At 35.2% G+C, this 72,089-nt stretch overlaps 3 protein-coding genes and 1 long non-coding RNA gene across 4 annotated transcripts; all 4 read right to left on the bottom strand.

The window, feature by feature from the left end:
• Nucleotides 1–14,320: 14,320 nt before the first annotated feature.
• LOC145632719 (uncharacterized) lies at nt 14,321–15,105 on the bottom strand. Its single transcript, XM_081685062.1, has 4 exons — nt 15,054–15,105; nt 14,820–14,908; nt 14,521–14,765; nt 14,321–14,408 (listed from the first exon to the last, which is right to left on the bottom strand). Exons 1-4 carry the CDS (start codon nt 15,103–15,105, stop codon nt 14,321–14,323), a joined length of 474 nt encoding a protein of 157 aa, XP_081541188.1.
• Nucleotides 15,106–39,474: 24,369 nt separating this feature from the next.
• On the bottom strand, nt 39,475–39,852 carry LOC145632718 (uncharacterized). Its single transcript, XM_081685061.1, has one exon. The coding sequence runs from the start codon at nt 39,850–39,852 to the stop codon at nt 39,475–39,477; it is 378 nt and encodes a 125-aa protein (XP_081541187.1).
• A 2,880-nt stretch (nt 39,853–42,732) lies between these two features.
• Nucleotides 42,733–43,080, bottom strand: LOC145632717 (uncharacterized). Its single transcript, XM_081685060.1, has one exon. The coding sequence runs from the start codon at nt 43,078–43,080 to the stop codon at nt 42,733–42,735; it is 348 nt and encodes a 115-aa protein (XP_081541186.1).
• Nucleotides 43,081–47,414: 4,334 nt separating this feature from the next.
• Nucleotides 47,415–53,166, bottom strand: LOC145630570 (uncharacterized). Its single transcript, XR_014112097.1, has 8 exons — nt 52,387–53,166; nt 52,218–52,300; nt 52,067–52,134; nt 51,926–51,977; nt 50,240–50,363; nt 49,851–50,148; nt 49,630–49,746; nt 47,415–48,009 (listed from the first exon to the last, which is right to left on the bottom strand). It is a non-coding gene; the product is annotated as an uncharacterized LOC145630570 (long non-coding RNA).
• Nucleotides 53,167–72,089: the final 18,923 nt, after the last annotated feature.

The raw sequence follows: 72,089 nt of genomic DNA, 5'->3' as shown, positions 1-72,089 counted from the left end.
TAAATCCGAAAGAGCGATCGACCCTCATATCGATGCTCAAAGAATTCGAAGACGTGTTTGCTTGGTCATACAAGGACATGCCTAGAATAGATAGGAAAATTGCGGAACATACCATTCCTTTGAACCCTACTTCTAACCAATAAAACAAAAGCTTCGACGAATGAAACCGGATGTTGCATTAAAAATAAAAGAAGAAGTACAAAAGCAGTTGGACGCCGGTTTTATTCGCGTATGTAATTACCCTGAATGGGTAGCGAACATCGTTCCAGTCCCTAAAAAGGATGGACGAGTTCACATGTGTGTCGACTTTAGGGATCTTAATAAAGCTAGCCCTAAAGAGGATTTTCCTCTACCACATATTGATATATTGGTAGATAACACGGCTGAACATGCGATGTTATCCTTTATGGATGGATACACAGGTTACAACCAAATTTTAATGGCAAAAGAAGACGAAGAAAAGACATGCTTTATTACCCCTTGGGGTACGTATTGCTACACAATCATGCCATTTGGTTTAAAAAATGCAGGAGCTACGTACCAAAGAACGACTACGACTCTCTTACATGATATGATGCATAAAGAAATAGAAGTTTATGTGGATGATATGATCGTAAAGTCCAAAGATAGAATGGGACATATAAAAGCTTTGCGCAAATTTTTCACTCGCATAAAAGAATATAAAATGCGATTGAATCCACAAAAATGCGCCTTCGGAGTAATTTCTGGTAAGTTACTTGGATACGTAGTAAGCACACGTGGCATCGAGATCAATCCCTCTAAAATAAAGGCAATTTTTGACATGCCTCCCCCTCAAACAGAAAAAGAATCTAGGGGATTCCTTGGCAAACTACAATACATTAGTCGATTTATCAACAAATTGACTATGACTTGTGACCCAATATTTAAAAAGTTGAAAAAAGAGGAGAAACATGAATGGGATTATCAATGCCAAAAGGCCTTTAAGAAAATCAAAGATTATCTCAAAAGTCCACCAATTTTAGTACCACTAGTACCCAAACTACCTCTTAGGCTATATATTACAGTTACAGACACTGCCACAGACGCCATGTTAGCACAAGAGGTAGAAAAAGTCGAACGTGCAATGTATTACATAAGTAAAAAATTCATCCAATATGAAACAAAATATAGCACCTTGGAAAATACAAGCCTAGCATTAGTGTGGGCAACCAAAAAGTTACGACATTATATGTTACCACACACTACTCATGTGATTTCTCAATAAAATCCGATAAAGTATTTGTTTGAACAACCACCCATACAAGGAAGGATATCTAAGTGGTTGGTGATGTTGGCCGAATTTGAGCTAAAATATATTCCTGAAAAATCAATGAAAGGAAAAGTAATTTCCGACTTTCTGGCACAACATCCAATTAAAACAAGTCGTGCAGAAACTACTCATCTTCCGGATGAAGAGATTCTCATGACACAAGATGACAAATGGGTAATATACTTCGACGGTGCATCCAATAAAAAAGGATGTGGCGTAGGAGTTTTACTCATAAGTCCAGAGGGAGCACATACTCCAATCTCTGTTAAATTAGACATTGAGGTTACTAATAATGCCGCAGAATATGAAGCGTGTATTATTGGATTAGAAGGAGCGGCTAGCATAGGTGTGCAAAAATTAGAGGTATATGGAGACTCCGGTTTGATTATAAATCATATACTAAAAAAATGGGAAATAAAGAACTTCTCAATGATATTACACCATTATGCGTTGATAGAAGAGAACAACCAGCGTATTGCAACGTAATAGAGGAAATAAATGACATTGAAGGAGACAATCCTTGGTATGATCATATCCTCCAATATATTACTCATGGCACATATCCCGAAAATACTTCATCGAAAGACATTACGAACACTTGCGGCCCAATATGGTCTAATTAATGGTCAATTATGCAAAAAAGGACCTAATGGTCAAAGCTTATTATGTATAGGCCAACCGGAAGCCACACGCCTTATGGAAAATACTCACAAAGGTGTTTGTGGACCTCACATGAATGGTAAAATGCATTCAAAAATAATTTCACGACAAGGGTACTATTAGTCCACTATGGAACATGATTGCATACAATATGTCCACAGTGCCAAATGTTCGCTAATTTACAACACTTTCCACCATCCGAACTATAAAATTTCACTTCCCCTTGGCCTTTTTCCACTTGGGGAATTAACATAATTGGGAAAGTCTCTCCAACAGGAGTAGGAGGGCACGAGTACGTATTAGTTGCCATTGATTACTTTACCAAGTGGATTGAGGCTGCTTCTTACGTGAATATCACTTCTAAACATGTCGCAAAGTTTCTCGAACAAAACATATTTTGTAGATATGGAGTTCCACATGAACTAATTAGTGATCAAGGATCTCAATTCAAAGCTGAAGTCGAGACCCTCTTAACTCGTTATAAAGTAAAACATCATCACTCATCTCCATACAGACCCCAAATGAATGGAGCTGTAGAGTCGGCAAATAAAAATATAACAGTCATCAATAAGAAAATGGAAGAAAATTATAAAGACTGGCCGAACAAACTACACTTCGCATTATGGGGTTATAGAACGTCTATACGAACATCAATAGGAGTAACTCCATACTCATTAGTTTTCGAAATGGACGCAGTTCAACCAGTCGAACTGGAAATACCATCCCTACGCATCGCACTATAAAGTAAGTTACCGAAAGCTGAATGGGTAAGAGCAAGGTATGAAGAGCTTTTATTCCTCGATGAACGATGATTAAGAAATTTGCATCATGTACAAGTCTACCAAAGGCGCATTGCGCGTCATTTCAATAAAAGAGTCAAACCTAGAAATATAAAAGAAGGTGACTTTGTACTAAAGGAGGTTAGAGGTCCACCAACCGATCTAAGAGGGAAATTCAAACCTAATTGGATAGGTCCCTACCGCGTAATTGAAATCTTATCAGGAGGAGCCGTAAGATTAATGGATATTGGAGGAGATGAAATTCGCAAATTAATATACATTGATCGCCTTAAGAAATATTACATATGAAATCCAGATAAAACTCGTTCACTCATACAACCAATTTTAATTAGCATTCAATTGAAAGATTCTGAGTGTTATGCATTTTACCGAATAACACGATAAAATACATAACACTTGGGGGGTAATTTAGAAATAATAAACCGTTCTAAGTGTTCAAATTTTTTCGAACATCACGAAAAAATCTTCACACTTGGGGGGGTAATAATACAGAATTTTAAAAATAATTTTTTCAAGACATTCGTAGCACAGGTGTCGCGCGCAACTGGAAGAGTTGGGCGCGGATGTCACGCGCAACTGATTTCGTTGCGCGCGACAGGCTCGCGCAACTACAGACGTTGTGCGCGCCACCTGATGACAAACTACGAACCCGAATTGTTGCGTTTGAATGAAGTTGCGATTTCTACTTGCAGCAAAAAGAGGGTGTTTCTTAAATATAACATATACTTGGAAAATAAAATTAAACTTTGATTTAATTCTTTTAAACAAGGTTTGATTAATTTTTTCATTTAATTTGTATCTAAGAGATTAAAGAAAAATTAAAAAAATACATAATAATAAAAAAAACAACATTAGAACTACTCAAAGACCTAATTTTGTTATGCGAATACGTAGGCAATCTTTATGATTCGGTCATATCAAAATATAAAAATATAAAGCTCATTTTATTTCATTCAAAATTCAAAAGAGAGACTTTGTCGAATTAGATTGTAAACGGAGAAAAAAAAAACATAGTAGTGATTACACTTTATTCGAAAAAATAAACTAATGATAAAATTGTGTAACACTCTAAGGTTTTACTATGTCCTTGAATGTCACAGATGATGGAGGAGTAGTTTCCATCGCAACATTTTCAGAAACCTTTGAGCTTTCCCCTACACTCTTCTTCTTCACCCAAACATTGTTTTCAATTAAGGGATTAGGGCCTTTGCAACCCGTTTTCCTTTCCCTTTGACTATTGGAGCTTTCTTGCGAGTATTTGGTGAAGGTTCTTTGATTTTCACACCTTGTTGTGCGGGTTTGGAGGGAAATTTCCTTTTTGTTTTCTTCGAACGAGCCTTAGGGGATGGGAAGTCTAATTTTCTTATCACTCCTTTGTTTTGATAACTAGGAGGACTAGTAGTGGTTGAATGCATCGAAGGCTTAGGTGGATTGCAAGCGGTGGCGGCTTGAAGTTGAGATCGATCCTTGTTTAATTCACCCTTATCCTCCACATTCATCCAAGCCTTGTAAAAGGAAGATAATGTAATACTCGCGGTAGGATTTTGTATCACCCACCTAGGAAGACTTGACCAATATTCCATCCAACGAGCAATTCTTTCGGGTTTAATGATCACATCTTTAGGGGCATCACAATCTCGCGGGGGAATAAATTTTCTCATCCCGTATTGTCTCATTACCCGACAAGGAAAAATATAAGTAGTACTAGATAGGCCTAAAAGCCTAATGTAAGGGCAATTGAGCCTATTCCCAATCATACTATTTATGTTCCACCAAGGAATCACAAAACGTATGTTAGGAACCCTACGACAGAAAAACGACGTCCATTCCTCTTCATTCTTATGCTTATAAAGGATTCGACGTCCAAGGGATGTCTTTAATCCATTAGCCTCAAGGTTTTGTGGCTGATCAACAATTCACAAGCGCTCCATGAGCCAAATATAAAAAAAAAATTAGTTTGCGATTTTTTACACAAGCAGGTGGCGCACGCAACCAAATCAGTTGCGCGCACCCTCTGCGCATAGAAGAAGATTGCGCTAGTCATGCCAGCGCAACTTCGTGATTTGCGCTGATAAATGCCAAACAAAAAAAAACAAAACAAAAAACGTACGTGTAATAGGAGTGGACTTCCTGTGAAACCGTTTTCGTTAGGATCTCCTCTAAGGTGATTCAAGCACAGAATGGTTTCCGCCTAAACCAAAGGAGCGGGTGGATGACACTCCTCTATTTTTTCTACTATGGACACCATGGAATAATCTCCGTATTCTTTGCCTGTCCTAAGTAAACAATTAACAACAAGACAATAACATAAAGCACGAATTTTAAAGCGTTGTTTAGTCATGTTGTCACGAGGGGCAACAAAATGTTCAATAAATTGAATTAAGTTCACGCCTTCTTCAGTTCCTATATTGGTCATATCATTGTTGGACAAGCCAAAAAAACTTTGGAATATAGGTTTGGGATCCGACAAGGTAGGCGAACAAGTCGCAGGGAGTGTATTTGTAGGGAAACCTAGCAAGGCCTTGAACTCACCGGGAAGGGGGACAATTTCGTCCCCTCTAAACAAGAAAAGATGGTGGTTAGAGTCACAATGGTTGACTGCGGCATGAAGAAAATCAAAGTTAACCACTAGTTGCATATAATTCAATAAAGGGTCTAAGTGGTAAATTTTGAAAGCTAGTTTGTCCTCGGTTGAAAGGGTAGTGACCCATTGCTTCAAACGTTGTTCAAAGATCTTCACCATTGTTCAAAAAAAGAGAGAGAATAAGAATTTAGAGAGATTAATTCTTTTTAGTTTCTTACATTACTAAGCGGATGAATGCGAGATGATCAAAAGCCTACACGAAACCACGTTTAAATAGACCCAAGAGGGAAAAGTTTTCGGCAAATTTGGCTTAAAGGAAAGTTCACTAACAGGTGGAACGCGCAACTCATGAGTTGCGCGCAACATCCGCGCGCAACTGATTTACATGCACGTGACAGCCGCGCGCAACTGACGCAGTTGCGTGCGTCTCCCCTGACGCGACATGTAAGTTGGGTTTATTTCCGTATTTTGGCTCATATAATGACGGAATCTTCACGAAATCTTAAGACGAATCATACGCTTGCCTTCTAACACTTTGTGTCTCTTTTCTTGCCTACTTTGTTATTTTCTTCTTCTTTTCTGTTATTATTTTATTATTTTCTTATTTTTTTTCCTTATTATTTTCCTACTTTCTTTTTCTTTTTATTTTCTTTATTATTATTTTCCTACTTCCTTTTTTTTATTTTATTTTATTTAATTTTCTTATTTTATTATCTCTTTTTCCTTCTTTTCTCTTTCTTTTTCGAGTTTGTATATTTTTTCGAGGGGGGTAAGTCGGGAATCCTTTCCCTCCCTCGAAAATTTTTCGCATGGAAACAAAAAATAATAATGACATAATGTACACATGGAAACAAAAAATAATAATGACATATATACAAATGTGTCATATATACAAAAAATGCAAAAAAATATATATACATCGGTTTCCTAAAAAACTAATAAATGTGTACAAGAGGAATCAAGGTACTCGGCGACTACTAGACGGTTGCTGCACATCCTGCAAAATCCAAAACGAAGATCATAACATGAAATGTAATGAATTCATTGAAAAAAAGAGAGAAATAAAACTTACTGCGATCATCCGATGATCACGACATGATAAAGTCACGAGGGCTCTCCGATAAGCAGCTCGAAAAGCACGCAAATTCCTCACCATGTCGTTCATGGTTTAATACGGAACCTGTTCAAAGAATACAAGGACAGTTAGTAAACAAATGTATATGAAACAAAAATTAAATAGAAATATTTAAGTACATATACAGAAAAGACATACCGACTCAACCATCTCAGGTAAAAACGGTATCCCCTCGTCATCCTCGGCTGCTGGAAGGGTCTCACGAATTACCGATCCGACAACATCAGTATACGTGATCTTCGCTGTAGGAGGCACCCAACCACCTAGCTCCACCCGCTAAAATACATGTGACAAAAAACGATAAAAGAGTAAAAGTTCCGAAAAATAAATAGAAACACGGAAAAGAGAGAATTAGAGTACTAACCGGAACAAAAGTCGAAAAAGGAGTCAACATGGATGCTATAAAAGCCAGATAAGAAGCCTCCTGAAGCACCAGTTGCTCCGCTGGATAACCAAGGATCGCCTGAGCTCTATCCTCGATAGACAGCAAGTCTGGACGCAGCATCCAGATCAGGGGATCCGCAGGAACCAAAGGCTCCTCAGATGAAAGCTGCTAGAGAACACGCTCGCCTAAAAACCAAGCGTCTGTCCTCTGGAACACCGAGAGTCCCGTATAGAGGGCCCGAAAACGGCAACAAACCATGCCAGATCGGATAGCCTTAGGGACTTTGACGATCAAACTCCAAGGACGGAGATCGATCTATAAAACAAAACCACATGAAAAATCGTCAGAAAATGAATAAAATAAAAAAAAAGAGCACATGTAGTTGGAATACTCACCGACGCACGAGTCGCCGAAAGGATCCTTTGGCGAAAGTCGCCGGCATAAGTAGCTTGTCTCCTTTTAATAGCGACTAATCGATGGCTGATAGGATAACGAGCAGCCCCAAGCACCCTGGGGGCTAAGAAAGGCAGGTACGAGTATCTCCAAGCCTGAAATCGAAAAATAAAATAATGAGTCTAAAGGAAAAAACGAAAGTAATAATCGAAAGAAGGATACGACCATGCCACGTAAGCGAGATCTGAGGCACCTCAGTAGCTGCCGCGGAATCCATGACTTAGGTCGCCTTGCCCATTTCCGTAAGCATACAGGCATACGACACCATTGCCCAACTCAGGTCACCGACTTGCCCCAAATCACTGAGGCAAATAAGTAACCTAATGGCGAAACGCTCTCCTCGATCACTCAAAATGGTGACGAAAAGAACGTGAGCAATGTATATCCGAGCCAGCTGCTCAAGTGTACATTGCCGGTCAAGCTCATCATCCGACAACTCGTCGGCAAGAACCGAGTACGGACATAATTGCGCGTACACGTGGAGAGCTGACGCAAGACGGTCCCCCACAAGGTCGTGCAACCCCTTGTCTGACCCCTTAACGAACTCTATAACTACAGGCTCGCCTCCGAAAGGAAAACCCATAATCATAGAGAAATTGAAAGGGGTAACCGTCATCTCTCCCCATGGAAAGTGGAAAGTGTTGGTGGAATCCCACCAAAACTCCAGCAGTCCACGGAGGAAAACTAACGATGCAGGCTAACTCGATAAATCCCGAAGAGCCGCCAGTTGGGAGTCAATCCTAGAAAGTGCTACGATCTCTTTTGCCACCTCGGGCAAACTCTCAAAACGGGCTCGCAGGTCACCAGAGCCGCACAAACGCAAGCTAGGCTCACTCTAAATAAAAGAATAAAAAAACGATTATGGTTTAAAAAGGAGAAACAAAGAGAAAGAAGCAAAAGCACGAAAAACTCATAATGCCGCGCCACCCTCTAACCGAAACGTGGTGGTCTAGGTCCCACTTAAGGACCCTAGGGTTCCAGTTGGGAAGAGCCTCCCAAACCACCTCCTCTTGGCAACGTCGATCAGCCGCGACGCGTTGCTCTCGAACCTCCTCTCGAAGACGGGTCACCCATTTTCGAGGGCGAACCGCCTCGTCCAGACCAACGAGAAACTCCTCAGCATCGACAATTGGAGGCGAGTCCATGCTATGACGGATAAAGTATCTATAATTAGTTTACTTTATTTCCTAAACTAAACTAATATATGTATTTTAGACCCCTTTCGGCAGCATAACGACTGCCAATAGGGAAAAACACGAAAATAGAATGCCACCCATACTTGGGGGCTACGATACCTGCAGTTAAACTCAGTAAATGGGGGCTTCTAACACCCACAAAAGCCATTCTATACCAGTTTCAACTAAGTATTCAAGGGATTGTATTCTAAAATCTCAAAGAATCAACTAATTCTAGACGAATAACAGTAATATAAACATAATTATCGTCTTCCAAACAATTTTGAAGTTCGAATATGGCAAAAATAAGCTAAGAGTATGTTTCGCGCCATTTTTCAACAATTCAAAATTCACAAAAATAAATTATGAAAGTTATATTAATTCCATCACTATAACATACTTCATAATCAGCAATTATAACCAAAAAGAGCAAGAAAAAGCAATAAAATCAAGCAAAACTTCGAAAAAAGCAAGAACGAATTTGAACAAAGAAATTCTCATACAAGGTTCAATACTTAACCATTTTTCATGAAATTTGTTGCAAAACACTCCTTAAACATAACATAACAACATAGAGAAAACAATTTCAAGAAAAATAAGCCGAATCAAAAACCCCCAAATTCAAAATTTGGGGTTTAACGATTCGAAAATCGTTCGAATTCAGCCAAAAAAGATCAAATTTTAGGAAAAAACTTACATTAGGTTACGATAAATATGAATTGAGGACGAAATTTGCTTCCTTTAGCTTCGAAAATCACAAAAATCGAGTTTCCTATAGAGAGAAAGAGTCGTTAATGGCGAACGAAGGAGAAAAAGTGAAGTGAAAAATCGCGTTTGCGATTTTCACTTTACTGACATAAATGTCACACGCAACTGAATCTGTTGCGCGTGACATGCTAGCGCAACTTAGAAAGATGCGCGCGCCTGGCCTGCGCGACCTTTTGAGTTGCGCGCAGGTACTGGTCACCAAAAGACCAGGATTTTGATTTTGATCCGTTTGATCATTTTTTGAACGACTTTTGCTCGTTATTAGACGTAATGGCACGCAAATTATCAAAATACTTTTAAATCGCTTAGCATATTGTAGTTTGTTTTCTTTTTTTTTTTTAGTTTTTTACATCATATTGCATGCACACCGTGCTTTGTGCCTTCCCCAAGCATACGTTTTGAACTTTTTTCGTAAGAGTACCCATAGACAGGTTTGTCATTTTACTGTATTGACGTTACAAATGTCCGGGTTTTCTTCTTTTTTCACGTCCGAAGCAAAAAGGAAGGCGTTTTCATGCGGCGTAAAAATGCAAATGGCGTATCGTATGACGCAAAATTGTACGGCGTAGGTGTTGCATAAAATTTCACTTAGCCCAAGCTTTGGGAGATCTATCTCTCGGGACTAAAAGGTAAAGAATTACTGTATAGCTCAACGAGTCGATAGGCGCGCCAAACCTTTAGGAACATGCACTTCTTGAATGGGTACGGTAGTTAGTGCGCTTACTAACTTCCCGGACAATTAGGGTGTCGAATTCATCCCCTATATAAAGAAGTGACGAGACGATGTCGCGCCTATGTAGTCACGTGCCCCCAGTCCTAAGACATGTGTACTCATCATGTGGACAAAACTGATGAAAGAGTTGCTGACTTTCTTCCCTCTCACTGAATTTGGATATATGCCTCCAGTCCTGAGACATGTATTTCTATCTTGTGTACTTTCGGCTCGAATACCGGACCCGGCTCGAATACCAGACCATTTGGCTCTAATACCGAAAACCCTTTTTTCATCTTTTACTTTGTTAAAGTCAAGCTAAAGTTTCATTGACATATCGAGGGACTTTAGACCAACGATGACACGATTGAGAGGAAATCTTCCCCTTTTGTCCTTTTAAAACCGATCTATTCTCATGACTTGACATCACCCAGAACACCTTTACTTGTAAAAGCAATTTACAATTGCAAATGATCAATCTAGATTCTTTAGCGTGTTAAGACTAGGAAGGACTTTTTCTAGCCTTAATAGCTAATTGTTTCAAACACTTAGCGAACCAAGGATTGTTTCGACATCTTTAAACATTACTGAAAGATTCTCTATCCTTAGAGAACTTTGTAGTATGAGTCTCGGATTTATTTCCTTGACTACTTTGATCACTGTCTATTCTAGACTCGATCAAAGTGGGGGCTAACTGTAGACATCTACTTTTGGCCTCCTGTCCCGACAGGAAATGCATGCAATGAAGATAAATAAAACCATCTTCGTGTTGGATCGAAGTGAAGAATACTTATGGATAACTAGTTAAGCCATCAAACACAAAAAGACTATCCCAAATTAAAGAAAAAAGCCAAAACAAAGGTCCAATTAACTAAACCCGATCATAATTAGGCTTAAGCCCGTGGTTAAACCCCAATAAAGACGGATTTAGGAGCGCCTATGTTAACACTTAGTGTTGCCGCTGGAAAAGCCGCGCGCATCTCAAAGAGTCGCGCTGGGCTACCGCGCGCAACTAATTCAGTTGCGCGCGTCACCCATCGCAACCTTCAGAGTTGCGCTGCGGAAGATTCAGAATTATACGGAAAATATAAAATCAAATCTTACCATAAAGCCGGGCGCAAGACAATTAGTTGCGCTACACATAGCAGCGCAACTCAATCACTTGCGCTGGGATGCCGCACGCAACTCATTCTGTTGCGCGCGACACCTGCTACGGCAGAATGCTCGAAACCCTAAACCTAATCATTCCCTATAAATACGAGCTTAGACCTAGGCTTAAATAGACATAAATTAACCTAAAACCTGGCGAAATTACTTGTGAACTTGTGCAACCTAGCCTTCTTGTCCTAAACACTCACCCATTCTATATCTTGTTACTACGTTGGAGGTCCCCCAAACATTCAGGAATTCAAATCGTACTACACCTTAACAAGTGTAAAGTCTTAGGATTTTAAGTGGCCAAGGGCATTTAAGGAGAGTACCCCTTACGATGGGATCACCCTCCTTACAACAGCAAAACAAGAAGATTCTGGAAGAAAGAGTACAGAGAAAATAGAGGAATATTTTGGGAAAAGTTTGATTAATTGGATAGAAAATGAAAAAGAGAGTGCAGAAGAGTATTTATACATTATTAATTAGCTATTACTAGCAGAAGAAATAAAATAATAAATATAATAATAACTTAGGATGAGCTGGCACTCTTCATAACTAATTATGTTAGACTACTACTGACGTGGAGCTGGGAGTAGGAGTGGATGGCTCAACATCCCCCCCCCCCCCCCCCCCGCGCAAATTACGCATGGGATTGATCATGCCTAGTTTGTACAACAGATTGTAAAACTGAGAAGAAGGCAACACCTTAGTGAAGATGTCTGCTAATTATGAAGCAGTAGGAACATAAACCAACTCAATCAGGCCCTCAAGAACCTTATCCCAAGTAAAATGCACATCAATCTCGATGTGTTTGGTTCATTCATGTTGCATAGGATTTTTAGCTATGTGGACTGAACTATGATTATCACAATGCAATGTGACTGGCTTCAAATTAGTGGCACCAAGCTCTTCAAGCAAATGAACAGACCATGAGACCTCACCAGCAGCAAAGGACATAGCCCTGTATTTTGCTTCAACAGAACTCTTAAAAACTACAGCTTGCTTCTTAGCCTTCCAGCTATAGGAGACCTCCCAAGGAGCAGAACATAACCTGAAATGGACCTTCTGCTATATCTACAAGCTCCCCAATCTGAATCTGTAAAAGCTTGAAGGGTTATCTGACTGTAAGCATACATAATAATCCATTGGCCTTGTGTTCCAGCAAGATAATGTAACACATGATGCAAAGCTGCAAAGTGAGGTAGCCTAGGAGATTGCATAAACTAGCAGAGATGCTAGACTGTGAAAGCCAAATCTGGTCTGGTTCTAGTGAGAAAACTCAACTTGCCAAAAATACACCTATACAAGGCTGGATCATTGAAAAGATCACCCTCATCAGTAGAGAGCTTTAGATTCAGAGGCAAGGGAGTGACTGCAGACTTGAACTTAACAATCCTACAGTCTGCAAAGAGTCAATAGAACTAGGAAGAGAAGGTTGAGAAGTAGAATGTGTTTGAGAGGAATCAGAAAGTGTTTGAGAAGAAGAGATAGGAGAGGAATAAGAAGGAGAAGAAAAAGATGATGTCAAAGAAAGTAAAAGATTTATAGGTGTTAATGGATGAGAAGGAATGTCAAAGAACTCTTGTAATGGCATGTCAAAGATAGGTGAGAAATCAGTTTGTGTAGGAAGGAAAAATGGAGAGGGAGGTGAAGAATTATGAGCAGAAATATGGAAAGGAAAATGTTGCTCCTTAAAGACAACATCCCTAGTAGTATGAATAGTCCTAGTGTCTAGGTTTATAACCTTATAGCCCTTTTGACCAATAGAATACCCAATAAAAACATGAGGTTTGGCCTTAGGATCAAATTTACTCCTGCTCTGCTTAAGAGTGGATACATAACACAAGCAACCAAACACTCTCATGTACCCTAATTCTGGAGGTTTCCCAAATAACATCTCATAGGGACTCTTATTGTGTAAGACTTGTAAAGGCATTCTGTTGATTATATGAGTAGCACACATAACAAATTCATTCCAATAGGCAATAGGAAATTTAGATTGGAAATAAAGAGCCCTAGAAGTTTCTAAAAGATGTTTATGCTTCCTCTCAACAACTCCATTTTGTCGAGGAGTATCTGGACAACTTATATGATACTCTATGCCCTTTTTCAAATAAAAATACTTCATATCACCCTCACAAAGTTCTAGTGCATTATCAGTTCTCACACATTTTACAGTTGCAGCAAATTGATTTTCTATGTAAGCAACAAAACTAGTGAAAACAGAAACTTTATCTGACTTGTACTTCATGAAAAACACCCAAGTCATTCTAGTGAAATTATCCACTATAGTAAAAAAAATTCTACATCCAGTATGAGTTTGTTCCCTATATGGACCCCAGACATCCATATGCAACAACTGAAAAGGAAAACTAGACTTTATTGTGCTTTACTGAAAAGACAATCTACTTTGTTTGGCAGCAGGGCAAATTTGACAAAAAGAAGATCCTAAACATGGTTTATTACCAGCAGAAGAGAAAGAAGTAACATAACCAAGTTGAAAAACTGGCAGGTGACCCATCCTCAGGTGCCACAACTTGGTGTTATTCTCTGACTGATCTGAAGAAGTTGTTGCAGAAACAACCTTATTACCAAAAGACCAGCAAATCTGACTTGTGACCAAGGAGTCATTAAGATAGTACAACCCATTCCTGATCCTACCAAGAACATGTGTCTGCATTGAAGAGCTCTAAAGAACACATGTATGATTAGTGAATATAGTAGTGCAATTCATGTCCAAACATATCTTGGGAATATATATGAGATTGAATTTAAAGTCAGCAACATATAACACATCTTTTAGGACAATATTTGGCACTAGATTGACATTTCCTTTATGAGTAATTATCACTTTCCTCCGATCATGGATAGTGATATGAATATCAGCATTAGTAAAAGGACTCCAAGAAGTAAAGGACTCCCTATCATGGCAAATGTGATGACTAGCACCATTATCAATAATCCAAGTATTATCCTTAGAAGATAACAAACAAGTTATACCTGCAACACATGCAGACTTAACAATGCTTGTATCACCATTGATCTCTGAATCCATCTAATGTCTAGAAAGAAAACTTAAGAACTATTGTGCATGTCCTGAAGGAATAACCAGATTCCCTTGATCATAAGTGAAGAAGCCATGTTCATCAGAATGAACTGCAGCTGCAATCTTCTTTGGCTTGTCAAATTTGAAAGAAGGAGGATATTAATTCAACTTATAACACCTCTGCATACTATGACCAAGCATCTTGCAATGGTCACTGTAGTCACAGTTATCTTTATGTAAGAAGTACCTGCTCCAGTAAAAATCTACGTCTCTGATAAGAAAAACTATTATGATTCTGATAATTTCCCTGAGATTGAAAACCAGAAGACCAATTCTGAGGTTTAGAATTGTTGTTCTACCTATCTTGAAATATGCCCCTAGGCATAGCTAGAGCAACAAATTCATCAGTCACAGACACTAAAGTGTCCTTATGTCCCTTATACAATTGCCTATGCTTCTCTTCTTGCATAAGGATTCTATAAGCATGAGAAATAGGAGGTAAAGGTTGCATAATGAGGATACTACCCCTGACTACCTCAAATCCATCATTTAGCTTCATCAAGAATTGCACAAGCCTTTTGTCCTCCTGTGACTTGAGCAGTCTCTAAGCAATAGTGCAGGTACAGTTAGAATAATAACAGAAAGGCAAGGGGTCAACATCATCCAACTGATCCCACAACCTCTTGAGTTTAGTATAGAATGTGGAAATATCATCAGAACCTTGCTTGAGCTCAGTGATAGGCTGTTCTAAAGCAAATAAAATAGTGTCTGAAGAAGCATCATAGCGTTCCTCAAGATTTTGCCAAATTTATTTCCCTAGTAGAACTAAAATATAGAACAATTCTAGCCAAATTCTGATCAAGTACACCTAAAATCTAGGAGATAATCATACTGTTGCATCTCTTCCAAGCTCTCAACAGATTGGATTCAAGCAGAGGTTTCATAATTGATCCATCAACGAATGAAACCGATCTTATTCTTAGCAGATAGGCTAATCAACATTGAACGTTTCCAATCACCATAGCCATTACCATCAATTTTTTTCGGAAACTAACTTCATACCAGGATTATCAGATGGATGAAAAAAATAAGGTGAATTAGGATCCTAAGAAACATCTAAAACAGGAGTTCTATTTTCCATTATGAATCAACAAGTAAGGAAAATTCCTAAAAATAATTGTGCGAACAATCAACAAGCAAAAAAAACGAAGAATCAATCGAAGTGTAAGGAGGGTGATCCCATCGTAAGGGGTACTCTCCTTAAATGCCCTTGGCCACTTAAAAGCCTAGGACTTTACACTTGTTAAGGTGTAGTAGGATTTGAATTCCTGACTGTTTGGGAGACCTTGAATTAGAATTGATTCCATCATCACGCTTTTTTATAAGAAACAAGCAGGAGTTGCCAATGAGTTTTAGGAAAAACTCATAAACCTAGTTCATGCCTTTCTTCCATGTGGAGTTCATGGAATAATTAGCACAAGTCATAAGTTTACCCATGCCCGAATTGGTCTATAAACCAGAAATGAGTTCGAGAGCGAGGGTACTAAGATAACGTTCATTTTAGAGGGGAATCGTCATCCTAGCCCTAGTACGACCTCTACTAGCTCTTCCTTTTTCACAATTTCATCACCAAATAATATATGCAACATGATACCTAAAACTATGTTAGTGGATTTTATTTACAAGCATTAATTCACGTAGGAATTACATTGCAAAAGTCGTTATTCTTATTTAATAATATTCGTGAAAGAACAATAAATAAACAAGATTCGCCTTGTCTTAAGTGATCAACCAACAATTATTTAATTCAATTCTAGTATTTTTTTAACGCAAGATACTATGTGGAATTGATTAATTAATTATTTTAAAAGTGATCAAACAACACTAATTAATTAATTAAAGTTCTTTTAAACAAGAAAAATAAAGGTGATTTAACTAAGTCTCGGGAATTTACCACTTCTCTTTACTAGATCTCCGTTTAGAACACCTATAGACACCTTCTTGTTGGGGAACCTCCACCGTAGTAACAAAGTATCAAAAGGGTGAGTGTTTAGGACAAGAGGGCTAGATTGCACAAGTTCACAAGTTATTTCGCCAGAGTTTTTAGGTTCATTTTTGTCTCTTGAAGCCTTGGTTTAGGCTCGTATTTATAGAGAAGGATTAGGTTTAGGGTTTTGAGAAATCTACCGCAGCAGGTGTCGCGTGCAACAGATGAAGTTGCGCGCGGCAACCCAGCGCAAGTTATAGAGTTGCCCTGCTATGTGCAGTGCAATTATTGGTCTTGTGTGCGGCTTTATGATAAGATTCGATTTTATATTTTCCGTATAATTTTCGAATAATTACAAATCTTCCGCAGCGCAACTCTGAAAGTTGCGCTTGTTGCCATGAGCAACTGAAATAGTTGCGCGCGACAGCCCAGCGCGACTTTGTGAGATGCGAGCGGCTTTTTCTGCGGCAGCACTAAGTTTTAACCCAAGCGCTCCTAAATCCGTCATTATTAGGGTTTAAGCACGGGCTTAAGCCTAATTATGTTTGGGTTTAGTTAATTGGACCTTTGTTTTGGCTTTTTATTTAATTTGGGCTAGTCTTTTGTGTTTTGTGGCTTAACCAGTTATCCATAAGTATTCTTCAATTTGACCCAACACGAAGATGGCTTTATTTATCGCCATTACACTTCCTGTCGGGACAGGAGGCCAAAAGTAGATATCTACAGTGTCCCCCACTTTTATCGAGTCTAGAATAGACGATGATCAAAGTAGTCAAGGAAATCAATCCAAGACTCATTTTGCGAAGTTCTCTAAGGATAGAGAATCTTTCAGTAATGTTGAAGGATGTCAAAACAATCCTTGGTTCGCTAAGTGTTTAAAACAAGTAGCTATTAAGGCTAGAAAAAAGTCCTTCCTAGTCTTAATGCGCTAAAGAATCTAGATTGATCCTTTGCAATTGTAGAACGCTCTTACAAGTAAAAGTATTCTGGGTGATGTCAGGTCATGAGAAGAGATCGGTTTTAAAAGAATAAAAGGGGAGGATTTCCTCTCAATCGTGCCATCGTTGGTCTAAAGTCCCTCGATATGTCATAGAACTTTAGCCTGACTTTAACAAAGTAAAAGATGAAAAAGGTGTTTTCGGTATTCGATCCGGGTCCGGTATTTGAGCCGGACATCCACAAGATAGAAATACATGTCTCTACACTGGAGGCATATATCAAAATTCTGTGAAATAGAAGAAAGTTAGCAACTCTCTCATCAGTTTTGTCCACAAGATGAGTACACATGTCTCAGCACTGGGGGCACGTGACTACATAGGCGCGACATCGTCTCGTCGCTTCTTTATACAGGGGGTGGATTAGACACCCTAACTGTCCGGTAAGTTAGTAAGCGCACTAACAACCGTATTTGCTGCCGTTCAAGAAGTGCCTGTTCCTGAAGGTTCGGCGCGCCTGTCGACTCGTTGAGCTAACGCCTACAGTAATTCTCTACCTATTAGTTCCGAGAGCTAGATTTCGCAAAGCTTGGGCTGAGTGAAATTTTATGCATCACCTACGCCGTACAATTTTGCGTCGTACGATACGCCATTTGCATTTTTACACTGCATGAAAACACCTTCCTTTTTGCTTCGGACGTGAAAAAAGCTTAAAACCTAGACATTTATAACGTCAGTACAGTAAAATGACAAACCTGTACATGGTGCTTTTACGTAAAGCACCACCACGGAACGTCTTCAGGCACTCGTACGAAAAATGTTCAAAACCTATGATTGGGGAAGGCACAAAGCACGGTGTGCATGCAATATGATGCAAAAAGCTAACAAAAAAAGAAACCAAACTACAATTTGCAAAGAAATTTAAAAATATTTTGATAATTTGCGCGCCATTACATCTAAAAACGAGCAAAAACCGTTGAAAAAATGATCAAACGGATCAAAATCTGGATATCGGTCATTTTAGTGACCAGTATCCGCGCGCAACTCAGTAGGTCGCGCTGGCCAGGAGCGCGCATCGTTCTGAGTTGCGCTGGTCTATCACGCGCAACTAATTCAGTTGCACGCGACATTTAAGTCAGCAAAAAAAAGATTTGTTGAGCGCGATTTTTCATTTCGCTTTCTCTCTCCTTCCTTCACGATTTTCGCTATTTTCTCTCTCTAAAGTGCTCGGAATTTCTTGTTTTTCGAAGCTAAAGGAAGTAGATCTCGTCCCTTATTCATATTTGCCATGATTCATTCTTGGCGGAATTTGGGCGATTTTCGAACCGTTAAACCCCAAATTTTGAATTTGGGGGTTTTTTATTCAACTTGTTTTCATGAATTTGTTTGTTTGTCGTTGTGACATGTTTAAGCAATATATTGCAACAAAATTCATGTGAAGTGATAAAGTATTGATCCTGTATCAGCATGTCAAGCATATATGTATTTATATTTTTTGTTCTAATTTTGATTTTGTGCTTGAACTTTATTTCTCTTTTGTTTTGCTCACATAGACTACACTTGTTAATTTTAATGTAAATTAAAGTGTTTAGGACAACAATTATGCATTAAAATTATAAATTAAATTTTGAACTATATAATAGCATGAATTTGTTCTTACGACTCATGTTTGCGTAAGTTTCAAAATTGGTGTTATCAATGATAAAAATAACTGACGGCTATTATTATTCACTTATAAAACTGTGATCTCAAGATTTACACAAAACTAATTAGTTTAGGGAATTCTTGAAGACATCATCAAACTAGAGTAGTTTGGCTATACTTTGGGCTTTTGTGCCCCATTTTATGTTATCGAATATTGTATCCCCCAATATTGGGTGACTTCGATGACTTGTTTGTTTTTAATAATTAGACCCCATGTTGCTTGAAATGGGTCTAGAAATCCTGTGTTTCGTCTTATTATGATAACAACTAGGATCTTAGAAACGATTAAACTAATGTGTCCAAATCATTTTTTGACCATTCATAGTTTTAACAAAGAAATTTGCTAAGTCTAGCAATATTGGTCATTCATTAGAACAAGTAAGCGGAAAAATGAAATGTTGTTCAAATTTTTCGTCTATTCTTGATACATTCGAATTCTTTCTTTTAAGTTCAAATTTTGTCACTGTTTTTAATCTCGAGAAAGTAGATGTTATCCTCCTTGCGAAATTCCAATGTGTGCAACAATGGAGAATAATTTTAAATGAAGACTCCTTAATTTAAAATTTAGGAGTCTTTTGTTTACATTATAACTCATGAAATTGTTTGTCGTATGTTAATAAAGTGTCTTTATACAATTTTCATGATGAATGATTGAGTACTAAACTTTCATATGAGCAAATATGTATCATGATTTTGTTTCTTTTGCTCTGTTCTAGTCATACTCTCTAATCTCTAGAGTAAATTGAAGTATTGAAACATTAATTATGCACTAAGATAAGTTTTTGAAGTTGAACTTGAAAATGGCTAAAGTATGTAACCTATTTAATGGCCAAGTTCAGTTGTAAACTTAGTTTTCAAAGGAACAACATGATTATTATATCATTTTGATACGTTAGAAAATTGTAAGGCTCGAGATCTACGTAAACCATTTGTAGTTTAGGCGATTCTCGAAAGGAGCTCGAATGGCATGAATATCTCATTTTGTTTTTTTGTTGATATTGGAGCCCCCATGTGTCGGGTTATGCGCATTCTTGCTATTTCACAAGTCTTAGAGCCCCCATTTTGGAGTAGTTCTAATGACTTGCTATTGTTTAGGCCATCCATATAATCATGATACTGGGATGGACCTATGTATATATCCTATTTTTGTTTTTTGAGATATTTAGGATAATGACATGGCTTTTACATTTTAGTTAAAGTCATGTTCAAGAAAGCAAGTTAGTTCTTTGCTTGTTTACAGACCAAAAACAATTGTGTTCAAGGTTTAGTAATTTTACCTAATGTCTAGACGTTTGTAAAGATCATTGTGGTGATTTTATTCTCAAAGTTGATTTAGAAAATCAAATATTTTCTTTGTTGTTATCAATCTTTGATTTTGGTCTTGTAGGTGGTTCGTTTACCATCCCTTAGCCAATATTCGCGGGAGAACTAAGCGAGAACAAGTTCGAATAAAAAAAAAAGTCGAATCTTAATTCATTCCTTTTGGAAATATTTATGAATATACATGTATTATCCAAACGGTTATTGAGAATCTGAAAATTTATTTATTTGAAAAAACAAAGTTTCAGAAAGGAAATTTTGAATAACATTTTTATTAGAAACATGTTTCGAACTAGAATTCAGAATTTGAAAAGGGTCCAATGAAAGTTTGTTTTGAAAAGCAACATTTTCTAGTAGGGAAATACATAATCATATTATTTTCAAAACTGGACCCAAAATGGAAAGAAAAGTCTAGCTCGTAATTGAGTGTGACTTTTTTGTCCAAGATTGATGAAGGTAAGTTGTAATTTGCAACTTATTTCAACAAAGATATAAAAATGTGAGCAAACTTTTGTATATCCAATTTTGTCATCTCTTCCTTTTAGTGTTTGTCATCATTGTCATACTTTTCTAATTGAAAGTGAAGTTCTTTCAATTAAATAAGCACCATAGTCTGAAAATGAATGTTTATCAAACTTAGGTTTGGTGGAGTGTTAGAATAATTTATGAAATTGTTCTAATCACCTTTCAAAATATAGTCTCATTTTCTAGTAGGGAAATACATAATCAACATTTTCAAGTCAATTTTCGGAATATTGCATATGTTTATCATAAATTGTTTAATCAAGTAACATAATTAATCATCTTGGTCAAATAATAGGAAGTGATATTCTTCCTTTTGTCATTTAAAGTTAGTAAGATAGTTCGTAATAAGCTTTGCATGACTTTGATTTCCCAGCATAAATAGCGTATTCAAATCTGTAAATAGAGAGAAGTGGGGATGTCCTGGCTTTTTTAAGCCCCCAATTTGAGGCAAAGAGTGGAAAAATTATACTATTTCCGAGTATTTTAGTTTCCAAATGGGAGGGATCATCCCGACTTACCCCCTAAAAAAGAAATGAACAAAAAAAACTAATTTGTATAAAAAGGAAGAGGAATCCAACTTTCCCATAGAAGAATAAAGAAAGAAAATTAGACATGTTTTCGAAAAGCAAGGATTATTGACTTAATATTTGAATCATCATGATGACTTGGCAGTGAGATATACGTGTAATAGTGATAACGAATTTTTTTTTTTTTATGTAGCAATCATGTTCATTCAATGTTCCTCGCTTAGAGAAGATGGAGATACCCCACGCAGGCGGACATATTAGTTGCTCATGATAAGTGAGAAGACCAATGCTCAAGAGTTGTAAAATACATCTAATGTTGACGTCAAGGCTGTCGATATACCAAATCAATTTATTGTTTTAACTCTTTTTCTTTCTAGGCAATGTATATAGAACCTGAATTACCTTGGTAATAAATAGCCCTATTATTAAAAGAAAATAAGATGATTGTGTTTTTTTTTTTTTTTAAAGTGATAGTCACCTCATTTTTCTTTGGCAAAGGATATGGAAAACATCGAATTTAGTTTGATTCGATTGCTTTCCTAACATGATGTAATCAAGCCAATGGCTATCAAATCATCCAAATCATTTGAATTTTTTTTATATGATCTTGTAATCATAACTAAACACTTCATGCATTTTATATATGGGAATGACTACTTAATAGTAGGTTCATATGTGCAAAGGCCTAAGATTGGCCATATTTTCATGGAATGATGATTTTGGTATATGGTTATGGTCTACCTTAAGGAGGGTCTTTCCAAAGTCGTAACGTGGCTAGGCTTGGGGTTATGAACAATGGAAATGCTCAAGTATATTCCCAAAATCCCTTACTTTTGGTGCTTCTCAAATTTAAACCTTTCTTCTTTGTGTGGAAACTTCCTACATAAGGTGCCTTTTCCTTGTCATCTTTCCTTTTAGGTTTAGACTAACTTTGTGTCCCCCTCTTATATATGTTTCGTTCCCCCAATTTCCTATTTGTATCTTTTCACCATTCCCATCCCAAGGTATGGAATAATGTAGATTGAATAACTAAGGCTCAATTGACGAGGCTCAAAAGGGGCTGCCAAAAAGATGGATTTTTCTCTAAGGTTAAGAACATGGGATTATATTTATGGAGTTTCAAGTTGCCTCATGTGTTGGTGAAATCATCATATCCTTTCTTTGTGGGCCTAACATGGGCCTCATTTCATTTAATACATCTTGTAAGCCAAAGCTCATCAAGATTCTTAAAGTGTTGAGTATGTATGCCTTCTGATATTGCCTGTTTATATGTATACATTTTATTTAATTCAAGTCAATAAAAATAAAGAGATTGAAAAGAGAACAAGATAGACGTACTTGAAAATATATTTTTTATTCATTAATTAATGAGAGTACAAAATAAGTAGATTTGACAGCATAAATCTCTTAGTCTATCAAAGGAAAGAAACAAAATAAGACCTAGGGTGCAACATCTTGAATTGTTGACAACTTCTTGAGATCATGCCTTCGAGCTTTGTCCATTACAGACTTAGGTGAAATCCTCTCTAAAAATCAAGTCCATCTATATGATTCATGGTTTCATTTATCAAGTCCCTTTCAATTAATGTTCCCACAGTATAGAATTTTTGAAATGTGTCTAAACCAAGGTATTGTAAATGGCACTTGTATGGTGGAGACATATTGTCTATGAACTTTGGGACAAGTTCATGATCCGGAGGTCTTTGTGGAATAAGAGAAACCTTTGATCGCCACCTGCAAAAGAAGTCAATGAAGCCTTCTTCTTCCCCTTGCTTAAGCAATTCGAGATCGCGCAAGGTAGTTGTGAGCTCGATGTTATCTCCATATTGGGTTAAAAACGCTTTTACAACGTCACTCCAAGTGGAAGTTTGTTTTGCATCCAGGTTATAAAACCATGATCTAGCAGTTGGGTCCAATGAAAGAGGAAAAGTACATGCATATAGGCTTGGCTCAACCCCTTTCAATGTCATAATTCCAATTAAGCTCATTAAGGCCCTGTTCTTTAGAGCTGCTCTTCTCTGCTTTGCTCTGCCTTGCTCTGCTTTGCTGAAATCTACTCTGCTTTGCTCTACTATGCTCTGCTCTGCTGAAATCTGCTCTGCTCTGCTGAAATCTGCTCTGTTCTGCTCTGCTCTAGGTTAATATCAATTAATAATATCAATAAACCAATAATTAATAATACTTAATAATTAAAGTACATAATAATTAAAGTACATTTTTTAAAATTATAACAATTAAAAATTCACAATACAGATTTTTAATTATTTATTAATAATAATGTCTAACAATTTATAAATACATATTGATCTTTATAATAACACATAATACATGTTTTTTTTGGGAACAATAATACTACATTATTATAATAATAGTGAAAAATAATGATATAAAAAGGAAGATATTTTACTAATTTGTTACCTTTTTTTTATTTAAAGAAAATAAAAAAGTAAATTATAACAATTAAAAATTCACAGTTTGGGTGATCCAAAATTTAATTTCCCTCATCCACCTCCGGGTAAACTCTGATTCTTCAATTACGTATTAAATATATATTTTCATTTATTATGTGTAAAGTACTCTTAAATATATATATTTCAGGAAAAATATTATTTGGCGGACTCGGCATATCCAAATACTCTTGGATATATGACGCCATACTTCGGGGGAGTAAGAATACATATGCCTGATTTTAGAATACTGCCACCTAGAGGATTAAAAGAACATTTTAATAAGCTTCATTCATCGCTAAGAATGAAGGTGGAATGTTCATTTGGACAGTTAAAAAAAATGTGGAGGATACTACATAACATGCCACAAGTGTCACAAAAGAGTCAAATGTCAATCATTATAGCCACTTGCACACTACATAATTTTATTCGGATGCATAAGCTTGGCATACCAATCATTCAACATGACGCAAGTATAGGAGTAGCAGATTCAACTATGTATGCACAATGGCGCAAAGTTAGTATGGCCAAAGTGCGACATCGTATAGCACGCCGAATTTGGAGGGCTAATCGCTCGGAAAGCGACAATGAAGGTGATGACAATGAATATCAAGATGGCAGTGAAGATGATGAAAATGAAGATCAAGATGACAATGAAGATGATGAAAATGAAGATCATATGGAAGTAGATGGTTAATTCACCACAATGTTTTAATAATTTGAATATGTAATAATTTGAATATTTTAAACCATTAGCGTCTTTTATCTATTCAGTATAAACATATGTTAACGATAGTGGTAGTAGTAGTAGTAGTAATAATAGTGGTAGTAGTAGTAGTAGTAGTCGTAATAATAATAATAATAATAATAATAATAATAATAATAATAATAATAATAATAATAATAATAATAATAATAATAATAATAATAATAATAATAATAATAATAATTAAAAAATAATTCTAATACTACTAATAATAATGGTAGTACAATGCGATAATGATAGTAATAGTAGTTAAATTAAATAGTAACAACATTAATAATAATAATAATAATAATAATAATAATAATAATAATAATAATAATAATAATAATAATAATAGTAATAATAATAAAATTAAAAAATAATAATAATAAAATAAAATTAAAAAAAATTATTATTAATAATAATAATAACAATAATAATAATAATAATAAAATTAATAATAATAGTTGTATTAATATTAATAAAAATAATGCTAAAATCTGCTCTGCTTTGCTGAAATCTGCTCTGCTCTGCTGAAATCTGCTCTGCTCTGCTCTGCTTTGCTCTGCTGAAATCTGCTCTGCTCTGCTCTGCTTGCCTCTGCTCTGCCCTGCTCTGCTCTGCTCTGCTCTGCCCAGAAGCTCAAAAGAACAGGGCCTAAGTGAGTTCTAGGATTATCTGTAACCTTAAAGGTTGGCAAATCCGTAGTCAAGAACTGTTATGGGAGTGTCTTGCCACTAGGTTGTGGTGCAAGCTCATAATTGAAGTACTTATTCCCTGAGTTAGCTCGAAGGACAAGTTTCTCCAAGGCCTCTACTCTTTCGGCTCTTGCCTTTTCTTGCAGAATATTTTCTTTTTCTTTTTCTGCTTTTATTTTAGTCTTTTCTGCGTTTTTATGAGCATTCATTTGGGCTTCTTCTTCTCGTAGGGCCTTTAGGTTTTGGAGTTCCTCTCTAAGTTTCTCCAATGCTGCTTTGTCACCCATGATTGGACTAGTATGCAAATGTGGAAGATGATCTAGTAATGTGTGTCACGAGAAAATTGAGCGCGTTCACTTAAACCTTTACTACCAAACATTCAAACAATGAACCAAAGTCAAAATGATTGTTTTACTTCTCTCTCTCTCTTTTTTTTTTTTTTTTTTTTTTTTTTTTTTTTTTTTTGTAATACAAATTCACTTTAAGAAAGTTTTTTTATGAAGAATGTCAAAAAATTCACGAACAATCATTAATGGAATGTCATGATTTGTGTTGACTTCAACAAGGTAATCATCTAAGGATTTTACTTTAAATGAATTGTTTTCGAAAAAGGTAGAAGAGAAAGAGAAGAAAGTTGGATTGAAAATGCGCAGCAAATTTTTAGGAATATTAATCAACCCGAACATACTCCTTAAAATGATCAATATACTATAGTATTTGTTGATCATTTAGATTACAATAGAGATCAATATCGTTTTTTTTTTTTTTTTTAATTATGATTCTCATATTGCTTATCTTTAAAGGATAATGTATTACTATTTGTTTAAAAAGAACGATGGCCTCCGAATGTAAAATCCAAGAAATAATTAAATCATTTTCTCGGTTTTATCATTCATTATCTTTTTTTTTTTTTTATTTTTTTAGAATAATATATATGTATATATATATATTTTTTTTTTGCATCATACTCTCTTTTATTTTTATTTTTTTTAAGAACGACATTTCTTTTTTTTTTTTTTTTGTTCTATATCTCTTTTTTTTTTCTTTTTTTTTCTTTTGTGTGAGGCAATTGTCCCAAATAAAGTTCTCGGGATTTTCATTTTAAACCATAGAAGAGGTAAATAAATTATACTCTTAAATCTGCAAGGTTGACCAATTACAACTAAAAAAAATGATGAACACGAAAATAAGCACGTTTAAGAATAAACATATTGATGACGTTCTATTAAGAGATGTGAACTTCTAATGACGAGCCTCATAAGAAGTAATATCATTAGCTTGATTATAAAGTACGTAAACGAACCATCATAATCACAAATAGTATCGCGTGCAATTTTCCGTCTTGCGCTAAGGTGGAAAGTGCAACTTCAAGAGTAACATCTGCCACATGCATTTTTTTATTGTTTTTTTATTTTTTTTTGTATTTTAATTTTTTTTTGCGAAAACACAATAAGGACGATAAAAACATTTTATTTTGTGAATATGCAAAATGAACGATTAAAAAAACATTTTTTTGGATATTTCGAAAAAAACGATCACAGTAAAAGTTAGACAACATTGTTAGCCAAAGAGATATTTTTAGCACCTACTTAACGATTAACCTTGAAGCGGTAGTATCGTTTTCTCCGTATGATATTTCTCGTACGAGTCAACGTTGAACAGTGGGGGAGCGCAAGACACTGTGTTGCGCGGAGGTGCCGCGCGCAACTTCTGAACTTGCTCTAAGAGGGCGCGCGCAACTTTGACAGTTGCGTGTGCCACCTAGTATGTTCGATAAATTTTTTTTTTTTTTTTTTTTTTTTTTTTTTTTTTTTTGTGAAAACACAAAAAGAATGATAAATTATTTTTATTTATTTATGTATTTTTTTTTAACAAAAACGCAAAAAGAACGATAATTTTTTTTTTCGAACCATAATTTTTGCGAATTTTTTTTTAATATATCTCTAGGTAACAAGTTGGAATTAGTTAGATTAGACACGAAGCACATATTCATGTAGTCACATAAGCACATAAAAGGAACAGTCAAAGCATACGATGCCATTCTAAGGTGAAGGCTTGGGTGTCCAAGGGTACCATATCTTAAGAAACGATGCACAAATCAATCACTCGACGTGTTGACTCATGACATCGCCCTCTCAACATTTTGTTGAACGATATGGGTAGGATGATTGTTATTGATTTCGGGATAGAAGCCTAGTGTTGGCAACCCCAAATCAATGAGCCATTCCCCAATGGTTAAACTGTGCTATAGTTATGCATGATGCAATGTTGCTTGTTCGGTTTTTACTTTTGTGAAAAAGGAAGATATTATGCGTTCGAGTCCCGCTCTCTAACTAGAGATTATCCAAGTTAGTTCTCGTTACAATCCATAGGAAACCTAGTGTTGGAAACCTTGAACCATAACTACGAACTAATCTTGTAACCTCTAAGTCCCCAGCGGAGTCGCCACTGTAAGGAGGGTGATCTCATCGTAAGGGGTACTCTCATTAAATGCCCTTAGCCACTTAAAATCGTAGGACTTTACACTTGTTAAGGTGTAGTAGGATTTGAATTCCTGACTATTTGGGGGACCTTGAATTAGAATTGATTCCATCATCATGATTTTTTATAAGAAACAAGTAGGAGTCGCCAATGAGTTTTAGGAAAAACTCATAAACCTCGTTCATGCCTTTCTTCCATGTGGAGTTCATGGAATAATTAGCACAAATCATAAGTTTACCCATGCCCAAATTGGTCTATAAACCAGAAATGAGTTCGGGAGCGAAAGTACTAAGATAACGTTCCTTTAAGAGGGGAATCGTCATCCTAGCCCTAGTACGACCTCTACTAGCTCTTCCTTTTTCACAATTTCATCACCAAACAATACATGCAACGCGATACCTAAAACTATGTTAGTTGATTTTATTTACAAGCATTAATTCACGTAGGAATTACATTGCAAAAGTCGTTATTCTTATTTAATAATATTCGTGAAAGAACAATAAATAAACAAGATTTGCCTTGGCTTAAGTGATCAACCAACAATAATTTAATTCAATTCTAGTCTTTTTTTAACGCAAGATACTATGTGGAATTGATTAATTAATTATTTTAAAAGTGATCAAACAAAACTAATTCATTAATTAAAGTCCTTTTAAACAAGAAAAATAAAGGTGATTTAACTAAGTGCTCGGGAATTCACCACTTCTCTTTGCTAGATCTCTGTTTAGAACACTTATGGACACCTTCTTGTTGGTGAACCTCCACCGTAGTAATAAAGTATCAAAAGGGTGAGTGTTTAGGACAAGAGGGATAGATTGCACAAGTTCACAAATTATTTCGCCAGAGTTTTTAGGTTCATTTTTGTCTCTTGATGCCTCAGTTTAAGCTCGTATTTATAGAGAAGGATTAGGTTTAGGGTTTCGAGCAATCTACTGGAGCAAGTGTCGCGCGCAACAGATGAAGTTGCGCGCGGCAATCCAACACAAGTTATAGAGTTGCGCTGCTATGTGCAGCGCAACTATTGGTCTTACGCGCGACTTTATGGTAAGATTCGATTTTATATTTTCCGTATAATTTTTGAATAATTACAAATCTTCCGCAGCGCAACTCTAAAAGTTGCGCTGGTTGTCGTGCGCAACCGAAATAGTTGCGCGCGGCAGCCCAGCGCGACTTTGTGGGATGCGCGCGGCTTTTCTGCAGCAGCACTAAGTTTTAACCTAGGCGCTCCTAAATCCGAAGCACGGGATTAAGCCTAATTATGATCGGGTTTAGTTAATTGGACCTTTGTTTTGGCTTTTTCTTTAATTTGGGCTACTCTTTTGTGTTTTGTGGCTTAAGTTATCCATAAGTATTCTTCACTTTGACCCAACACGAAGATGGATTTATTTATCGTCATTGCACTTCTTGTCGGGACAGGAGGCCAAAAGTAGATGTCTACATGAAGAATCAACAGATTGTGAAGCACGACAGTCAAATGAAGAATTGAAGAACAGAAATCAATCAAAAAATGAAGAACTAACCAAAAAAAGAATCTCAGTAGAGAAATCAATTGATTGCGAAGAACGAACAACGAAAAGCAGATCAAAAGCTCAAGCAACGAACAATAATGGAGTAACAATGGAGGCAAAACAAGAAGATCCTGAAAGAAAGAGTATAGAGAAGTTAGAGGAATATTTTGGGGAAAGTTTGATTAATTGGATAGAAAATGAAAAAAGAGAGTATAGAGGAGTATTTAAACATCATTAATTAGATATTACTACCAGAAGAAATAAATTAATAAATGCAGTAACAACTTAGGCTGAGCTAGCACTCTTCATAACTAATTCTGTTAGACTGCTGCTGACGTGGGGCTGGGAGTAGGAGTGGATGGCTCTACACTTAGCAACTCCAAAAAATCCAATAAACAATAATAAAATCGACACCAAATATATCAATTTTAGCAAGTCAACACCCAATTATGAGCTCTTACAACTCCGGTGGAAGCGAGCATTTCACTCAATATTGACTAATTGACGCAAGAGCAAGAGGATCGGAGGGTTTCGTAGGTGGCTTAGATGTCGAGTTTGGAAGGTTGCTAGGATGGCTGGGTGGTCGTCTAGTCGATCAAGGGAGTTTTTGTGGGTGGATGAGTTGTTAGGTTTAGGGGGTTTCGTGAGTGGTTAGGTGGTTGGGTTTAGAGGGTTTTGTGATTAGGTGAGAGAGGTGGTGTATGAGGTTGGCAATTCAGATTGGAGGTCTGGTGGGGTTAGGTTCGGGTGGAGGTTTGGTGGTGATGATTATGGTGGAGTTACCATTGAAGGGTTGGGAGATGGAAGGTAGGAGGAGAGAATTAAGACATTAATTAAAATTAAAATAATAATAGTATTAAAACAAATACTTGTTAAACAAGTTATAAGTAAAAATGATCATTTTGAGCAAATGAGGGGTAAAAGTGGGATAAAATATTTCCATAATATTTGAAGGTTAAATTGTTTTGAGTAGATTTGGCAAAGGAGAGATTATTAATTTCAATTTTTCTTCCTTTTTTTGGCAAAAAACTACATCTATATATACTTAGTATTACACAAACCACAATCACTCATATGCCACATGTCACCACAAATCACTGACATGACACATGCCACGTCTCTTAATATTTCCTTTTTGTATTTCCTTTTTAATATATTTTTTAACAAAAAATTTATTGTTCAAGTCTTTATGCATTCCATAACTTGCAAATTTAAGTAAGAAATTGAAGTGTTTCATTTCCATCATTATAAAATAGAGTAATAGTCTTTTCATCTCCAAAACTTAATAAAGTAATAGTAAATAAAAATAAAAATAAAATAAAATAAAATAATTGAACTTAAATAGTGCACATTACATAAATATACAAAGTACAAAGTCTTTTTATCTCATAAACTTAAAATATAACTTAAAATAATACGTACATATTATGTCATTTCTTTCATCTTCTTTTTTTTCATAGTTCCATCCTCACTATTTTTTTCTTTTAAGTTTTAGCAGTGAACATAAATAATATTTCATTCGCTTTTATACTCTCTTTGTTAGGAGTGTAGCATTTAAAAAAAAAAAAAACTAAAAAATAAATTAAACATAGGGAGTACAAAACAACATTAACGTATACAACGCAAACACTACTCCGAGCAAATAGCGACAAATTTTCTATGACAGCTAGCAATCAAATTGTCTTAATTTTTAAATTCGACACCAATTCAATTTTTGTTTTTGTCGTAATATTACGACGGTTTTTTAATCTTTCGTTGATTGAAAACGGTTTTTGGCCAATAAAACTGTTGTAATAGTATTTTTAAAAATCTTCGTAATTTGCCATAGATTATGGTTGTCGTAGAATTCATTTATATTTTATTTTAATTATATTTTATTTAAATTACAAGTATTTAAAACCCCAATAAGCCCACACCAAGCCCTAATCTTACTTCCATTCGTCGTTTCATCTCCTCTCTCAGTTTCTCTCTTCTCTTTCTAGGTTCATCCTCCTTTCTCTGTTTTTTTGTTTTTATTGTTCTAGCGTATGTTTAGTTACCGATTTATTTCTATTTTTCGTTTATTTTCGTATAACTTAGTTATTTGTGTTTATTTTCAATTATTCGAAGTTTAATCTTATTTATGGGGGTGAATTTCTTATATATAAAGGTTATAATTATTTATATGTTAATTTTCATTTACTTTTGTTAGGTTTGATGAATATTTTATGGTTTTTTTAATAATTTGTTGTGGCTTTTTTACATGAATTTGCATATCACTTTTTTCCGAAAGTATATGGTTTTTAATTAATTTTTAAATATTTTAGATTTTAACACCAAACAAAAACCCGAAATTAGCCTGGATTTTAACACCCCCATAAAAAATTACTTTAACACCAAACAAATTTCCAAAAAAAAATGGATTTTACCACCAATTAATTGATTCTGTTTAGGAATTGGTTTAGTGGGGCCATAAAACCACGTGTCACTTTATTATTGGCCAAAAGAAATATTAAAAAAGAATTTTTAAAAAAAAATAAAAAAAAAACCTAAAACTACCCCAGCCCCACCACAGCGCCACCACCGCCCTCCCCCAACCCACCGCTGCCCTCCCTGGACCCACCATCGGTGACGCATCCGCACCCCCAACCAACCTGAGCCCTCCTCCTCCTTTTCTGGCAATTTTTTTGCCCCCAAAAACCACCAAACTAAAAACCCTCCTTCCCCAAAACGACCAAGAATCCGGCCATAAATGGCTGAAATCTTCCAGTAAAGGCAACTCAACCCCAAAACAAGTCGATTTCGGCCATTTGTGGTTGGATTCGTGGCCGTTTTGGGGAAGGAGTGTTTTGGGTTTAGGGGTATTTGGGGGCGAAACAGTTACGGGAAAAGGAGGGCGAGGGTTCAGGTGGGTTGGGGGAACGGATGTGTCGCTGGTAGTGGGTTCAAGGAAGGTAGTAGTGGGTTGAGGGAGGGCGGTTATTGGGCTAGGATGGCTGTGGTAGTTTTAGGTTTTTTATTTTTTAAAAAACAAATAAAATGGTGATACGTGTCACTATGGACAACACTTAACAGAATTTTTGGGCGAAAATCGTTAAGTGGTGGTAATGCCCATTTTTTGGAAATTTGTTTGGTGTAAAAATAAATTTGTTATAGGAGTGTTAAAAACCATTTTCGGGTTTTTGTGTGGTGCTAAAATCTTAAAATTCCGTAGTTTTTTGTTTGATTTTATTGGAGTTTTTTATTAGTTGATGCATAATTGTATTTCATGTTTTGTTATTTTTATACAAGTATTATGTTTGTTTTATAATTTCATTTTTCTTTGTTATTATGTACTTGTAGACACCCAAATATGTCTTCTTAAAAACCAAACCCAGTGATGAATACTTTTCACGTTGCTTGATTATCGAATGAGTTGAAAGTAAGAAAAGTCTTGTGATGTGTTTATTTTAATAAAAATCTTTCTTTCTGTTTTCGAAATCTTCTCTATTTATGGAAATAGCCAGTCCAATTTTGCTTGGTCCATGATAAGGGTCAATTTATAGTGTATTTGGGTCGGGCTCGTAAAGAGCTTTCCAATGATATATTATAATCCCAATTCCGATGAATAATGAGGAAATTATGGTCCAAATACTAATTTGGGTCTAAAATGGTTTTATGGTCCAATGATCTAGTGGAGGGCCCATTAATTATTATTCCTAAAATTATTAGGATTGATTATAGTCTTCTAGAATAGTCTCGAAGGTTATTTTGCGTTCTGATAGCATTAGAATTGATAATTAATCTTTTAGAAAATAATAAATTTTGTTTGAAATAAAACAAGTGTTTTATTTTGATAAAATCTGATTTAAAATTAATTAAAACAGAGTTTTAATGGCTTAATTATATTGAGAAGCGGATTCCGTACAAAAGCGTGTTTTATCTTAAACCAGCGCCAAACGACAGAGCTTGTCGCCATGCGTGATCCTTGTCATTTCACGCTAGGTTGTGTCGCTTGCGACGGGGATTAGTTTTATTCCGAATCAAATAATGAATTGTTTCTATCGATTCTGGACTATTTTCTTATAAATAGGGGTTGTATTTCCCCGTTTTGATTCATTCACAGCCATCTAGTTCTATTCTTTTTCTCTCTAAAAGCTAGAAGCTTATTCTTTCTCCATCTTTATAAACCTCCCCTTTTACAAAATTCCACATTCACAAGCTCTAGACACACCTATCCAAGATCGAAGTTGTCTTCACCCTAGACGTGAAAGGTTGATAATTTCTGAGGGTTTGGTCCCAAATCCCTATTTCAATTATTTAATTTAATTGTTTGATTTAATATTTTCCTTGAAGTTACTAACACGTGTATTTTTTTATTAGAAAGAGATACGAGGCATCGAAAAAGCGCACATGAATACGAGAAGAATAAAGTAGAGGCCTATTATTAGAGCAAGTTAGCGATCTAATGGATCGTGAAGGTGTGTAACCTTCATCCTGTGAACGGTTTACAAGTTCTTAAAACTTGTTTGCAACTCTTTTTTTCTAGCTTCCTTCCCTTTGGAAACCACCATGCTTAAGTGTACGATCACAGTACGACTCAAGTGTGAGATGCTTGAAATATTCCTTACAGTTTTTTGGTGACTCCACTGGGGAGGATATCTGTTTTAATTCCTAAAAGTTATTTAAGCAATAATTTAAAATGAGTGGACGAGACTCGAAACGTTCTAAGTATTCATGTGCGTAATTTTGATTGACATTATTGGCATAAGCCTAAAAAAGGTCAACTTTGGAAAGACAATCTGTAATGTGTCAAAAACATAGGATTTTTACACGTAGGAAATTTGGGAAATATCTTTCACAACTGGGATCGAAAAAACGCTACAAAAAATCTGAAAATTCAATAAACAGAAAGCTGATGAGGCATGTAGAAACCGATGCCGAGAAAACAAAGCCAGCACCATGCCATGGCCTTGTCGCTGCGCGACAACAATGTCGTTTGGCGACACAGCTGTCTTTTGGCGCCAGACTATGTTGTCTCGGGCCATGTTCTTCCAATACTGAGCCAGAAATCTACCTTCTTTGTTTCGACCGATTCTAGTACTGTTCGCTCGGTTCTACTTCCTGATTTAGTTTTTCTTACTTTTCTAAACCCGTATGTGCTCTACATATGGCCATAACCCTCTGGAAATTCATGCTCCATCTACCTAATCGAACGCCCATGGAAACGAAGGGTACATCCGAGTTTGTTGAATTTACTAAACCGTAACTCGCGGGGTCCCATCCACTCACGCCAACTGATACGTGTCGTTTCCCGTATAAAATTAATTAATAATTAACCTTAACTTAAACATCAAAAATATTAACACCTAGTGTAGACACCCATTTGTGTCTCCCCAAAACCAAACCCGGTGATGAGTACCCTTCACGTCGAATCATAATCGAATGAAGTGAAAGTGTGGAAAGTCTAGTGTTGCAGATAGTTTTAATTTCTTTTCTCTCCGTTTTTGAAAACCTATTTTAAGAAAATAGTCAATCCATTTTGGTTCGTCCATGATAGAAGTCCATTAATAGTGTAGTTGGATGACGCTTAAAAAGAGATTTCTAACGATATATAAAAAGCCCAATTCTGATGAATAATGAGGAAGTTATGGCCAAATTACTAAACTGGGCCCAATTTGAGCCTTATATGTGGCCCAATGATCTAGAGGAGGGCCTAATATGGATTTATCATTCCTAATGCAATTAGGAATGGTTTTAGTCTTCCAGAACCTTCTAGAAGGTTCTTTTCATTCCTAATTCAATTAGCATTGATAATTTGACTTTTGTTGACTTTTTAGAGTTTTAATCAGAATAAAAGAATGTTTTTGAGGAAAATACGATATTATCCTCCTGTACGGTTGAATTCTATCTAATTTTAGAAAACGAGTCAAAAACGGGATTAGCGCCTAACGCCGGACATTAGCGCCTGGCGCTAAGCCTGGCGCCTGACGCTAGCGTTAGCGCCTGGCGCTAATGTTAGCGTCTGGCGCTAATTGCCAGCGTCGGCGCTAATCAAGTTTTATTCACGTCAGAACTCTGATTTGTTTTTCTATCTTTTTGGCTGATGTTCTTTATAAATAGCCTCCTAAAAACTCCGTTTTCATTCATTTACAATCTTTAATCTACAATCTACAACCATCAATTCTTTCTCTCTATAAGCTAAAGCTTCTCTCTCTCTTTTCTAAACCTACCTTTCTTACAAAATTCTGCATTCACAAGACCTAGATACACCTAGTATTATTCAAAGTTGCATTCACCCTAAACGTGAAAGGTTTTAATTTCTGAGGGTTTGGTCCCAAATCTCTCTTTCAATTATTATTTAATTTAATAGTTTATTATTTTCCTTGAAGTTACTAACGCGTGTATTTTGTTATTAGAAAGAGGTTCGAGGCATCCAAGTAAGTGCTTTAATTGTTTTATTGTTATTATGATGTAGAAATCATGCTTAGATTGTTATTATGATTCCTAATGTTATGTTAGGGCGTTTTGATCTTCCTAGTATCATGTTTAGGATGTTCCTAGTATCATGTTAGGATGCTTTCATTAGTATGATATTTAGGGTGATTTGCTTATATCAATCATGATTCATGTGATGCTTCCTATTTTCTTCCTAATATCATGTTAGTATCATGTTAGGGTTATAGCTTTGATTTTTATTGTTTTAGTGACATGCTAGGGTTTGTTATTAATCTTGTTAGTATCATGCCTAGGATCTTGCTATTATTATGCTTTAACATGATTATTTTAATTATTATGATTGTTATTTTAATTATGATCATAATTATTTTGATGATGATTATTATGTTGCTTGATATATATTTATTGTTATTGCTTGATCACACCTTTTATGCATGTTTAAAGGGAATTTGTACTTGTAATCACGCTTAATAAGATAATTAATAATCTAGTTAGGGTTAATTTCATTATAATTCAAGTGATCGCCAATAATAGTTTATTTGTACATTAATATTCAACAAACATAGATAAACAGGTTTAGGGTTAATCTATTGATTTCATGTTAGTCAGAAAGCGCACATGAATACAATCAGAATAAAGTAGAGACCTATTATTAAGGCAGGTTCAATCTCTTTTAGGTTGGATTTGTACCTTCATCCCCGAACTACCAATCATGGTTCCAGACCTATTGGAGTTAACGATCTCTTGGATCGTTGAGGGGTGTAACCTTCACCTCGTGAACGGTTTACAATTTCCTAAAACTTGTTGGCGACTCTTTTGCTCTATCTTCTTTCCCTTTGGACGCCACCGTACTTTAGTGTATGATCACAGTGGGGTTCAAATTTGGGATAATGCTTGAAATATTCCCTACACCTAGTAAAAAAGGTAAGTAAGGGTCGAACCCACGAGGAGATACATTAACTCAATAAACTCGAAATCAACACGAAACGCAAACTATATTTACATAAATAGAATTATTTACACTATATACATGAGAATGGGGGGTTAAATAGATCGAATAACTAAGCCAAACAATATACTAATCTATTGTTTAAAATAGACGACAAGCAAACCACCATTGTGAAACCAATTCGATCATAGATTAAAAACAACATAACTTAATTCCCAACTTCCTTTCATATAGTCTCCTTCAATATTCAACTTAATATTTAGGTAGTCAAATTACTGTCGTAGTCGATTTGACATGTATAGCTCACTAGAAATCAGAATCTTACTAATACACTTTCTACCCAATAAATTTGCTTTATTAGATCAACCCAAAAACTCATCAAAACTACGATCGAGCCCCTCAAACTAGTAATATCGAGTCATTCACTCTAAATTATCAATTAACGCCGCATCAAGTAATAATTTAGCATAGTCTAATTACTTCATACTAGAAATCGTGTACTCAATTACAAGTATAAATAAATTAAACGTTCATATGAAAACAAGGAAATCATGTGAATTAATTAAATATCAAACTTGAATATTGAAATATGATTTTATTTTGAGTTTAAACGACGAAACATAAATTGGGAAATTAAAGATCAAATTACAACCAATTCACCAAGTAGAAGAAACCAAATTAATCACAAAATTAAAAGATGAGGAGTAAACTAAGGAGAACTTATGAACAAAATTAAACGACGAAACATAAATCGGGAAATTAAGAATCAAACAGCCGCTGCTCGAATCCACCGTCAAATTCGTCCCTTCGCCTTCCAATACCACCCAATCGATCAACCTTGGATAATTCGTGCTCTACTAAGCCTCACGAACTTCCCGTATTTTTGTGGTAATACTTGTATATTTTCTAGGAGGGATAATTGGGGATTTTGTAACCGAAAACAACCTAGGTTTTCTGGGATTGAAGAGATAAATTTGTGAACAAAGATAGAGATTCCTCTTCTCTTATCTTGCCTTGAATTTCGGTAGATAATTGATGAAGAATGATAATGGTGGTTTGGGAAAATTGGGTCTTGGGTTTTCACGCAGCTTTTTCCTCTTTTTCTTCTTATCTCTTCTTTTTTTTTCTTTTTTTTCCTTTTACTCTTTATTTGGAAAGTGAACTTGGCATGTTGGAAAGTACATAAGGTATTATGAGCTTCATTCTTCCACGTCCAATTAATACTCCTCTTATTTTCCTACCAAAAACACACAACATAATATTAAGTATCACTACTTATTATAAATTTAGTTATAAAATAAAATACTAACATAAATAAGAACTATAAATATTAAGTTGACTAATTTCATAAAATAAATAAAAGAAAACGATTATAAGACTAATATTAGGGACTAAAAAAATGGTATATTATGCACTTATCAAATTCCCGCACACTTATTCTTTGATCGCCCTCGAACAAACTAAATAAAACTAACCTATAAAAGCAATAAAACTAACTCACTGTGGTAGGAATCATGGTTACACATAGCATGTTCAACAACCCCTTTAAACGTCAGGATATACCCACAAAGTTTCTTTATTTGGAATCCTTGAACCAATCAGCAAATACAACTAAAATAAGCATTTCCCAGCAAGCATGGACCATATACTTGACATTTATAAAGATTTTAACACCCTCAATGTCCGACGTCATATCATTTCCGTTTCTCACCTTTATTTTTATGTATTTGATTAGATGTCTCTGATCATCATAACTTTTATGGAATGTAAAAGGAACAAGGTAAAATAAAGGTGGGAGATATGTTTAGGCTTGTAGTGGTACAGGTGGAAATTAGTAGAGCACATTAGTAGTACATTTATATCACATATCTCCAACATTGAACTTAGACATACTGGGTTTTTTTTTTCAATCTCAGTACTCTTAATGCTTTGTCTCTGTCAAATAGTTCTTGTAGCGAGTGTTCGACCAGTGAATCCCGGTCCAATTGGCCCAAGGCACTAGGTTTTAAGATACCCCTACGGATCTACTTACTCGAACTACTTAAGCATGAGATAAAAACATCACACGTACATAACTGGGTTTTGAACTCTTTTTAAACCCAGACATTGGTACGCAGAGCCTTCAAATCTGAAACTTTTCATTAGAAAACCACCAAATAATGACAACCACCATTTGACTTTACATCAGAATTTAACAATATGCTCTACTAATCCCAAAAGGTGTTTCCATTGTTTTATGGACAGGGCACATTTGTGAGTTTTATATGATAAGCAAACAAACGTAAGCTCAAATTGGCTCAATATTGGATGATGTTAATGGTAGGCATTGAGACATGATAAAATTTTTAGTGAGAAACAAAAACATTTACTAATCATACTAAAGAGGGGTTTAAGCTATCTTTCATGTCTGTAATCCACAACATGCTATAAGTAAAAGACATTTTTTTTTTTTTGCTAATTAACCCAAAGTTCCTTCATTTATTCATGAAACTAGAAATCTAAAATAACAAACTTTTAAATCTAAAATTCGGCAGCACCTCCTTTAAAGTAGGAGCAATCCACTAAAAATGAGCTATTTTAATCAACGCATTTACAACCAAATATCCATTCAAATAGCATTCTCTCCACAAAAACAAAACCAATTTCAAATATTCAATCCCCCCGCACTTAAACTTTTGATTGTCCTCAATGAAAACAAAGTTAAGAAAGGAAAAGATAAACTTAGCTGGTCATGTGTGCTATTTTAACGTTTATGTATCAGCTCCAAGTTTGTGTTATGTTCTGGAAGACTCACAAAATTTAAACTTTGAAGCACGGTGAAGCATTAAGCAGTTCATTTGTCTTATCAGGAAGTGAAATGTCCTGTCTAACCCTTTGTATTATGCTTGTTTAATCTGCCAGAGAAACTTGGGGTAAGGCTGGTGCTAATAACAAAACAAAAAGAACACACAAAACTAACATGAACTATTAAAAATAACGAAAGAAAGAAAGAAAATGTAGAAAAATAATTTTGGGTTGCCTCCCAAGAAGCGCCTCTGTTTAGAGTCGTTGGCTCGACATAATTCCTTCCTCAGTCTGATCGAAGGTCAATTTTGTCAATCATCCCTACAAAGTCATACTCATAAAATGGTTTCAACATGTGACCATTTACTTTAAACTCCTTACTAGTTTCCCAGCTTTTACTTTCAACTGCACCATGTGGAAAAATATTAATAATAACAAAAGGTCCTAGCCATCTAGACCGAAGTTTTCCAGGGAACAACTTCAGACGAGCATTATATAAAAGAACTTTATGTCCTACAATGAAATCAGATTTAATAATTCTCTTATCATGAAAAACCTTAGTCTTATCTTTATAAATTTGATTATTTTCATAAGCCTCTAATCGGATTTCCTCTAGCTCTTGTAAACTAAGTTTCCTTTGTTGTCCAGCCAACTCATAATCCATATTACACTACTTCACAGCCCAATAATACCTATGTTCGAGTTCTACATGTAAATGACATCCTTTACCAAACACAAGGCGATTAGTGACAGTCCTATAGGTGTTTTATAAGTTGTCCTATAAGCCCATAAAGCATCTTCCAGCCTAAGGCTCCAATCCTTCCAATTAGGATTCACCACCTTCTCTAGGATAGATTTAATTTCCCTATTTGAAACTTCAGCTAGCCCATTAGTTTGGGTATGGTAGGCAGTTGCTACTCTATGTGTCACATGATACTTTGCAAGAAGGGTGCCAAAAGTTTTGTTACAGAATTGGGTTCCCCTATCACTGATTATGGCTTTTGGCAGACCAAACCTATTAAAAATATGACTTTTGACAAACTTTACAACAGTTTTGGCATCATCAGTTTTGGTGGCTATGGCTTCCACCCATTTAGAAGCATAATCCACAGCAATCACAATGAAAAGATTACCAAGAGAAGAAGGAAAGAGGCCTAAAACATCAATGCCCCACACATTAACGATTTCACAAACTATGATTCCATGTTGAGGCATTTTGTTTCTTTTAGAAATATTACCTGTTTTCTGACATTGCTCCCATGATTTAAAAAATATGTAAGCATCTTTAAATAATGAAGGCCAATATAAACCACATTGCAGTACCTTAAACGCGGTTCGTTGAGGTCCAAAATGGCCACCAACTTCAAGAGAATGACAGAAATTCAAAATTGAAGAAAATTCAGATTCATCTACACACCTTCTTATCATCTGATCAGAACAAAATTTCCATAGATATGGATCATCCTAAAGATAATATTTAGAATCAGATTTAATCTTATTCTTTTGAGCTTTAGTGAGTGTAGGGGGAAATGTTCCAATCACTATGTAATTAACAATATCAGCATATCAAGGAGTGTCAACACTATATAAAGAAGCAAGCTGCTCATCAGGAAAAAATTCAGTTATTAAAGGTCAATCCTCTCTTGGTACAATTTTACTTATATGGTCAGCAACTGGGTTTTCAACACCCTTTCTATCTCTAATTTCCACATTAAATTCTTGTAATAGAAGCATCCACCTAAGCAACTTAGGTATTGATTGACTCTTCTTTAACAAATATTTAAGCGCTGCATGATCAGAATAAACAATCACACGAGTGCCAAGTAAGTAGGGCCTAAACTTCTCTAAAGCAAAAACAACAGCATACATCTCTTTTTCAGTTACAGTGTAATTGCACTGAGCATAATCTAGTGATTTAGAAGCATAATGGATCACATAAGACTCTTTATCCTTCCTTTGACCTAAAACTGCTCCTACAGCCTTATTACTAGCATCACACATAATTTCAAAAGGCAAAGACCAATTTAGGGGTCTAATCACAAGAGCACTTGTCAATTTTTCTTTTAAATCATCAAAAGCCTTTTTGCATTCATCGTTAAAGTAAAAAAACAACATCTTTAGCAAGCAAGGCACATAGGGGAGAAGCAATCTTGGAGAAATTTTTGATAAAGCATCTATAAAAGCCAACATGTCCTAAAAATTATCTAACTTCATGAACACATGTAGGATAAGGCAAAGAACTAATGACATTAATTTTAGCTTTATCAACCTCTAAACCCTTGGCACTAACAATATGACCAAGAACTACACCTTGTTCAACCATAAAATGACACTTTTCAAAATTCAAAACAAGGTTAGTTTCAACACATCTTTTCAAAACTTGAGATAAAGCATGAAGACATCTATCGAATGAATCACCAAATACTGTAAAATCATCCATAAACACTTCCATATCTTGTTGAATCAAATCAGAAAATATACTCATCATGCATCTTTGGAATGTTCCAGGAGCATTGCATAAACCAAAAGGCATTCTTCTAAAAGCAAATGTACCAAAAGGACAAGTAAAATTGGTTTTATCTTGATCTTTAGGGGCAATGGGTACTTGTGTGTAACCTGAATAACCATCTAGAAAACTGAAAACAGAAAAAAGATTGTCCAGCAAGTTTTTCTAACATCTGATCAATAAATGGAAGGGAAAAATGATCTTTTCTAGTATCTTGATTAAGCTTCCTAAAGTCAATACAAACTCTCCATCCATTAGAAACTCTAGTAGGGACAAGTTCTCCTTCATTATTTTCTACAACAGTTATTCCACTCTTTTTAGGTACCACATGAATTGGACTTACCCATTAGGAATCGGAAATAGGGTAAATCAATCATGCATCTAACCACTTTAGAATTTCCTTTTTAACTACTTCCATCATTGAAGGATTTAATCTACGTTGAGCCTCACTAGTTGGTTTAGCATCTTTTTCAAGAAAAATTTTATGCATGCACATAGCGAGGCTAATGCCTTTTATGTTAGCTAAAGTCCATCCTAAGGCTTCCTTATGATTTTTAAGCAAATTCAATAACCTAGTCCCTTGAGATTCATTTAAAGAACTTGAAATAATCACAGGTAGAGTCTCATTATCACCGAAATAAGCATACTTCAGATTAGAGGGAAGGGGTTTAAATTCTAATTCAGGTGGCTTAACAATAGAAGGAATCGATTTAGGCACAACAGAAGGCAAAGATTTTTCGCATCCATTAGAAACATCATATTCAATCATATCAGACGATGCTACAAAAGAATCAACCAATTCTGTATTTTCAACATCGCCAAAAACACCATTTGCAAACAAATTTTCACACCACTCATCAAAAACATCTTGAGCCATCCAATCACATGCATCAAAATAATCGATAGAACTAACATTATTGATATAATTAGGGTATTTAATAGCATCAAATATGTTGAATTTAATCATTTCACCATCAAATTCCATTGTTAGATTACCTTCATGAACATCAATTTTAGTCTTGTAAGTCTTTAGAAAGGTCAACCCAACAATAAAGGAACACTTTCAAATCTATCAACCATGTCAAGCACATAAAAATCAGCAGGAAAAACTAATTCATTCACTTGAACAAATACATCTTCTAAAACTCCCAAAGGAAATGCATTAGATCTATCAACTAGTTGGATAACCATGTTAGTCTTAGACAAAGGACCAACATTCAAGGTATCATATACAGATTTAGGCATGACATTGATTGAAGCACCTAAGTCTAGCATGCATCTTTCAAAAATAGAGTTACCAATTTTACATGGAATAGAAAACATGTCAGGATCCTTACATTTAGGGGGAAGTTTCTTTTGAATTACTGCTGAAATGTTTTCCCCCATACTTACCTTTTCATAAGGGCAAAATTGTCTTTTATTAGTATAAAGTTCCTTAAGAAACTTTGCATAGCGCGGCACCTACTTAATAGCATCAAGAAGAGGAATATTAACTTCAACTTTCCTAAAAGTCTCTAGAATTTCATTGTCCATAGCTTCTTTCATAGATTTAGAAAATCGAGAGGGGAAAGGAGGAACATCTTTAAAATGAGAAACATCAAAATTCACATCAGAATTACCCTTCCCTACAGGTTCTTTCTCGCTCTCTTTATCATGTTTTTCCTTACTCTCACTAACTACATCCTTAGGTGTGACTTCTACTTCTTTCTTTACTGCTATATTCTTCTTTTTAGGTTCTGCTAACTCTTTACCACTCCTACGTGTTACAGCTTTAGCATGTTCATTTGGATTGGCAAGTGTTTGAGAAGGAAGTCTATTCGAGAGTTGAGATTCCAAATTACTTAGAGTAGTGCTTATTTGACCTATTTGAGTGTCTATGTGATGCAAGTGAATATTAGTTTTATTTTGATATTCAACACCATGATCATGAACCTGTCCTATTTGGTTTGCCAACTGTTTCACCAAGTCTTCTAATGAAGGGCTAGCAGTTTTAGGTGGTGGGCTTTGTTGACCATGTTTCTTAAATTGATTAAACTGTTAAAATTATGGTCTATTACAATACCTTAGATTAGGGTGGTCTTTCCGGCCTTCATTATAAGTTTGTGAGAAAGGATCATACTTCCTATTTTGTTGACCAGAAAACCCCCTAAGGCATTAACATCTTCACTCTGTAAAGTAGGACATTCATCAGTAGCATGAGAAATATCATAACAAACACCACAAACTCTAGATTTAGACTCATTACTAGCAATTTTAGAAACAAGAGTAGTTAATGTAGCAATTTTTTGAGAATTTTCTTGCAATTAATTATGAACACCACTTATATCAATTTCATTTACTCTTTTAACATCATTTCTAGTACTAAAGTGTTGTGTATTCTGACCATATTAGAGATTAATTTTCTAGCTTCAGTAGGTGTTTTATCAACTAATGCAGCCCCACTAGATGCATCTATCATACCTCTATCATTAGGTAACAAACCCTCATAACAGTATTGAATTAACAATTGATCACTTATTTGGTGTTGTGGACAAGATGAACAAAGCCTATTAAAACGTTGCCAATACTCATATAAAGACTCATTATTATTCTGTCTAATTCCACAAATTTCCTAATAAAACCTATACGACACGCAAGAAAGAATCTTTCAAGAAAAACTTTTTCCAATTCTGCCCAAGAATTAATGGAACTAGATGGAAGTTGCTCATATAACCACTCTTTAGCAGGATCTTGCAAAGAAAAAGGAAAAGCATGCAATCTAATATGTTCCTGTTCTATTCCTTCGAGATTCATAGAAGTACATACAACTTTAAACTCTTTTAAATGTCTATAAGGATTCTCACCTGCGTTCCCATAGAATTTAGGGAGAAGATTAAGGAAACCTAAGTTCAGTTTGAGGGAATTCTCTAGTTCTGGAAAGACAATACATAGAGGATCTTCTCCTGTTTTAGGGGCTCCCAGTTCTTTCAATTGTCTGTTCTGCCATGTCGTTATATTTGATCGGCAATGGATCTTCTAATTCAAGTGTTGGTTTAACACTGAAAATATGAAGAAGCTCCTTTAGTTTTGCTATGTTTATCAAGTTTATGTACACTCTTATGCGCTGAAGTCTTGCTTCTTTATTTTACGCGTACATGCGCCTATATAGAAAACAGAATTTTATGAAAGATGAGCCTGTGATATTAGTGCATAAACGTATTTTGAAAATAAATTTCTTGTCAAAACTAAAATATATGCAAAATCAAGGGCTGATATCCACTACAAGAAAACAGCAAAATTGCGACGGGTCGTCGGAACTTATCCAAAATCCGTCGGAAAGAAGGTTTCCGACGGAATTCCGTCAGAATAGGTCGTCGAAAAACGCTTTGTAAGAAATTGGGCATTTTACGACGGAAATTCCGTCGTAAACCATCTTTCCGACGGAATTTACGACGGATATAACTTCGTCGGACTTGAAATTGACCTTAACTGGCAGTCCGTCGCAATTTTCCGACGGGAAAAGATCCGTCGCAAAATACAAATTCCGACAGAAATTTCCGTCAGAAATTATAATTTCCGACGGAAATTTCCGTCGAAATTTGTATTTTGCGACGGAAAATTCCGTCGGAATTTGTTGCTTGCGAGGAAATTTTCCGTCGGAATTAATATTTTTGCGACGAAATATTCCGTCGAAACATTTAGTTTTGTGAGGAACTATTCCGTCGGAATTATTATTTAGTGAGGAAATATTCCGTCGCAATTTTTTTTGCGATGAAATATTCCGTCGGAAAGACCTTCCAGCCCGCAAGAAATTTCTATAAAAAAATGCATTTCCAAACCCGAATTTTGTTTATAATAAATCCACAAAAAACAAAATGCATTTCAAAACACTAGTAGAAAAACTACAAAGGGCACCCCTGTATTGCCACCGGTTCAAGGCAAACCGGTGGTTAAAAGGCTAAGATTGAAGCAGCTTTAAACCGGGCTAGACATATGGCACCGGTTCAGTTTTGAATCGGTGGCAAAAGATGTAAAAAAAAAAAACCGGATCGTCACATACACACATAACCCTAATAGTTTCTCAATCCGCCTCCTTCTATTCCATTTTCTCCTCTCTCCTTCTCTCTCATCTCTCCTCTCTCCCTTCTCTTTCCTCTCATCTCCCTTATTCGATCTCCTCTCCCTAAGCTAGCTTCTTCGATCTTCTTTCATCTCCTCTTTCTAGCTTCTTCGATCTCCTCTCTCTCTTCGATCTTCACCACCACAAATTCGACCACCACCACATCACCACTGCCGCAAAGCCGCCACCACCACCATAAAGGTCGACCACCGCCACAATGCCCACCGACATCAACATTAACAACAATTTCTTGGTATAATCATTCGAGGTTAGGGTTTAAATCGATTTTGTTGGGTTTATTTAATCGATTATTGGAGATTTTGTTATATTTAAATTTGGGTTTGATTTTGGATTTAAATCGATTTTTCTGGGTTTATTTAATCAATTATTGGATTTTAATTCGAGTTTTCTCAATTTTTCTGGGTATATTATCTGAATTTAATCGGTTTTGTATTTTAATTTGATTTTCTCGTTTTTTTTTGGGTTTAATTAATCAATTGTTCTGAGTACATGCATGTGTATTTTGGGTTTTTTTTTTTTTTTTTTTAATTTTGAGTTTTCTAGGTTTTTTTTTTAAAAAAAAAATTCTGGGATTTTGTATTTTTTTTCAATTTTTCTTATAAGTTTGAGTTTCTGGGTTTTTTTTTTTTAATTTTGAGTTTTCTAGGTTCGTGAATTTTTTCTAGAGCTTGATATAAAGTACTTTGATCTTGGTCTCCCAAATCGTGAGACCACCAATGATAAAGTCACTGTCGAAAGTGCAGAAGCTACACTCAAGTATATCTCTATACTGCATCTTATATATTTATTTCCCATACAAATTACATAGTACCATGAGTATACTTCAAGGAATAGACTCTTTAGGTTCGTGAATTTTGAGTTTGTGAATATTTTTTTTCAATTTTCTGGTTTTTTGGGTTTTTTATTTTGGGGGGGGGGGGATTTCTGGGTTTATTTTCTTGCTTTTAATTTCGTGATTTCTGGGTTTATTTTCTTGCTTTTAATTTCGTGATTTCTGGGTTTATTTTCTGGGTTTAATTTTCGTAATTTTCGTTTATTGTGAGTTTTTATTAATTTCGTTGTTTTAATTGATGCAGGTAAATAATCAAGGTGTTGATTTTGGAATTTTGATTTCAATGTTATAATTTTTTATTCTTCGATGTGTAATTTTTTTTTTCTTCGATGTTTCAATTTTTTTTCTTGGGATTTTGATGTTGTAATTTATTTTATTTTTTTGTATTGTAAAATAACAATTTAATCATCAATATATTTCTGATTATGTTTCGTATTCAAGCTTGGTTATATGTTTTTGATTTTATTTGTTATTTAATGATCAATTTTGATCAATATATCTCTTATTGTATGTCTAAGTGGAGAAAGCAAACTTAAAAAAAAAAAAAAAACATGAATTGGCACCGGTTAACCGGTGCCAATTGACATTAATTCCAAAAAAAAAATAGTTATGGCACCGGTTAACCAGTGCCAAAAACCAACAAAATCGGTGCCAAAAAGGGGGGTAATTGGCACCCCCCACAGTGACACCGGTTCAAAACGGTGCCTTAGGCCGGGTTTGAACCGGTGCCAATTTCATTTTTTCACGTAGTGAAACCTGAAATTGTTGTTTTAAAAAAATTAATTACCGACCTACGGAATTATATTTATTTACATATATATATAATAATTATGTCCTAGTACAAAAGATAGTCCATATTTTGGTATCTATACCAAACAAAAGCTATGTTAGAGTGAATCTATGCTAGACTAAAGCTAAGCTATGCAATCGCTTGGAAACCCTGGCCTGCTCCACCACTACCCGGGTCGTCCCTTGGGTCTCGATGCTGAGGATGAATGGTGGAACATGAGTCGTTGTTGGTGAAACGACTCATCATCTCATCCATACTCTCCTTGTATCTCCTCTCCATTTCAGCCATTCGGGAGTCAATTCGCCTTTGCATCTCGGCTTCAATTTGAGTTTGGAGAGCTTTCACCCTGTGTTCCATCTGGTCTTGCATCTGAGAAATGACAGACGACATGTATTGCTGTGAAGAACGGGAAGCTCGACCCATCCGGTTGCCATAGTAGAGCTCTGCACTTTGGCCAAGTCCCTTCACACGCCCCTTCTTATTGCGCCCACCCACCGTCTCCCATAACAACTAATTGGGACTCTTCTGAATCCCCTGACTCCTTGTTTCTTGGAGCTTCTTCTGGTAGGTCTCCTACAAAATATTGAAGATAATAAAAAAAAAAAAATTGTTAAAAAAAAAACCAACAATATAAGGTAAGGTTTCTTATTCTTGATTATTCAGTTGCATATTTGGCCTATATGGCTGAAATTTGAGGTGCCTAAGGATAGAAATAAAGAAAAATAAGCACATAAGTCAATTTTCAACCCTAACTCATCCAAAATCATCCAAATTTGGCCTATATGGCTAAAAGCATGCCTATTTTCTATGTTTTCAATCAAATGGACTCGTTCTTTCTTCTAACATTCCAATATCACATACTTTTATGTGCCTAAGGATAGAAATAAAGAAAAATAAGCACATAAGTCAATTTTCAACCCTAACTCATCCAAAATCATCCAAATTTGGCCTATATGGCTAAAACCATGCCTATTTTCTATGTTTTCAATCAAATGGACTTGTTCTTTCTTCTAACATTCCAATATCAATTGCTTTTAGGTGCCTAAGGATAGAAATTAAGAAAAACAAGCACATATGTCAATTTTCAACCCTAACTCAACCAAATTTGGCCTATATGGCTAAAACCATGCCTATTTTCTATGTTGTCAATCAAATGGACTCGTTCTTTCTTCTAACATTCAAATATAAATTTATTTTAGGTACCTAAGGACAGAAATTAAGAAAAATAAGCACATTTGTCAAATATCGACCCTTACTCATCAAAAATCATCCAAATTTGGCCTATATGGCTAAAACCATGCCTATTTTCTATGTTTTCAAACAAATGGACTCATTCTTTCTTCTAGCATTCCAATATCACATAATTTTAGGTGCCTAAGGATAGAAATAAAGAAAAATAAGCACATAAGTCAATTTTGAACCCGAAATCATCCAAAATCATCCAAATTTGGCCTATATGGCTAAAACCATGCCTATTTTCTATGTTTTCAATCAAATGGACTCGTTCTTTCTTCTAACATTCTAATATCAATTGCTTTTAGGGCCTAAGGATAGAAATTAAGAAAAATAAGCACATATGTCAAATATCGACCCTTACTCATCCAAAATCATCCAAATTTGGCCTATATGGCTAAAACTATGCCTATTTTCTATGTTTTCAATCAGATGGACTCGTTCTTTCTTCTAGAATTCCAATATCACATACGCTTAGGTGCCTAAGGATAGAAATAAAGAAAAATAAGCACATAAGTCAATTTTCAACCCTTACTCATCCAAAATCATCCAAATTTGGCCTATATGGATAAAACCATGCCTATTTTCTATGTTTTCAAACCAATGGACTCGTTCTTTCTTCTAACATTCCAATATCAATTAATTTTAGGTGCCTAAGGATAGAAATAAAGAAAAATAAGCACATGAGTCAAATTTCAACCCTAACTCATCCAAAATCATCCAAATTTGGCCTATATGGCTAAAACCATGCCTATTTTCTATGTTTTCAATCAAATGGATCGTTCTTTCTTCTAGCATTCCAAATTCAATAACTTTTAGGAGCCTATGGATAGAAATAAAGAGAAATAAGCACATATGTTCGAGCATCGACCCTTACTCATCCAAAATCATCCAAATAAGCATATAATGAGTTCTACTTTGCTAATTTGCCATATATCAAGTCATATAATAAGTTTTTACCGCAATCCTTTTTGCTTTGGTGTTGGCAGCCACTTGGCCTTTTCCAGGCATTTCCTTGAAGTGTGTCTTCAAGAAAAGATTATGGGCATTTGGTAATTGGCCTTGGTTTTCTGCATCCTTTATATATACATGCAGAAAATCAATGAAAACATGTTAGCCCACCAAAATTCATTAATACACAAATGACTTAATTGTTACTGGACATATTTTAGGAACCTTACCATCCTTTTAGCATGTTGTACAGCTGACATTGAACCTTGAAAGTGGGTCGGTTCAACGACATTTTTCATGGATCCGCCTCTTCGGTTCTTCTTGTTTTGTTCCGACCGCTTCTTATAATCTGGATCAGTGGCAACAATTCGCATCATGCATTCATTGACATCTTTATTAAGCCATTTTGGTCTGCCACCATTCAGCCTGTGTGATGTGGTAGAACGTGTCACGTAGGCGATTTGCAAACTTGAATTCGAAAGTGTCCTTCACATGGTCGTTTAACTCATGTGCCCACTTGAATTTTTTCTGCAAATCAAGAAAATATCTTTATTACAAAATTCAACTCCATCAATATACTTTATAAAACATGTATTATGTTAGGTTAAAGTTATCATACGCTGAACAAGTTCCAAAAGTGCTCTCTCGAATCTTCATCAACCTCTCCATAATTCCTCCAAGGCTCAACATAGTAGCCGGTTAGCATGTCGGAGAGCACATTCTTCACCGGCTTATCATCAAACCTATAATAAAGGATAGACATTCATGTTAGTAGATAATCAACAAAAAGTGAACAAAACATGGTAAAAGTAATACAAATTCACTTTATCAAAATAAATACGAATTTAAGGATATTTCATTACAAATACATATGCACCAAAGTGTGGAAGGGTCCATCTCTAACACAGACAATGAACTCCCTTCGTATAACGGTTGTTCAGAAGCCCTTAACAAATAAAAAAATGGCTTGGCTTGTGCATTAGACTCCTCCTCTAATGAAACAACCGCCTCTTCGGAATGGCCTTGATCTTGAGACTAACCAAATGCATCAAAAACCATTTCACGATATTCATTTGACTGCCTTCCACGAGTTCCTGGAAACCCTTCCCCATGACACATCCACTCATAGTAATTAGGTAAAAAAAACACTGCGATACAAATGAAGTTTAATCGTATCCGGATCCCAAAGACGTTTGTTTTTGCATTTAAAACATGGACACCTAACTTAATTCGGGTTGCTACTCTCGGGATGATCTTCCACATATTTAAGGAATTCATCTACCCCCTTCAAGAACTCGGGATTAATAGAATTGCCAACCTTCCTTTCGTACATGCAGCTACGTTCTTTTCGTTTCATGATTACAAGTTCTACACAACTAACACATATGTCATTAATCACATTACTCAGAAAGCACAATATATATTCATTATAGATCAAAGTGTTATGGAAATGCAAATGAGAAGAGAAATGATTTCCAAGGGTCCTTATCACTCCAACCTAACCCATCCTTGGACGTTCAATCTCACTAGTGAATGTATGCCAGGATTTCAATTCTATGGAAAATCCGGCAGCATCTCCCTACAGTTCCCCAAGTACACGATATAGGCGATTAGAAACACCTATATATGTACCTAGAGAACATTGTAGAGAAATGACAAGGAAGGATCTTCCTTAGAATTAAAACAAAGGAATACGTTCACCACCTAAGTGAGAATAAACGTACAAGGACAGTCCCAACCGGGGACTATTCAAGGCATACTCCTAATGTGTATGCCTTGAACGGGTATCTAGGTATATTATTATGCAAATTATTTATTTAAAAATATATATACTTAACTAACATACATAATATTAAACAAATATATCAAGATTAAACTAAACAAGAGAAACATATCATAACACCATACTATTAATATAAACCAAATCAAACCAAACCAAAGTAAACTAATATATCATATTAAACTAAACCAAACCAAACTACCGTTTTATATATTAAATTAAACTAACATATTTCTAAAAAAATAAACTAAATTAAGATACTTTATATTAAAATAAATTAAACTAAAACACATTATATTAACATAAACTTAACTAAACTACATTATGTTAAACTAAACTAAACCAAACTAACATTGTTTTTTTTAAAGAGAAGGGAGCAATTAATTAATTATAAGAGATGACCAATGTGACTAGATTAACCAAACTAACCTACATACATACATTATAATTAAAACCCAACACACTGTCTAATAACCAAAGTAACATACACACATACATTATATTAGGGTTTGTAATGTAACTAACCTTTAGATCTGCACTTCTTTTTAACAATTAAACCAACAAAATTGTACAAATCCTACAAAAAATTAAAAAAAAAAATTAAGGGTTTATAAGTAAACAAAATTAAATTGAAAAAAAAAAGGGGGGAAGCGAAGGACGACTTACTGAATTTTCAGCCAATATCAATGTAGGTGCTTCAGTCACGGCGAGGGGATGGAGGTGCGGCGCAGAGGCTGCGTTGTGGTGGTTAAAGGTTAGCCGGTGGTGGTTTTTTGGCAAAATTAAAAAAAACCAAAACTTATAGGGAAACACTTACCTAGACGCGGCAGTGGCGTCGCCGGAAACAACCACGGCCAGGTGGTTCAGTCACGGCTAGGGGACAGAGGTGCGGCGCAGAGGCTGCGTTGTAGTGGTTAAATGTTAGCCGGTGGTGGTTTTTTTGCAAAAGTAAAAAAAAAAAACAAATTTACGAGGGCAACACTTACCTAGACACGGCGTTGCATCGCCGGAAACTACCAGGCCCGTCAACATCTTCCTCGACAGCTCTCTCTTCCTCCATTTCTTTCTCTTTCTCGTTCTCTTTCTCCTCTCTCTTTCTTTCACCCTTCTTTCTCTCTTTCGTTCTCGGCGGCGGGTGTGCGTCGACGGCAGGCGTCACCGTCGCCGGCGAAAGTTTAAGCGCCGCCCTCTACTTCTCTTTCTCTCTCTCCTTCTCTTTCTCTCTCTGCACCAATTCGTCTTTCCCCCTTTTTTTTTAGGTCAAGCCACGAGTTTTAATTTTCAAAATTAACACAGACATTTCGACGGAACAAAATTCCGTCGTAATATTAAAATTCCAACGGAATATTCCGTCGCAAATTAATTTACGACGGAATATTTCGTCGAAATTTTAATATTACGACGGAATTTTTTTCCGTCGGAAGATTTACGAGGGAAAATGCATCGTAATTCAAATTTTCCGTCGCTAAATTGCGACGAAACGTTTTCCGTCGAAAATTTTCAACTTTACGACGGAAAAACAGGTCCGTCGCTATTTAGCCTATTTCTAGTAGTGATCAGATATTCAGATTTAACAACACATGTTTAATTATAAGTGGTTCTAACAGTAAGTATGCTGAAATTTAGAAGTATCAGACAAGCTAAGAAATTATATGAACCCGACCAAGCAATCTCATGAAATCATCGGTTGTCATGTGCAAATTCTCACAACTAATTTTACTCAAGTAGATATGTATCAGTTTAGTATTTCAACAAATTTTTAGCAAAATGGTCTTCCTGAATTTAGGATTAGGCATACAATCACACATGCACCTGTCAAAATTCAACATGTGAGGCTTGCAAATTATCTATAATATTCTGGTCAGCTTTTATTTTTTTAGCTTTAGCAGTTCTGAAGTAATGAGATCAGATCTTCAGACAAGAAATTGTAAATGTCATGTATTTGGCAGTAAATATACTAAATTTCAATAGCAAATTAGCAATTCAACATCTGAAAAGTAATAATATGACCATCAGATTGATAATCCAACAGATTGGCAGAATGCTCATGCTCCAAAATTCAACATGTTAAGCTGGCTAATCGTCAAAATTATGCTACCAGACTGATGCACATCAGGACCTTAGATTATCATTTATAGAGTAGCCCAATACAGCATATAAATAATGAACACAAAGTCTTTTAAATTTATTCTGCCTTTAGACCCTTCAATACAGATGCTTTAGAATAGATAGCCTCGAAATTATAATTCTTAGCACCATTTAAATACCAATAACCAAAATACAAGTGTGTTACCTATTTATCATTAGTTGTAATAAAATTAATCAGTTCAATTTTCAGGGGACAAGCAGCGCACAAATCATGCAAAAAGTTGCTAAGAAAACATGACATATACTTTTCTACCATTATGTGAGTTAATATAGATTAAGCTTGCAAAAACTCGGTCAATAACAAGCATTATACAGTATAACTCATTAACATATCATATTAACTTCCATAAGTTTTGCTAACTTTGAAGAGAAATTATAGATTCCTGTACCAGCCCCTTTATAATTTTGCAAATAATAAGCTAATTCATTCATATCATCTGATAACATACTGATAAAATCATAGAGAATTAGAAATATCAAATATGCTAAAATCTTATTTATATGCTTCTGTCGACTAGGATCCACTTTTGAAACTGGACAATCATCCAATTACAAAAAAATTGCCACACCAAGCAAAACGTGAGAGCCTTTATATGCAAAAGTAGTCTTATAAATAAGGTATCACTCAACATTAGTCAACTTATTAAAGGACTGACAGGAAGTATTAGTTAACATTAAACATTCCAATAACTTACATCATCTAAATACAAGACTTCAAAAATAATTATGTACTCCGGAACAACAATACTCACACAGATTAACAAGTAAGCACAACCGAGTTAAACCTTGAATTTTAGAATATTAAAAAAAAATAATCTCCCCGGCAACAGCGCCAAAATTTGATACGTGTCATTTCCCGTACAAAATTAATTAATAATTAACCTTAACTTAAACCTCAAAAATATTAACGCCTAGTAAAAAGGGTAAGTAAGGGTCAAACCCACGAGGATATACATTAATTCAATAAACTCGAAATCAACACGAAACGCAAACTATATTTACATAAAGAGAATTATTTACACTATATACATGAGAATGGGAGGTTAAATAGATCGAATAACTAAGCCAAACAATATACTAATCTATTGTTTAAAATAGACGACAAGCAAACCACCATTGTGAAACCAATTCGATCATAGATTAAAACAACATAACTTAATTCCCAACTTCCTTTCATATAGTCTCCTTCAATATTCAACTTAATATTTAGGTAGTCAAATTACTGCCGTAGTCGATTTGACATGTATAGCTCACTAGAAATCAGAATCTTACTAATACACTTTCTACCCAATAAACTTGCTTTATTAGATCAACCCAAAAATTCATCAAAACTACGATCGAGCCCCTCAAACTAGTAATATCGAGTCATTCACTCTAAATTATCAATTAACGCCGCATCAAGTAATAATTTAGCATAGTCTAATTACTTCATACTAGCAATCGTGTACTCAATTACAAGTATAAATAAATTAAACGTTCATATGAAAACAAGGAAATCATGTGAATTAGTTAAATATCAAACTTGAATATTGAAATACGATTATACTCAACGTTTAAACGACGAAACATAAATCAGGTAATTAAAGATCAAATTACATCCAATTCACCAAGTAGAAGCAACTAAATTAATCACAAAATTAAAAGATGAGGAGTAAATTAAGAAGAACTTATGAACTGAGCCAAGAATCAAATAGCCGCTGCTCAAATCCACCGTCAAATTTGTCCCTTTGCCTTCCAATACCACCCAATCGATCAACCTTGGATCAATTCGTTCTGTACTAAGCCTCACGAACTTCCCGTATTTTTGTGGTAATACTTGTGTATTTTCTAGGAGGGATAATTGTGGACTTTATAACCGAAAACAACCTAGGTTTTCTGGGATTGAAGAGATAAATTTGTGAACAAAGATAGAGATTCATCTTCTCTTATCTTGCCTTGAATTTCGGTAGATAATTGATGAAGAATGATAATGGTGGTTTGGAAAAATTGGGTCTTGGGTTTTCACGCAGTTGTAGACACCCATTTGTTTCTCCCCAAAACCGAACCCAGTGATGAGTTCCTTTAACGTCGAATCATAATCGAATGAAGTGAAAGTGTGGAAAGTTTAGTGTTGCGGATAGTTTTAATTTCTTTTCTTCTCTCTCTATTTTTTAAAACCTATTTTAAGAAAATAGTCAATTCAGTTTGGTTGGTCCATGATATGGGTCCAATAATAGTGTAGTTGGATGGAGCTTGAAAAGTGTTTTCCAACGGTATATTATAAGCCCAATTCCGATGAATAATGAGGAAGTTATGACCAAATTACTAAACTAGGCCCGGTTTGAGTCTTATATGCGGCCCAATGATCTAGAGGAGGGCCTAATATGGATTTATCATTCCTAATGCAATTAGGAATGGTTTTAGTCTTCTAGATTCTTCTAGAAGGTTATTTTCATTCCTAATTCAATTAGCATTGATAAATTGACTTTTGTTGACTTTTTAGAATTTTAATCAGAATAAAAGAGTGTTTTTAAGGAAAATACAATTTTGCCCTTCTGTACGGCTAAATTTTATCTGGATTTAGATAACGCGTGAAAAAGTTAATACGCGCCTAACGCCAGACATTAGCGCTTGGCGCTAAGCCTGGCGCCTGCCCGAACTTGTTTTTTCCTCGTCGAAACTCTGATTTGTTTTTCTATCTTGTGGGCTGATTTTCTCTATAAATAGCCTCCTAAATTCTCCGTTTTTCATCACCAATTCTCACGAATTATAAACAACTCTCTAATTCTCTTCTCTCTTGAAGCTACAGTTCTCTTTCTCTCTTTTCTAAATAAACCTTTTAAACAAAATTCCGCATTCACAAGACCAAGAAACACCTAGCATTGTTCGAAGTTGCATTCTCCCTAGACGTGAAAGGTTTTAATTTCTGAGGGTTTGGTCCAAAATCTAGTCTAAACTTTCTTAATTTCTATTTCAATTATTTAATTTAATTGTTTGATTTTATATTTTCCTTGAAGTTACTAACGCATGTATTTTGTTATTAGAAAGAGGTACAAGGCATCCAAGTAAGTGCTTTAATGGTTTTTATTGATATTACGATGTAGAAATCATGATTAGGTTGTTATTATGATTCCTAACGTCATGCATGTTAGGGTGCTTTGATCTTCCTAGTATCATGTTTAGGGTAACAACTAAAAAATCCTAATATAAGTATGATTAAAAGTATGATGCCTTTTATTTTCTCTTCTAATATTCATCTTAGTATCATGTTAGGGCTAAATATTTGATTTGTAATGCTTAGTGACGTGCTAGGGTTTGTTATTAATCTTGTTAGTATCATGCCTAGGATCTTGCTATTATTATGTTTTAACATGATTATTTTAATTATTATGATTATTTTAATTATTATGATTATTATGGTTATTTTTATGATAATAATTATTGTTATAATTATTATGATGATTATTATGTTTCTTGATATATATATTTTATTTTTATTGCTTGATTACGCCTTTTATGTATGTTTAAAGGGAATTGGTACTTGTAATTACGCTTAATTAGATAATTAATAATCTTGATTAGGGTTAATATGATTATAATTCAAGTGATCGCCAATAATAGATTTATTTGTGCATTAATATTCAACCAACATAGATAAACAGGTTTCGGGTAAACCTAATTATTGCATGTTAGTCAGAAAGCGCACATGAATACGATCAGAATAAAGTAGAGGCCTATTATTAGGGCAGGTTCAATCTCTTTGAGGTTGGATTTGTACCTTCATCCCCGAACTACCAGTCATGGTTCCAAACTTATTGGAGTTGACGATCTCCTGGATCGTTAAGGGGTGTAACCTTCACCTCGTGAACGGTTTACAAGTTCCTAAAACTTGTTGGCGACTCTTTTGCTCTATCTTCTTTCCCTTTGGACACCACCGTACTTTAGTGTATGATCACAGTGGGGTTCAAGCTAGGGATAATGCTTGAAATATTCCCTACAACAGCTTTTTCCTCCTTTTTATCTTATCTCTTCTTTTTTTTTTCTTTTACTCTTGATTTGGCATGTGAACTTGGCATGTTGGAGAGAACATATGGTATTATGAGCTTCATTCTTCTAAGTCCAATTAATAATCCTCTTATTTTCCTACCAAAAACACACAACATAATATTAAGTATCACTTATTATAAAATTAGCTATAAAATAAAATACTAATATAAAATAAGAACTATAAATATTAAGTTGATTAATTTCATAAAATAAATAAAAGAAAACGATTATTATACTAATATTAGGGACTAAAAATATGGTATATTATGCACTTATCACCAACCCTTCCAAAGGCAAGGGTTCCGCGCGGTGCATTCGGACTCATAACCATGGACACTCTTTGACTATCCCATATCCTGAACTTTAGAGAACTAGAGCCATGGTTAGGTTGAAAACTCATTGCATCATATTGTGCTTATTCTTACTTGTGCATAGCTTATGTGTACTTACACTAACCGTTGGTTTGACTTGTGAAATATTCTAAATAAATTAATTAATGACAAAAAGACTTTGCTTAATTAATTAATTAATATGAGTCTAAATAAATTGATCAAACCTGACTTAGAACCAACTATAAGCTGTCCTTTTAGAGTAAAATACTGGAAACACACCTAGACGACTGCTCCAGTAATGGCGCAGAAGTTTGGAATGTGGCGTGACACTCTAGTGTCCAGCGTTATGCGACAACTCTATCGCATCGCGCTTGGTCTTATCGTGTAGCGACAATCTTGTTGTTTCGACGACAGTCCAGTTTTCTGCTCGAGTCTTCACATTGAGTCTAATTAATTGGTTTATTAAAAGTTAGAATAAATACCTAGTCTTTATTTGAGTCTATTCACATAGTCTAGTCCCATGGTCATGACACGAGTCTTGAACATATCACCTACACTCACAAGTATTCACAAACTTTGTACACCATGACCATGTCTTAGGTTCATGCATGAGTCGTTCTTTCCGTCATTTGAGTTGGGGGTCCACTCCATTCATAATTTTTCCATACCTCTCCATCTACATCACCTTTCCATACATATCTCACATTTTCCTTCTTAAACACTTTCTACATTCACATTCCTTCATCTTACATAATTCCTCTGTACATATCATTCCCCTCATTATTCCATGATCTTTCTCCATCCATGCATGTTGAATCGAGTTTGAGTCAAATAATTAACAAAAAAATATCCCCAATTCCCCTTTCCGCAGCACTTGGTCAAGAAGAGAAACTCGGCTAATTAAGGACAACACTTTCATCCAAGTACTACTTTTTGATAAACCGATCCGTCAAAAGAGAAAGGCTAAGAGGATAATTGCAACTCAAAAAAACTCAATGAACTTAGGCAAGACTTGGCTAATGTAACCGAAATGGTGAAGACTATGGTTCTTCAAGTCAATGACCCTGTGAGACAGAAACAAATTCAACGAATGGAGGAAAGCTTTAACCAACTCTCCAAAGACTACAAATTCTAGGGCATTAGCTCACAAGGGGTCTCGATGGACAAGGAGCTTTTTCCGCGAAAGTTCAATGCCAATGACATCCCTAGGTTCAAACCTACTGACCATCCTTATTTCCACTTAAGAGCTTTTGAAATCATAATGAACATTAAAGGGGATTGATAGGAAAGTCTTTCGCTCTTTGTTTTCTATATCTCTTGAAACCGTTTGCCAACAATGGTTCTTTTCTCTTGGCAAGGAAAAGATTTCTACTTAGGATGGAGTAGTAAATGCTTTCATTGATAGATACAATTGTAACATTCAAGTTGAAACTAACCATAGACAACTTGAGATGCTAAATCAAAAAAGAAACTTCTGCTAATATGGTCAAAGTCCCTACCAAAAAGGATTTTGTAAGGATGTTCATCAAGAACCTCTAAGAAAAGTTTTTAAAGCATTTGAAATATCAACACAACTTGAATACTTTCAAGGCTATTTATGATTATAGGCATTAATATTGAAGATGACCTTTTGAAAGTTAATAATGCGAAAGGAAATAAGAACGACCATCCTTTTTCTTCTTCTCCCTTTAATGAAGTACATACTACGAAACAATGAATTCAAAGATCGAAAAGAGTGTTCACTCCACTTGGTATGAGTTACGAGACAGCTTTCGAAAAGCTACACAAAAAAGGACTAGTCATGCCTATAGGACCCATCAAAGACCCAGTTCTAGAAGCCAGGCCACCTAAGTGGGATCTTAATAAACACTACAAGTATCACCAAGGAAAAGGTCATGACACTGAGGAGTGTTTCTTCCTATCGGGATGAAGTCCGAGGGATCCTAATAAACACTGCAAGTATCACCAAGCAAGAAGACTGAGTGATGAAGCACAAGACACGAGGAATGCTTCAACAACAAGATTTTGTGACATCTTCTTCTTTTTTATTATTTTCCTTTCCATAATAAGTCTAGCATAGGCACCCTTTTATTTTCCTTAGATTTATATTGTAGGATTTTTCTTTTTTCCTTTTAATAAATGAGCATTTCTTTTCTTCCATATGATCATCGCATTACAACAAAAAAAAAAAATATCCATGCCGAACTAAGCACAAGGTATACTAATGACTTGAGGCACCCCTTGTAGCTTATTATATTATCTTCACCCTTTCAAATATACAATCTTTTTTTGGATAAACCACTTTGAGCCTCATCTAACAATAGGCCTTTCTTTTTTCAACCCACATCTACCTAATCCAGGGATGGGATAGTGTGCAATTTATGCAATTTTCAAAGAACAAAAGCTTAGGTGATTAAAAATAGCAAAAAAAATAGAAACAATCAAAGTGTACAAAAGGGCAAGTGTTCCAATGTCTTTGATATAATGAATATGTCATTGATATGAACACGTCTCATATTGCGTCTCTTATCGAGTGCTCGGTACCGTGCCTGAGAAACATGAATGCCAAATGAGTGATAAACCGTATGATTGGGATTTCCCACGCTTATCAAAATGAAAAAAATAATAAACAAAAAGAGTTCAAAAGTGAAAAATCTCAAGCATAAAAATATAAATATTTCAAAAGCAAGGTTACACACCTTGGGGGCTTATCTAGGGTTTTGAGTCTTTATTCCCTTCTTCAACCTTTAGCCTAACCACGTTACAACCTTTCAAAGACCTCTATGAGGTATACACACACTTGTGCGAGGTTCGTCTAGATTCCTAACGGATACGTAGGCAACCTCACATCGAGGTGCATTCATAATAAAAATGCATTCATAAATTTACATTCATATTTACATTCATACATGATCATATCAAGGGATCTCCTACGCTCATCCCTATCCATTTAGAATTAGGCTTGGGGGTTTGATCCCTACATTATTAGATTACCTAGCCTAAGAGCCAACACTATTTAACTCTTTTTAAAATATTTTTCCATACGCTTACCTTTGCAGCTTAGACTTAGTTTCACTTTTACACACATTACAGATACATAGACAAATAATCCTTCCCTTAGGAACCTTTTGTCATTAAATCTTAACACGACGTTAAAGCATGCCTAATCATCTTAGAGTCGTTCGTCACGCATCATCACAAATATCATTACGTTACAAAGTATGAAGTGCTTAGCCTCCGTGCCTAAGTTACCTAAATACTTTCATCATCGAATCAACAATTGAGATAGCCTAGGATGAATCAATCCTTGCACTATGAGATACAACATTAACGCATACATTTGACTAAGCTCATTCAACATGCAACGCAAACACTTAAACACTCACTTCAATTCTTTTTCGCGTCTTTCTTTTTCTGGAAAAAGTCGGTACCCTCCACAAAAATGATGGAAAATTTTTGCATTTTGAGTCACACAATCACATTACAATGCACACATGAGTCATGTGCGTTAAGTCATGTTGTTTCATGTCATATCACATCAAGTTAAGTCTATACACACGTATCAAAACACATTGAGTCAACCTCAAGTCACTCAAAGCACCTTGAGTCAACCTCAAGTCAAAGCAGTCAGTCAAGTCTTAGGTCAACACTAAGAAAAAACACGAGCAAACTCTTTTGATTTTACAGGATACAACCATTCAGCAAAGCTCCTGTTTGCAGACAACCGAACGATCTCAACAAACATTCAAGCATTCAAAGCTCTTTTGTTAAGAGACGCGTGGACATTCTTTCCCAGCTCTTTTACTCGGAGACGCGTGGACATTTTTTTCAAGCTCTTTTGCTTAGAGAGGCGTGGGCATCCTATCAAAACACTTTTGTTTGCAGATGCGTGGACATTCCTTTCAAAGCTCTTTTGCTCGGAGACACGTGGGCATAGCATTCAAAGCTCTTTTGTTGAGAGATGCGTAGACATCTCCTTTAAACTCCTTTGTTCAGAGACGAATGAACATCCCTCATCAAGATCTTTTGTTCAGAGACGCGTGGACACATCATTCGAAGCTCCATTGTTCAGAGACGAGTGAACATCAATAGCAAGTGCACAAAAAAAATACAAGCAACGACACAACAAGCAAAGCACCGGCAAACTGAAGCCAAAAACAAGCAGTGGTCTTCGATAATATTCTCTAGGACGAGAAAATTGTCACAACAAAGCTTAAAATGGCTACAAGTAGTCACCTTTGACGATATTCCCTAGGATGTGGAGGATCTTCACAAACAATCAAGGATAACTACAAGCAGCGATCTTCGACAATGGTGTTTACGAGGCAATGTGGAGGTCGTCATAACAAAAAGCAACAACAAAATTGGTTACTCCAAAGACATGTGCTCGACGGGGCAAGTATCAGTGTTACAAGAATGATTTATGATCGCATAACGTTCTAAATCATTCTCTGTCCTTATCGCTACTTTGACTTTTGTTTTCGAAACATGCGTTTCTCCAAACTTAGTCAAAGTGGGGGCTTTTGTAGACGCCCAAATGTGTCTCCCCAAAAACCAAACCCAGTGATGAATACTTTTCACGTCACTTGATTATCAAATGAGGTAAAAGTGTGAAAAGTCTTATGATGTGTTTGTTTTAATAAAAAAAATCTTTCTTCATGTTTTCAAAATCTTCTCTATTTATGGAAATAGCCAGTCCAATTTAGCTTAATCCATGATAAGGGTCCATTTATAGTGTAGTTGGGTAGGGCTCATAAAGAGCTTTCCAATGATATATTATAAGCCCAATTCCGATGAGTAATGAGAAAATTATGGTCCAAATACTAATTTTGGTTTGAAATAGTTTTGTGGCCCAATGATCCAGTGGAGGGCCCATTAATTATTAATCCTAAAATTATTAGGATTGATTATAGTCTTCTAGAATAGTCTAGAAGGTTATTTTGAGTTCTAATAGCATTAGGATTGATAATTAATCTTTTAGAAAAATAATGAATTGTGTTTGAAATAAAACAAGTGTTTTATTTTAATAAAATATGACTTAAAATTAATTAAAACGGAGTTTTAATTGCTTAATTATATTAAGAAGAGGATTCCGTACAAAAGCGTGTTTTATCTTAAACTAGCGCCAAACGACAAGTGTGTCGTCAAACGATAGAGTCTGTCGCCATGCGTGATCCATGTCGTTTCGCGCTGGGCTGTGTCGCTGGCGACAGGGATCAGTTTTATTCCGAATCAAATTCTGATTTGTTTATACCAATTCCGGGCTATTTTCTTATAAATAGGTGTCGTATTTCCCCGTTTTGATACATTCAAAACCATCTAATTCTATTCTTTCTCTCTCTAAAAGCTAGAAACTTATTCTTTCTCCCTCTTTCTAAACCTCCCATTTTACAAAATTCCACTTTCACAAGCTCTAGATAGACACACCTATCCAAGTTCGAAGTTGTCTTTGCCCTACACGTGAAAGGTTGATAATTTCTGAGGGTTTGGTCCCAAATCCCTGTTTCAATTATTGTATTTAATTGTTTGATTTAATATTTTCCTTGAAGTTACTAACACGTGTATTTTGTTATTTGAAAGAGATACGAGGCATCGAAAAAGCGCACATAAGTACGAGAAGAATAAAGTAGAGGCCTATTATTGGGGAAAATTCAATATCTTTTAGGTTGGATTTGTACTTTCATCCCCGAATATTTAGTCATGGTTCCAGACCACTATGGAGTTAGCGATCTCATGGATTGGGAAGGGGTGTAACCTTCACCCTGTGAACGGTTTACAATTTCCTAAAACTTATTGGTGACTCTTTTGATCTAGCTTCCTTCCCTTTGGATGTCACCATGCTTAATGTATGATCACATTGGGGCTCAAGTGTGGGATGCTTGAAATATTACCTACAGTAGTTTTTTTTATTATATTTTTCCTCTCACAATCATTAATTTTCAATAAACTATTAACCTCACTATCTTTCTTTTACAATTTTTTAATACTCTTACTACCCCACTTAACTCTTATTTTATTTAAGTCAATTAAACTGCCTAAAACTAAGTGCCGGTCAAAATATAACACTTATTAAAACATGAAAAGACTATATATAAGTTGGTACCTTGAATCGAAATTGGTACCAGTGGTTAGAATTTGAAGTCCTAAAAATAGGACCTGATTGAACCAAATCCAATTTCGAGTCCGAATTTTAGGACCCGGTTCTAACCAATTTCGGGTTTGGTTCCTAAAATTTAGACAGGGTGCCCAGTTTGCTCACCTCTACTATTTCTAGTCAAATAATATGAAGTATTTGTAAGAGAATAGATATTTCACGGAAGCATGATCTTTGGAATTTATAATCAATCCGTTTTTTAAAGGACATTATATGAGAAACTACCTTTTAAAGCATTTTTTTTGCGAGAAACTACCTTTTAAAAAAAATGTTGTAAAAAACTACCTTATAAAAGCTAAATGTTGTAAGATACTACCCTTGGTCAGAAAGTGAGAGTTGACTTAATTTTTCCGGCGTTGACCTAGTCACGTGCTTCGGTTACCACGCACGATAACCGGTTTTAGGCTCCGGTTACCGTGCACCTTAACCGATTCCATGGTAACCGGAGCCCAAAACCGGTTATCGTGCCCGATAACTGGTTTTGAGCTCCGGTTGGTACAGTTGTAAAAAATAAAACCACCACCTTTCCGCCAAAGAGGGAAGGTGGTTGGTCATCTTTGAAGGGGATGTGGTAGGTCGCCGGTCAGGGTGGTTGTGGTGGTCGTCGTCGTCGCCGGTCAGTGTGGTGGTGGTGTTAGTCATCAATTGGGGTGGTGGTGTTAGTCATCAATTGGGGTGGTGGTGTCAAGGTGTTAGTGATTGGTGGCAAGAGGGAAGATAGTGCTGAAGTACTAAGGGTATGGTTGTCAATTCACACTAAATGTTGACGGTTTTGATTATTTTGGATGGCGGTATATAACACCCCCTAAGATATACCAAACCAAACACTAAGATAAATATATATAGGAACTAATTCGATCCCCACCATTTTATTTTGGTTTGTGTAATATGTAGTATATCAATCATAATTAATGCCTTTAGTGATCAATTTGATTTGGGGTTATACTATATATAGTTAATGCCTTTAATGCATGAAAACATTTATATCTATACTTAGTACTCCGTATTTAAAAACACAAACTACAAATGTTTTATATGACACATGTCATCACAAGTCACTATTCACTCATTACCTCATGACACTTGTCACCTCTCTTAATATTTTTGTTTAAGTCTTTATACATTTTATAACTTGCAAATTCGACTAAGAAATTAAAGTGTTTAATTTCCACCATAATAAAATCAAGTTGAACCAATTAATACACATCACATAAACATATGAATTATAATAAATAAAAAAATGTTTTTTCATAAACTCAATAACTTAAAACAATAAGTCATTTCATATCCCACGATCTTTATTTGTATATATATACCCAACTAAATTCTTATCTTCTTCCATGGTTCTACTTGTTAAAGGAACATCTCAACCAAAAACTTAAACTTATGGGTGAGGCCCAGGAATATATGTTTTATACTCTATCATGCCCCTTCACACGAGAAGCTGTTTGGGCTAGATTTGTGGATGCAGCATGGGCCCTCCTCATGCCCAACGCTTAATATTTTATATTTGTGTCACGCTGACTTCGATACCATGTTAAAGGAGCAGCTCAACCAAAAGCTTAAATTTATGGTTGAGGCCCAAGAATATATTTTTATACTCTATCACTACCTTTTTTTTTTCTCTCTCTCTCTTTTAAGTTTTAGCAATGAAACAATTATGTCGTATTTCATATCAAAAGTTTCAATTATTGAAAAGCATACCAACATGTGAAATAATCAGGTAACAACTAACCTGTGCATCGAATGAGCCAAAAGGCTAGTTATGTGTTAACAAGTGTACTCGACTATACTATTGATTACTACGTATCTTGTTATCTATACTTTTCTTAGCTATACCTATTAAATTTTGTGGGTGCATTTGAACGTTAGAGTCTTAGAGATACTGTTATTGACCTTTAGTATCAAGATTGACAACTTATACAAGCCATAAAGAAATTAAAGACTTTCTCGCGCGATATAAAATAAATGTATACGAAGTATATTAGAATTTCTTTCTATATCTCTCTCGATGCATTAAACTAATAATTAATTTAGTTTGTTGTATTAATAGTATGTCATATTCCGTTTTAATGTATACTCTATTCGTCTCTTTTTGTTTGTCTTATTTGATTTTTAATATCTTCAAGACATATTTTGAAACGCAAATATCTCCAACGTATTTTAAGATGACATTGAATTTCAATTGATTTTTATATTAAGAACTAGTTATTGACCTGGGCGATGCCCCGGGTCATTATAAATTTATTACTTTAATCGAACTATAGATATGTTAGCTTGTTTGTCATTGAGAGCTTAAGTTGTGGTTTATTTTTTTTTTCATTTATTTAATATGATAGCTTAATTAGTTTGTTGCTTGTATTAGTTGGTTTGATTATAAGAATAATTTTTTTACATTAAAATCATAAAATAATATGATAAATCAAATCTTTATAAATTTGACGTCAAAATATATACTACTCCATAATGCAGAAAAATCTTTTACTCTATGATTACAATTTTATGAGTTAATGCACATAAAAATGAAGTAATGTTCAATTTCTTACAAACTTTATTATTATGTACTCCGTAATTATTAAGGAGTTACAGTCCAATTCAAGGGAAAATGTCATGCATATGAAGAGTTTATCAATTAAACTTAACATTAATACATGAAAGTTAATGCATATGATTTTTAATGGTATGATTTGGCGACGACACATCATATGCCAAATGGCAAAATTGTTGACACATGACGAAACATCATGTATTGCCATGCGTTTTAATACTACCTCTGTTACAGGTTATGTGCAACGATTTGACATAAAGCAGAGAGGAAAAATGTCTAATCGTTGCACATAACTTGTAACGGAGGTAGTATATATATTGATATTGATATTGATTGATATTGATATTGATATTTGTACCATAGATCATAGCTTAGGTTCATATCCCGTCACCTACAATCGTTTATAATTTATATTGCCCATATGGCTCATTTGTAACCAAAAAAAAAACTACCATTATTTAATAGCTTTCTTTAAATGACAGAAGCTCAATTAAAAAAGAAGTATTATCAATTCTCTCAACCGCTAAGAGCAACGTGTATTGGGGGTGGGGGGGGGGGGGGGGGGGGGGGAGGGGGGGATCGAACAAATTACCTCATACTTCGTAATAAGTAGTACGTAATAAATCAGAATATAGAATTCTGATGCTTCAGAAATTCCTCTAATACAACTTTTATTTAGACATTTGACGAAGATTGCAAACGGTACAAGATATCTAGTTAAGTTAACCCCCTAAAATTGTCTTTGGGAACTTTTATCTTGTCTCAATTTGTGCTTCTGACTTTTAAAGAAAGCTATTAAGCAACAGCTATATTTTTGGTACAAATGAGGCATAAGAGCAATATAAATTACAAATGATTGTAGGTGAGGGGATATGAACCTAAGCTATGATTTATCGTACAAAGATTCTTAATGTTAATCGGTAGTTAAGACCTCAGTGGTTAAAATCTTGTTTATTTGTTTTGTAGCATCATCGATTGTACTAGAGCAATTTGTGAATTAGAGAATTTGCTATCTCTCAAAGTTTCTTTTGTTAGGTTGTAATGCATAGTTTCTGTATTCTTTTTTAATCATAACATTTGGAATTCACACATACTTCGTACTGATTTAATCGTCTTTTATGATTCATAGTTTTATACAATGGAAAAACTATATATTGTCATTTGGAATCTATTTAGATTTGTTTAAAGTATACTTTCAAAATAAACACTTTTTGTAATTTTTATAAAAAATAGAATGGAACTTAAGATATAAAGGTTATTAAATGTGTATTGGAAACCGTAAAATCTCCATCGTTGCATTTAAAAAAAAACAGAGGAAGTATTTGGTAATAAAGTTAGTTTATAATTAATGCAGTATATATACGAAGTAATGTTAACTCATCCACCCATATAATGAGAAGTTTGAAAGATAAAATTAGTAAGAAAAAAAAACATAAGACGACAACTATATTAAGTGACAATCCTAGGAAGGACCAATGCGAGCAAGCTTCACACGAGCTAACTTGTTGGAATCTAAAACAAGAGACGAAGCCAGACGTCGTTTTACGCTCACACGATCCTGCAAGCTACAAAATATCTATGTGAATGCATGTTATATACCTAGCTTTGGAAGACAAGAATGAGAAATAGTTCATTGTTGATGTGACAATCAAGAAGAATTCCTAAGGTGATATGGCAAAGATGGAAATCGGAATTCAAGATCTTAAATATTGCCTACAAACCCCTGAGAAACAACTCCTTTTGATGAACAAACTTGAAATTTCACAACTCTTCCGAAACATGATATGCAGCTGCATCAATTGTGGGAGATTTAGAAGTGTTTGCTATTACAGCAAATATTTGTCTTAGATACTTGCCTAAAGTTTGTTACAACTTTCTTGATTTCTAGGAAGTTTGTTATGGGTTGTTTTACCCATTATTGTTTTGTTCTCCCCTGTATATATAGCTTCCTCTAAAATTAATAATCATTTTTCACAATTAGTTTTCTCTCTCTCTCTCTACTTCTTTTCTCTGCATTTCTCTCTCTAAATTTTGGTTTGTTCATGGTATCAGAGCACCAAGGTGTTTTTCTCCATTGATTTCTTCTCGATTTTCTGCATAATTGCAGATTTCTGCTTCTGTTCTTCTTCGATTCTCTGGTTCTTTGATTCTTCGATTTCTTCTTCTTTGTCTTGATTTCTTCGTCTTCTTCGAACTTCTCTATTGGCGCTTCTACTGAAACTCAACCTCAAACTCAAAAAAGTATGAATTTTGCTGATCCTTACTACCTCTCTAATGGCGATCATCCAGGCATGCAGCTTGGAAATCATATTCTTACTGGTTCTAATTTTCTCAGTTGGAGTCGTACGGTTCGAATGGCATTGATTGCTTGCAATAAGCTTCAATTCGTCGACGGTACACTTCCTTCTCCTTCTCCTGATTATCAGAAATAGATTTTTAATGACTATATGGTGATGTCCTGGATTTTGAATTCTGTTGATAAGAGTTTAGCTAAGAGTTTCATGTTTGTGAATTCATCTACTGATTTATAGAGAGAAATTTCTAAGAGGTTTGGTCAGTCTAACGCACGTCAAGTGTTTGAATTACATAGAGCATTGAGTTCTGCGAGTCAGAATAATGATAGTATTGCTAAATACAATGGTCGATTGAAGAGTGTTTGGGATCAATTGGAAATTCTTAAAGGTTATCCTGATTGTTCTTGTGGAGCTTTAAAACTGTGTAGCTATGGAATTATTAAGAAAATTCTTGAGATGGATCAGAGAAGGAAGTTGATGCAATTGTTGGCCGGTCTTAATAAGAATTATGATCAAGTTAAGACTAATCTACTGGGTTTGGATCCTCTGCCTTCGATTAATAAGGCCTATCACACTCTTCAGCAAATTGAACAACAGAATAAGTTGAATTTGTTGGCAACAAATTATGTTGAAACAAATGCTTTGAATGTTGTTGCTAATGCAGTCAATATTCCTAAGGTTTTTCTTACGCCTTCTTACCTGCAGAAATCAGATTTATAAGAGGATGAAATCTGATCTTATCTGTACTCATTGTAAGAAACAAGGTCATGCTATTACTAAATGTTTCAAATTTTATGGTGTTCCTACTTGGTATTTTGAGTTGAAAGGGAATGCTCCTACTAATGTGAGGATGGCTAGTAATGTATCTGCTACTGCTAGAGTTCTTGGTAAGGCACTAGTGCAGAATGAAGATCATGCTTCTACTAGTTCATCTGTTGATCCTACAGCCGTGACACACATGTACAATGACTTTCTCCGGATGATGCAAAGCAACTCCTCATCTTCTACAAACAATCCTTTGTCTTCTGCAATCAATTTTGCAAGTATTGTTATTGCTTCTCATGTGGATGATTTGGTACATGTTTTTGATAAAATTGTCTGGATTATTGATACTGGTGCTAGTGATCTTATGGCTGGTAATTTAGCTTTATTTGCTTTAATTCATAAACTTGAAAATCCTATTAAAGTTGGCTTGCCAGATGGAACAATTACTTTTGTTTGATATGCTGGTATTGTTGCTTTAACTGCTGATATGCTCATTCAAAATGTCTTTAATATCCCTTCCTTTAAACACAATCTTTTATCTGTTGGTCGATTACTTGATCATCATAGTTTAGTTGCACATTTTGAGAAAGATTCCTGTCTATTTCATGACCTTGTATCTAAGAAGGTTAAGGCTAGTGGAACAAGATTTTCTGGACTCTACAAGTTTAGTCATGTTGATTATGTTGTTTCTTCTAATTCTGTAATTAGTTCACAGCATTTTGATGGTTCCATGCTTGCGAATAATCTCATTACAAAGTATGTATTACCTAGTATTGATATTGTTCATGCTAGGTTAGGTCATCCTTCTGTTAGTCATATGAAACATGTAAGTGTTCCTATATTAGGCAATAAAACTTGTGATTTTTCATGTGAAGCATGTGTTCTTGGCAAGCGTCATAAGTTTTCTTTTCCTATATCATCCTCTATTGCTCTTCAACCTTTTGATCTAATTTATGTTGATTTATGGGGCAAGTATAAGAGACCTAGTTTGTCAAGGGCATCCTGTTAATTGACTGTTCAGGATGATAATACCAGAGTTACTTGGACTTATCTTATCCATTATAAGACCCAAGTTTGCTATGTGATTACTGGCTTTCTCTCTTATATTCATACTCAGTTTGGGAAATCATTTAAGATTCTTAGAAGTGATAATGCACTGAGATTATTCAAGAAGCATGTGCAAAAGTTTTTAGTGAGCATGGTATAGTTCATCAAAAGAGTATTCCAAGAAATCCTCAACAAAATGGTAGGGTGGAGAGGAAACATAGGCACTTATTGGAGACTGCTAGGACTTTAAGGTTGCATGCTTCTCTTCCTTTCAAGTTTTGGGGTGAATGTCTTTTGGCAGCCAATTATTTGATCAACATGTTGCCTAGTTCTGTTCTTCATTGGAAGTCTCCTTATGATGTGTTATTTGGCAAGCCACCTGATTACTCTCATTTAAGAGTGTTAGGATACTTGTTTTATGTTACACAAAAGCCAGGTGATAAGTTTGGTGCAAGGGCCAAGAAATGTGTTTTCCTTGGCTATCCTTATGGTTAGGAAGGGTATAAGCTGTATGATTTACAGTCACATAAGGTTGTGTTAAGTAGAGATGTGTACTTTGTGGAATATATTTTCCCTTTTAAGGATCTTAACAGTGAACAGTCTGTAGTCTAAGAGGCTCAGGATGTTGTTTTGGTGAATCCTGCATTGGATGTAAATCCTATTACTCGGGTCTTCTTTGACAATTCTACTTATTTAGGTTCACATTCACAGAATTCTATTTGTAATCATGTCTCTGATCAGTCATCTTCAATTTATTTACCTCTCAATTCTTATCCATCTTCTTCCTCTCCTGATCTAGAGCATCCTCATCAGAGAGTTTCTACTAGGATAAGAAATCTTACCAAGAAATTTGACAACTTTCAGGTCAATATTATTCCTAGTTTAAAACCTTCTACTGTTTCTACTGATTCAGATGTTAGTTCATCTTTCAATATTTTTTCTAATCCTCCATTTTCTATTATGGATCAACATTTGCAAGTTAGTCTTGCAAATATGCTTATTGCTTTTGAGCCTAGTACTTATAATCAGGCTAAGGCTCATGAAGAATGAAGAAAATTGATACTTGGGAGGTGACTGATCCGCCTCCTAGAAAGAAAGCAATTGGGTGTAAATGGGTATACATAACTAAGTTTAATCTAGATGGTTCAATTGAGAGGTGTAAGGCTAGAATTGTAGCCATGGGTGATAAAAAAGTGAATGGGAAATACTACAAACACACTTTAGTCCTATTGCAAAGTTTTCAACTGTAAGGACTATAATTGCTTTACCTGCAAATCATAATTGGGATATTCAACAAGTGGATGTCAATAATGCCTTCTTGCATGGGTATCTTGATGAAGAGGTGTATATGACACCACCTTAGGGTTATAGGTTT

Source organism: Chenopodium album, chromosome 5 (assembly GCF_948465745.1).
Source record: "Chenopodium album chromosome 5, dcCheAlbu1.1, whole genome shotgun sequence".
NCBI classification, from domain to species: domain Eukaryota; kingdom Viridiplantae; phylum Streptophyta; class Magnoliopsida; order Caryophyllales; family Amaranthaceae; genus Chenopodium; species Chenopodium album.
Note: the sequence above shows the minus strand (reverse complement) of the source record. Positions and strands in the feature narration are given on the sequence as shown.

What these genes read in the sequence shown, in the direction of transcription:
- LOC145632718 (XM_081685061.1), bottom strand. Translation starts at nt 39,852, where the DNA reads ATGGATTATGAGTTGGCTGGACAACAAAGGAAACTTAGTTTACAAGAG.
- LOC145632717 (XM_081685060.1), bottom strand. Translation starts at nt 43,080, where the DNA reads ATGGGGGAAAACATTTCAGCAGTAATTCAAAAGAAACTTCCCCCTAAA.
- LOC145632719 (XM_081685062.1), bottom strand. Translation starts at nt 15,105, where the DNA reads ATGAAACCTCTGCTTGAATCCAATCTGTTGAGAGCTTGGAAGAGATGC. An exon ending in AGCTTGGAAGAGATGCAACA is followed by an intron (nt 14,909 to 15,053) that starts GTATGATTATCT and finishes TATTTGCTTTAG; the next exon opens with AACAGCCTATCACTGAGCTC. An exon ending in TGTGGGATCAGTTGGATGAT is followed by an intron (nt 14,766 to 14,819) that starts GTTGACCCCTTG and finishes ACTATTGCTTAG; the next exon opens with AGACTGCTCAAGTCACAGGA.